Here is a 70495-nt window from a genome sequence, read left to right on the forward strand (position 1 = left end):
CAAACTTGCTGAGGGTGCACGCTGTCCTACCATCCAGGTCATTAATGAAGATGTTAAAGAGTACTGGCCCCAGTGTTGACCCTTGGTGTAAACGACCAGCGCCTGGCCTCCAGCTGGACTTTGTGCTGCTGATCACAACCCTGTGGGCCCAGCCATACGCTAGTTTTCAGTCCACCTCACTGCCCATCTATTTAGTCATCAGTTTGTCTATGAGGATGTTATGGGAGACAGTGTTGAAAGTGTGCTTTCAACATAAGTAAAAATAAACATCCACTGCTGTCCTTTAATCCTCCAAGCCAGTCATTTCATTATAGAAGGCTCCTGGGAGGGTGAGGCACAATCTCCCCTTTGTAAATTCACGCTGACTACTTCCAATCACCTTCTTGTCTTGCATGTGCTTCTAAATGGTTCCCAGGAGGATTTGCTCCATCACCTTCCTGGGGATCAAGGTGAGGCTGACCGGCCTATAGTTCCCTGCATCTTACTTCTTGCCCTTCCTGAAGATAAGAGGGACATTTGCTTTCTTCCAGTCCTCAGTAACCTCCCCTGATTGCCAAGACCCTTCAAAGACAATTGAGAGTGGCCTCACAATGACATCAGCTGCTCACTCAGCACTCATGGCTGCATCCCATCAGGTCCCATGGACTTCTGTGTGTCCGGTTGGTTTAAATGTTCCCTAACTTGATGCTCCTCCACCAAGGATAAGTCTTCCTTGCTCCAAACTTTCCCCCTGTTTTCAGGGACCTGGAATTCCTGAAGGTAAATCTTACCTGTGAAAACTGAGGTGAAGAAGGCATTGCGTGTCTTGGCCATTTCTGTGTCTTTTGTTACAGTTTCCTGGTCCCATTCAGCACTGGGCCCTTCCTGCTGAGATACTTGCAGAAGCCCTTCTGGTGGCCCTTCACGTCCCTTAACAGGTTCAGATCCTGGTAGGCTTTGGCTTTTCTAATGCTACTCCTGCATGCTCAGTGTCTCTGTATTCCTCACAGGTCACCTGTCTCTACTCCCATCTGCTGTTATGCTTCCTTTATATGTCAGAGTTTTGTCAGGAGCTCCTTGTCCATCCACGCAGACCTCCTGCCACCTTTGCTTGACTTCCTGCAAATCAGGATGGATGGCTCTTGAGCTTGGAGGAGGTGGTCCTTGAAAAATTAGCAAACTTGCCTGGACTCCTCTTCTCTGCAGGTCCATCTCCATTGGGATTCCTCTAAGTAGGTCCCTGAGCAGGCCAAAGGCTGCTGCCCTGCAGTTCAGGGTTATGAACCTGATTTTGCCTTGCTCTATCCCCTCAGTATCCTGAACTCCACTATTTTGCAGTCACTGCACCCAAGGTTGCTCCCAAAGGTTGCTTCACGCCCCTGACCAGTTCTTCCTTGGTTATAAGTATGAGGGCCAGCAGAGTGCCTCTCATCATCGGCTCCTTGATCATCGGTGCCAGGAAGTAACCATCAACGCACTCCAGAAGTGCGTTAGTGTACAGGCATTTCAGAGGCACATGGTTGTGCTGATTTCCCAGGAAAAGTGTGAGAGCTTCCCTCATTTTTATTTTATCATGTGAAGTGACCGATAATACTAGAAACAAGGACTCTTCTGTACATAGTTTTACTGTCATGTTAGAGTTAGATACATTAGGACCTATGGGAGGAGCGCAGGCACTACAAGAGATACAGCTTCTTCTGTTTAATGTCTTTTTTCTTATGACTTAACTAATTTATATGCATTATAAAAAGATTTGTTCTAATGTAGTAATTTAATAATTCATCAGTTTCCAGATACAGCTTCTTTAAAAAGTCTATTCTACAGTGATATTTCAGTTAGCACAGTTGCTTTTTTTCCGATAGAATTATTTCACAGTAAGTGCAGTATTTAAAAAAAAAAAACACAACCTGCAGTGAGTTCTAGCCCCCAGCAATGACCTTAAAAAACACTAAGTGTGCCGAACTTGAGATTTTAACTTCTGTACTACCTCTAAATTACTTGTACGTCCATTTCTTCACTGACTTCAATACACCTGTATTGTTTACTTTTTTCCCCAGTTTATCACTCCAAACTGTATCCTTATTTTCTTCATCTCTCCCCTAGGTTGTTTCGGGTTTTTTTTTTTCTGTTACTTTTGCTTTATACCTTCTGTATCTATGAGCAATCCCTATAATGTAAGAGTCATGATTTAGTCCCTGGAGAGTTAAAAATACTAAGAAATGAAAGATGTTGATGGTTTATTATGTTGAAAAGTGTATAATCACATTTCAGCATTTCACTTTTTCCAAACCATGTCATTTTTCTTTTATTACAGTATCTCAAAGGTTACACACACTGTATTTCTTTAGTTTGCTGTTACCCCTGTCTGCAAATGTGTTCCCTGAGGGAAAATTTGTTCTCATTTCACAAAAGCAGAAGCAAGTGCAAAACAGAAATCAGTGAGAGGTGTTCATTCAGCTCTACACGGGGATTTGCATGATTCGCCATGTGATAGTTCAGCAGAACTTTCTATGCTGTCTGTGGCACTCTTTATAAACTACGACTTGCTTTCTGGAATGATATACTTTCCTTTGGAAAACAAGTAGTTCCTCAAAAAGTAAACAGTATGTGGAAGAGCTAACAACAGCTCTGCACTGTATCATTCATTGGCTAGCCATGTAATTTGGAATAATCATTCAGTAAGAGTTGAAAGAATTGCTTTTTGCCACAAGAAAGCAATTCACTCTTTTAAAAGGAATACGCTGGATTCACTGTTTCCATTGTGTACTGGTAAACCTAGTACTTCCGCACAGGATTTCATCGCGGTATGAAACTGTACTGAGGAAAAGGCATCTCTTTGTGGCACTTGGGGAACCTTGGGGTTTTTGCTCTGTAAATAGTTCAGTGAGGGTGTTCTCATTTTCAGTGACTGATGATAACTTCCATGGTGATTGTAACTCAGCCAGCTACCACAGACATAACAGACAAGGAGCACTCATATCATCCCTCGTTGTAACTCAGTGCTCGCATGAGGGCCACTGCCAACAGATTTCAGGAAAGGGTACCCTTGGGCAATCAGTACTTTGGAAAACAATTGGGGGTGAGCTGATCTGAAATCAGCTATGATCAGAACGTGTGGTCATAGCTTTTCATACATTGCAGGTTTGCAGTGCTGAGCGGGTCCTGAATCCTGCAAAACTGAGCCTTTGGTAGGTGCCAAGCGTGCCTAGTACTCTGAAAGAGTGTCTAGGAGTTCGTGTAATCAGAACCAGGTCCATACTAAGGACGTTTTGCCTTTTTCTGTTAGTACAAAAGGGACTGAAAGCAGCTTAAATGTTCAATTAATTGCCTGCCACAGAGGAGTTCTTGATCCGAAGTAAGCATACCAAGCTCCATGACCAGCACATTTTCCTAAGCTAAAGCCCTGTCGCTTCAGCTTAGCTCTAGCCTGAATGCAGCTCAAGCACACAGGATCCATGCGGTGCTTAGGAAGATTGAGCCTGGAGGTGAGTGCCAAACTCATTTGTTGCAACAAGCTGTTACAGAAATGCTGGCTTAGCCTTCTGCAACAGCTTCAGTGCTTGACCTTCTTCAGGCCTGTGCTCCGTCCCTGAGTGTCCTCATGGCCTCTGTCTGGAGATAGCCCCCTGCCTGAGCCTCCCTCTGCTGCCAACATGCGAGTCAGCGATGCAAGCTGTGGGGGGAAGGACTCAAAAGTGAGCACAGCTGATAAGGCCTATGCACTCCAGGGAGAGGTCAGATTCCCTGATATTGAATAGCTCCATGAGCAAGACACTCAGCTAGCACGCGAGGGACCCGGTTCAAACTCTTCGTCCTCTGATTTGGAGCAGCAATTTGACCTCAAGTCACAGTCCCCAGGAAACTTGCCCTAGCTTCTATGCTGCAGGGCAGTTCTCCTAGTGTCTCTTACCAAAGCTCTTCCAGCTTGGAGAAGCTGGAAGTTCTATGCATTCAGTGACCACACCCGCACATTTCTTATACACACGTTTTAAGGCTTTTAAAAAAGCTTCAGGATGTAACATTTTGAAAATTAACACTCATTTATGAGGAAAATATACCTGTGCCAGTATCTAGTGCATTCTCAGGTGATTTGATTCCCATTATTCAAAAAATGGTGTTAGTTTGACTTCCTGTGCGATACCAAGGCAGTACTCCAACTATGCAGCCATATTGAAAATATAAGTTGCAAAGCATGCTCTAAAGCATGGGAAACACATAGGAAGATGAAAATTCAAAGCAAGGAAAAATATACGGGCCATTAAAACTCAAGCACAGGTTTAATTTCAACTCAAGACTAACTTTAAAGTTTCTTCAGTCTCATTGTCACAACTGTACAAATGTCAGGATAAGTTGAACCGTTTTGACAGCAAAACAACCCAAACTAGAAAGCTTGCATGTGCGTGCAATTCAGGTATTGTAAGAAATAGGCTTGTCTTTTCCTCTTTCCATACACATGTGATGGCAGGAGCCACGTGGAAGCAGGAGTGTGTCCGTATGTCCTCCTACTTAGCTGTTCACAGAAACTGCTTCTTATTGAAAAATGTTTCCGTAACTGTTGATCTTCAAAACCTGCTAATTAGCCCTACTATAAGGACTTGGGTTTTATTTTGTCTCATGAGAAGGGGTTGACTTACCTGACTAATGCAAAACCCCTAAAAGACATCTGTGAATTTTGGATGAAAAGGCATTTCCCTCCAGTCTAGAGGTACGTTTCCAGCTTAGACCCGTCCCTGCTCCTTGGCCCCTGCTGTTGACTAGCTTACTCTCCACTCCACACTGCTGGCTTCCACACATCTCATTTCTTCCGTACATCGCTCCTCCCCCTCGTAGGGGTCACTGGGTCTCACCTCAGGGTTCTGCATGTCACGAGGTGGCAGGTCTCGGAAAGACAAGCAAGGCTAGCTGCCACCTTGTGAGTGACTTCTCTACTGGCGATTCCCACTTTAGCTGATTGAATAAAGGGAACGCCTGCAATAATAGCATATAATCGGTGTTGCAACAAATACCAACTGATTGCTCATTTTTATCAAATGCCTTCTGTACACCTCTGCTCTCTTCATATTCCCAAGCACCAGACACCTCGGATAAATAAAAAATTAGCATCTGGTACAATCTTAAAATCTGGGGCCTACAGGTACTTTCATTTCAGAATCACGTAACATCTCCACCCCTGTTTCTCCCTAATTCTTATCACTTGGACTATGCTGTGCAACCTTTTGCCTGGGTCTTCCCTTTGCCTCCTTACACTTTCGCAGTTTCTAGCTATTTTAAATTGCATGTTATAAAAAAGGCCACCTCCCAAAATTCAGTGTGCTGGGGAATAGGGCATCTGTAAGTTGTCTCCATAAACTTCTGTCTTGCAGATGGGATTTCTTTACCACAAAGACATCTGCTTTTGGGGGCTGAGATTTTACTGCCGTACGCTGGAACAAAACTGGTGTGGCACCGTACAGCGAAGAATAGGATCCTTTATTTTTTGCTCGTACTTAACGCAGATTGTGTTGCAGATGCTAGGCAGATCCACCACTTCTTTTGCTTTCTGTTGTCATTTCCATTATTTAAATACCTACATTTAGACTGCAGATTGCTTTAGACAAGCAGACGCAAGAATTTAGTAAAATGTAAAGAATACACGTTAAATATACGGTGATACATATCCTCAGCAAACAGCTCTTATGCCACCACACCGTGTGTCTGTCCACCCCATCTGCCTATAATTATGTTTGGAATCATGGGCTCATTCCAGCCAAGAGGAGCTCGAAGTCTCCAAGACATTTACGTTTCTGTGAGTTTAGCGCAGATCACGGATGTCTTCTCCAAGCGCGCTCCCTGCTATCACTCAAGACCACGCGCGTGGGAGAGAGACCCTAGCAAGGACTCGGTTTTAGGAAAGGCTTCCCTTGGCGCTTGCGGCCAGGCATGAGAGGCGTTTGTAGGAAACCAGGCTGCTTAGGTCTCTGGCAGGCAAGCACGGCACGTTAAAACAGGAGGGTTGAAGCTGTTGCTGCCTCTGGCTGTGCACCCGGGCCAAGGCATCGAAACTGATGAGGCAGCGTTTGGGCCACCATGGTTTCCAGCCTGGTCTTTTCAGGTCAGCTGGTGCCGGCTGCGGTTTTGTGGCACCTGTGGCCTGCGTGGACGGGGTTTACCTGTTGGAGTGACTTCTACTTTCGCTCAGGTGCCCTCGGAAACCCTCCCGGGCCAGGTTCAAAGCCGCACTGAAGCCCTCGGGGGCAGGATCCCACCCGGACTCCACGGCGGGTCCACCCTCCCGCCGGGGCCGCGGGTCCTTGCCGCGCCACGCTGGAATCGGCCCGCGGGTACGTGAGAGGACACACGGACACACACACGCACGTCCCGGGCCTTCCCTCTTGCGCCTACCGACCGCCGGGCCCAACGGCCGGCGCGTCCCTGAGGCGGTCGGTCTGTCGGTCTGTCGGTCTGTCAGTCAGTCGGTCGGTCGGTCGGTCGGTCGGCGGGAGGCCGCGCCCGCGCGTTGCCAGGAGACGCGGGGCGCGCGCGGGGGGGAGGGGGAGGGAGGAGGAGGGTGAAGGGGGGTGGGGGAGGTTTACGTGGTGACGTTAATTCTATATGAGCGCCAGCGGCGGGAGCTCGGGTCTTTTTACCGCCAGCCGCGCCGCGCCTCCTCCTCCTCCTCCTCCTCCTCGCTCCTGAGTCACCGCCAGCCCCGGCCCGCGCAGGTACCGGGCGGGCTGAGGGGGGGTTGTGTGTGTGGAAGGGGGGGGTACGGAAGCGGTCGGGGGGCGCTTGGCCCCCGCTCGCACGCAGGGGGAGGCCGCGGGTGCCGGCGTGGCCTAGCGCGGCCCCTCGGCCGCCGGGGTGCGCGGGGGCCGGCGGCGCCCCGAGGCTCTGGCTTGGCGGGCCCGTGAGGTGGAGGCGCCGGGTAGCGCCGGTCGCTCGGCCGGCCCGTCGGCGGGGAGCGCTCCCTTTTCCCTTCCCTTCTCCCGCGCGTCTCTCCGCCGCCGCCCCCCGCGGAAGGGCCGGGCCGGGCTGAGGCTAGGCTAGGCCGGGCCGGGCAGGGCCGCGGGGCTCGGTCCGGCGCTGAGGGGAGGCGGGTCTGCCCGGCAACACGTGGGGACGGAGCGGGTCGGCGGCGGCCGGAGGGCGGCGAGGCCGGGAAGCGGTACGGGGAGGAGCGGCTGGCGGGCTGTCTGTCTGTCTTGTCCGCCCGTCCGCCGGGAGGGAGGCGGGAGGGGGGGGTGGGCGGTGGATGGGCACATGGCGGAGGGGTGGGCGCTGTGTGTGTGGGGGGGGGGGGGGGGGGGGGGGGGGGGTTATGGCAGCGCGCTGTGGCCTTGTGCTGGCTCCCGCGCCTTGTTCTGGCTGCGGCGAGGCTGTGCTGCTGGCTGCTGGCAGGGGGACCCAGAGCTCCAGCCAGGGGACGGGCAGCTCTTGCTTCCTGCCTCAGGAAAGAGCGTTTTAAGGGGGTTTCTTGGGTTTGTGTTTGGTTTTTTTTTTTTTCTTTTGGAGTTCAACATGTCGCTTCTCTGGGTGCCTGAACGACGCCTTTGCTTTCCGCCCGATTGGAGGTGCCTCCGTCGCCCGCAGTAGCGGGTACAAGAGGTGCATGGGTCTGTCAGCAAGGAAGGTTAAGAAACTACCTGAAGGATCTAGTAACTACAGCTGGGAGTATTGGCTCGCGTTTAGCGTTCGTATAGACCTTGCTACGTATAAAACAGACTCCATCTACTCCATATTGGATGTTCAGGAGGCTCACACTGCCAGTACCTGTGAGGCTTTCAATATCTAATACAAAACCTTCCCTGTTTGCTTGCAGAAGGGAACACAAGCCTTTTTTCAAGTGGCTATGGCATAGTAATAATACATCGGCATCTTCCACAGTTTATCTCTGAGCACATTGCAGTTGTGTGTGTGTCCGTTTGTGTTTGAAGCCCTACAGCGACAAGCTTACATTTCATGTTCTAATCCCTTTGAGGAAGGTAAGAGAAGTGGGCAGTGGGCGTGCAAGGTATGACAAATGCATTCCTCAGCTCACCCTCTCTTTCAGGGTTTTAATGTCTGCTGCTGGACATTATATTAATCAGGCAGGAGACAGTGCCTGATTAGTTTCATTGAAATAAAACTTGAGAGAAGAGCTAAGGCTGTGTACAGCTCTAGGTGGTGGTGTTAGTAGCTTGTTAGTAGCTTGTTAGTAGCTTGTTAGTAGCTTGTTAGTAGCTTGTTAGTAGCTTGTTAGTAGCTTGTTAGTAGCTTGTTAGTAGCTTGTTAGTAGCTTGTTAGTAGCTTTCCTGTTGTCCCCATTTTACAATGGTACACTCTTTAAAGAATGAGAAAAGCATGGTGCTTGGATTGAGGCAAGCTGAATAGCTTCCAGTCTCTTGTAGATCCAGAAATTACCTTAACTGTTAGGGCAGAATAGAGTTTGAAATCTACATACATTGACATTTGAGTGACTTGGATGCCTCTGTACCAGCCAAAAGTTTAGGCCACTCAGGCTTCAGGTAGGTATCTGAAACATTGATATAAGTGCTTAGAATAGGCCATTGATACATGAACTTCTGTTTGTGTGGCCCACTTACTCCTGTGAGAGTGGTATGTATTAGCAATCTCCCTTCCCTCCACTTTTTCTGTGTTTTGTGACAGGTCTTGCATATCATGTGTTGTGGTTTCTGAGGATGGAAGATTGTAGAATGAGGGTCTTATGCACAGGTGGTAGATTTGTCTTTTTTCAGAGTCCCTGGTCCTTCTCTGACATTCACAGGACTAGGAAGTGAGTGTTGGGGCTGCTGGAAGTGCGCAGAAGTAGTGTGCTGCATCTCCAGCCCTGTGTTACAGGAAGCACCAAAAGTGCTGGATCTGCTGTAGTGCTGTGTGTGTACAGCACAGTAATGCTCTCACCACCCTTGTGCTTCATTTAGCCCCTACCTCACTCAAAAACTGTTCGTGGGAGCAGGCAGGGGACTCATTATAGTGATCTGCTTCCTGAGCACCCTGGAAATGGGTGGTCTGGGTTTTTTTGGAGCTTCTTGTATAACTGACAATGAACATGCGTGCACAAGTAAAACTGAAAGCAAGGCATTGTGGCAAGTATGTTATGAAGCTTAGTAAACAGAGTTTTCACAGCCCTGAGTGAGACCTGAGTTTTCCAGGCTGAGACTGTGTCCTTTAGTACAGAACTCCAGATCGTCAAGGAAACTTTGGCTTACTGTACTGTTAGTCACATTGGTATAAATCTGTTTATTCACTTAGCTCCTAAAAATTGAGGTAGTTGTAACATGGAGAACTTAACTCATTGCGGCAGAGATTGTATTCATTGGGGGAATAAAATAGCTTGAGGATTTGAATTTCAGTAGTAAAAAAATCTCAGGGGAAATAAGACAAGCATCTTCTATTTTGGGTTTTTCATTGAATCCTTTGGTGAAAGACAGTTTGTTCCAGTAGACCAATGGGTGTAATCAATGAATGTGTCTGTGGTATCTACACCTTTTTGTTAATATGGTTGTAACCCAATTCATCCTCAGGTTCTTGTGACACAGCTGCAAGGATGCTGTATCTCAAACTAAAGGTCTGAGTCTTATTTCTTTCTGAAACTTCACAAATCGGACACATTGCAGAAAATGGAGATGCAGGTGTTTTTAAAATGCCTATTCGTGTTTCTGCATTTGTGTGTACATTCAGTGGAACTTCAGTGGAACTTCAGCTCTGGGTTTTTCCATGAAATGATAGTGCCTTGGTATTTGTGTGGTACTAGTAGGCACTTATACAGAAGACAGTACTTTGCAGACAGAAACAAGACTTTTTAATGCTGCTTGTATGTTACTAGAGCTGAGAAGTCTTCTGAGTTAGCTTCTGGTCTGGGCAACTGCATTCCATCTAACTTATCATTAGGAAAGCAGCTAGTAAATAGTAGAGCAGAACAGTACAAGTGGTGTTTAATCCGAGGAACGGTTGTGATGATGGGTTTAATGCTTTTAGGTCAGTTTTCATTTGTAAATTACTGTGAGCTCAAAAGTGATTATAATTATAGTTAATTCAGTCTAGCTGATCCTCACTCAGCTCAGAGGTTACTGCAGTTGATCATCACCTAATGTTGTTAATCTGGAGAGTAGGCCTGGTGTCATAATGTTTTTGTCTAGAAGACCAGACGTGCCTGGAAGGCATTGCAGAAGTTGCTTGGGGATTCGTTTGATGGCCCTCTGAAAAATTAAGCTATTTAGAAACAATGCATGAGGTTTTTGAGGACCTCCTACACTCAACAAAGTTAATGCAAAGGGAAAAATCTTAATTATGAATATGGCCTCGTGTTTAGTGATAACTTTGACATTAGGTTTTCAGGAAGACTACTTGCGTTGCAGACTAGAACTTCAGTTGCATTAAAAAAAAAGATGACTTTGCTAATTTACTTTTCATATTTTGTATTTAGTTTTAAAATATAAATAATTTAAGATTTGATGTAATTTATGTTCTCCCTAAAGATTAATCTTTTACATGAACTTATGTATTACCAAAACACAATCTGCATCTTAACTACTGTCAAAGGTTAGACTGGAGATCTTTCCTAGATGGAAAGCTGTTTAGATTTTAGTATTGGAAAATACAGATGCATTTGGGGGCTGAATCTGTGCTTAAATGTACTTCTGCATAGACATAATTTACAATGGTGATGTTTCCGTTCAAAGCTTAACTTGTGGTAATGAGTAGGCAGCTGCACATCAGCTGTTTCACCTGGTCTTTGTAGACTTTAGAACAAAATACTACCAGTTTGTCCTTATTAGCTCATTATGATCAAAAGGTGAAAGCAACTTTTTAGATGTAAAAACTTCAGTTTCTGGATGTAGCTGTAGCCATGAAGTGTTCAGTTGCTGATTTGACATTTATCCTTTAAAAAATACCACCACCACCCCCCAAATCACAACCAAACCAAACAGCAAAGAAACCCTCACCCAGAACCTGAGAGATACTAGAATTATTCTGATTTTTGAGTGTTGGACATTCTGATTAAGAGATTTGACTAAGCAGGTGCCTGGAATCTGGAATGGGAAAAACACCTAGGATTCTAAGACCCAGGTTAGAATCATAAATGCTTGTTGTCTTTTCTGACTATCTGCAGTAAGATTAGTTCAGTCCACTACTTTAGATGTTGTTTAATATGCGGTGTTTCAAAGGAAGGGGGGACAGTTCTTTCACATTTTGTGTGGAATGACTTGCCTGTCAGGGAAAGTTTCCTTTTAGTTCTGGCTGTGGTTGAAAACCTGGCTTAAGTATTGAAAGGTTAAGTTGGAGGGACACAGGAGGAGTCATGAAATAAAACAATTAATTGTTTACATCCAAACCAATTTTTAATCAGTTCTTTTTGAACTTGCTTTTAGGTATTTTTCTGTCACTTCTCATTGTTCATGTCTCAAATACCATTAATCTCAGATTTAAACTGCTTCTGTTCCTCAGGTATTCATGTTGTTAGGCCCTGAACTGATTTATTTCCTCTCTTCCACAATGTTCAGCAATGAATACAGTATTTTTAATAAAGATACATTACTAAAGTATATAATGATCATATTTTGCATTGTGTGTTTTGGCCATCATGTGTTCATTTCAGATCTTGACTACTTCTGCATGTTGAGTAGAAGTCTTCAGTGGGCTGCATGCAATTATATGTGTCTTTGAACAGCAATTTTTAGACCTTTTGAAATCTAAATTAGTTTGCTTCTTTCAATATTTGTTACTTTAGATTTTAGTACTATTTATTTTGCCTTGCTTGGATCACCCTTTTAAGGAGTTCTTAATTCTGTGATACTTCAGTTTTGGAAATTACTTATCTTGACCTGGGATGGTTAAGTATGAGCTGGTATAAGTGCTTTATTGTGTTCCTTGTATGTGCAAGGTAGCATCATCAGAAACGTGCTCGCTATTTTTGTGAGATCTTCATGACATGGCCTCTTGATTCTTTTATCACCTTCTTCACTGTTATGGAGGTACTTCTACTGGTGCCGAAAGCATGATTGAGTGAAATTCACAAGAAAATGTTTGTGAAGATCACTTTGCAAATAAGGCTCAAGTTCCTTGGCTCAAATTTTTCTCTATAGGTGTAGTATATGTTTAAAAGTGCTTTTTAATCTCTGCACCTGTAGTCATTTGAAAGTGACTTACTGAAACCATAACCATGTGTATACTTCTGTTGGGTCTTACCACTTGTAACATCTCACCCCAACAGCCTCCAAAATGTGTCAAAGTTAGGTTATTGCTGTGTTCTTTTTTAGTGAATGCTAGCTTGTTAGTTGAAAACTGGATGTTCTGAGGTTTGCAGTTTAGTAATGGCTTTGTTTCCATGGAAAAAATATTGAACTAAAGCTAACAAAAAAGTTGCTAAATATATTTTAGGAATTTCAGTGGCTTCTTGGGGAGTGAATGAATTTACAATGTTACATTTATCAGATGTTCCAGCAAAAAACATGCTTTTGAAACCTGTACGCGTTTTTCAGTGTTGTTTAAATTTTCTTTTCAGATAAGTATGTTTAGATGATTTTTAAGTCACATTGGATAAAACCTTTAATGCTGCAGTGTGAGTCTTGCAGATAGCAGCGCAACTGACAGTATGGTTGTGTTTGATTATGTGACAATCTCAGCAGTCAACTGACACTCTCCCTTCCTTTGTTTGATGTTGTGGCATGCAAAAGTTGATCTTTTAAACTGCTAAAATGCAGCCTGCTACCTGACACGGTTTTTATATTACTTTGACACTTTTAAAAAAACCTGAATACTTGTACCAACATGAACTGTGTAGATGAATACTCTCTTAAGAAATTTTAAATATCTTTTTGTATATAAAGATTTTGATTTCAGCCCTTTAGGATGGCTGCTCTTTTCCCATTATCAGTGATGGAAAGGAGAAACTGCAACAAGCTATACTGATTAGTTTGTTTAAAAAGAAAATTAAAAAATCCTTGTTTAGGTTTTTCCGATTGAATTTAAACTTCTGTATTACTTTTCTGATAATGAAAGATTGTTCTAAATAGAAGTTGGTAGGTTTTCTGCTACAGAATCTTGGCATCCAGAACAAAGGCCACATTGTGTGTTAATTACCCTATTTTTAGAACATGATCAGGGAGCTCAGATCAGTAGCAGACACAAACATGCAGATATAATTCAGTCCCGATTTTAAATTGTAATTCTGTAGTTCATTTCCTTCTCCGTATGGAGGCTGTCTTTTTTTTGCTGCAAGAGTAAACAGGGACTACCTAAAATTCAATAAAAATGCTACAAAAATAGAGGAGTTCAGTATTGACTGAATCTTCATTTCCTGATTTAAAAATCAGTTAAGGGGAAAGCTCTAAAAAGTGTTTCCACATGAATGAAAGCGAACCCTGCAGTTACTAGTAACTGAGTTCTATATATGATCACTTTGTTTTGTTTTGAAGAATTTAAATTTTTCCCATCATGTAACTGGTGTTCTTATGCAAGTTGTAGACCACTTTAAAGTTGAAATGTGGAAAATCTGGGTTTTCATGCCATAACATGTATTGTACAGAGGCCTGCAAGGACTAGTGAAATAGTTGCATTGGCAAATGGCTGAAGTTGGTGTTTATACCTCAGGAATTACTAGGAAAAGCAAAATATACCACTTGAAGGGGAGAGAGCAGACAGTTTCAATTAATTGTGTTGTGTTGTTTCAGCATTATCATGATTTAGTGTTTTTATTTTCTACAGCCAGATTCTGAATTTTGCCATGTTATCACAAGGTAAGATGTTGTAGCATACAGTTGCACAGTAACTTCAAACTTGCCTAACCCTACTCATGAGTTGCTACAAAAGGTACTTGCCTGCAGCAGCCTCCATCTCTTCACCCTGTTGTTACTCATGCAACTGCAGGTCTAGCCCTGTACAAAGAAATTCCTAGCACTTTTTTTTTAACTTTACAGCCGTTCAGACATTGCTGATGAAAAGGGGGTATGCATAGCTAAGAAAGAACCACGATAAGCTTTTCCAGCAGCATTTGCCATTTACATTGGCTTTAGCTGACTGGAAGATTGTTCAGTGATGAAGCTTGGTGTTCCCTTTATGAAGGGGACATATTTCCCTTGTGGTGATGTGAGTGCTTCCTGTCTTGGTCAATTTAGCACTTGCATGTAGCTAAAAGTTCTGAGTATGTTTTGTGAAACACCACTACTCATCTGAATTTTTTAATCCTTCTCTGCTTGGTCCAGCAGACCTTACTCGAGCTTCTGCTAAAGATTCCCATATATCGCCATGCCAGTTAGTATTTCTGCTGTTGACTGTGCCTGTCTTTTGGACATAGTGGATGAGTTGGTGCTTGCACAATAAATAGCAACAAAACAGAGGGATTTGAGTTACTGCAAGGGTCCAGTGGCACCTTCTTGTTACTGTACTGAGGAATGTGGATTCCTTGCTTCCATTGACCATTAACTCCTTAGTCTCTTTATCAGACCTTGATGGCCTTTATATTAGTACTCTTTCATACACTTGTTTTCTGTGCTTGTATTTGGGCAGACAGTCTTAATTATCTACTTGAGATTCGAAAATTTAAATTAGTCCGTTTTTTGCTCTTCTACATTAACATTCAGAAATCTTTTGTTAACAGAAGGACTTTGAGGCACTAATAAAAGGAAATTCTCTCTGGAGAGTTCAGTGTCTGATAATGTCTTTCATCCAATAGATGTGGTATCTTGATGTTCTGGCATAGGACTACCCTGCTCACTTAATTGAGATTGGTTTGGGGTTTTTTTTTGACCTTCAGCTTTCCTAAGAAGGCATATTTTTCCATAATATGAATGATATAATCTGTTTGTAACATGTTGCTTATCTGCCATGTTAATGATAGGCGCAATATCCCCTTGTTTCAGGACTAATTTCCATGCTAATGATAGTAGATGTTTCATGAATTTGATCACATAAGTAAAAAGGAAACACTTGGTCTTCTGCTTGATTCCCTTTTGAAATGGCATTTTTTAATCTGATACATGATTCAATTACTTTTTTTTTTGAAGAGGAGCTACATGCTCTCCTAGTTACTACTGAACTGTGTGATCCTTTCTCATGTAACAATTTTCCTACCTGGTGGATGGTACCATAGCTTCTACTAACAGTTGTGAAATGATTGATATGGTTTTTTAGGTCTTAGTACCAAAAAATTTGAAGTGTGTAACTCTGTGCCATGTACTGTACACTTTTTAAACAATTCACCCAATTCTGGCATTGATGTGAATGAAACTGCACTATGCAGAGCATCCGAGTTCTTTAAAGTTACAAACCTCTCTTACTGGTTTTGAGCAAACAACCCCAAACAATTATTTTGAACAGCTACAGTCAAAGAGCATCTTTTGATGGACCTACACTACTATTTTAATTTGTGTTTTCTTTTTTGGTGCTGATTATGTAAAGAAAAATGTTACAAGTTGCCCTCCTGGAATGCTAGGCAAGAACATCAGTTTGAAGTAACTTTCAGTGAATATATTGCTCTCGAGTTTCCCAGTCTGTAGTGAGAGCTGAACTTGGCTGGTATGATGTCATTTGTCTGGCACCTTTGGTTTCTGCATGCATTGCAAATAGCTTACAGGACTTAATCCTGATTTTTTTTTTTTTTTTATACAACTAGCTGTCCTCCAGCTGGATCTCTCTTTTCTTCACTGACATCTGACTTAGTCCACTTAGTTTATTACCTTACGTTGCAGCTTCTTAATCCCACCTAGGGCTCATTTGGTTTAGGTATTTTCTGTTAATGTATTGCTCTCAGTTGCCCAAGGCTTGCCAGAGACATAAAGAGGCTGATATGCTATTCTATGGACAGGCTGACTTATTTGCAGTGCTCTGAATTACTGACTACTAAGGAAATTAGTTTGGGCAAAAGGGTGGATTTCTTTTAAAGATGTGAGTAAACAAGGCTTGGCTGGAGCTTGGGTCCAATATCCTCAAAAAGCCCATTTGTGTCCCTTGAACTACTTGAGAAATTTCTTCTACTTGCTATTGCAAGCTAATTGTGTGAGCAATTTCCCTAGAGGAGGGGAAATGGTGTTTCCTGAAAGGGAGGGAGTGGGTACCCTGTGTGGTACGGTATCCACAGAGATGCTGAACAGCTGAGATCTGTTGGTGGCCTGCCAGCCTTAGGGCTTGTAAAAAAAAAAAAAAAAAGGGGGGGGGGGGGGGCAAAAAAAAAAGATGTTGTTTTGCTGGAGGAACTGTGTCTCAGGAATGTCTTGCCTCCTCAGCTGACTCCTAATTCACCTCACTGTGACCTGTCTTCCTGAGGCTGAGTGGATGTCAGGGTAATCTAATACTGTCATGCTTACTTGGGACGAGTAAAGCTGACCTTCAAAAAGGAAAGGCTTCTCACCAGAGCGTTTGTGTCCTAGCTGTAATGTGGCTGGTGCTGCTGTGCAAACTCAGGTTGGTTTCTGTGTGGATAAAGGCAGACTGGGGGGAAAAAAAGGAAAGTCTGGGAAGGGCTGAATATTTACAGTTTGTGTTTCTGTCTTCACTTGAGCAAAATTACTTAGTGAAGAAACAATAACCCCTGAAAACTGAAAGCTTACTAATGGGTAACTTGAGGATGAACACATGGCAATATCATTATTAGTTTCTGCATGTATCAAACTACATTTCTTAAAAATCATGATGGATTAAAGAGGTGAAGTGTCCTTAAACATCATGAAAATAGCAATTTTTCATACTGTTTTGAGTAGATTTAAGTTTTTAAGGGAGGTCTGTTAATTTTTAGTAGTTCTGCAGGATGCACTCAAAACTGCAGCTAAGCTTGTGCTGGATTGACTGTCTCCTAACCTTTCCGTTTTGAAAAAGAACATGTTTCTTGTGATGGCAGGCAGGCTTGTGGTTGAGCTTAAGCTACCTGTATGAAAGAGGTTTTAAACTTCAGCCTCTAGAAAACTTTCGACGTAGCTTGCTTTTCTGTGCTTTTGCTTCCTTTTTGTAGTATGAACTTCCTATGCATTCTCTTTAAAGCCCTGCAAAGATAAGATAACTATTTCTTTTCCTCTGCATATTTTTACAGTGAGCAGCAAAACATTGTAGGTGAAGCCTCTGGGCACCTCTGTATTTGACCATAATGCAATGCTACTGGCTGTAGCTGTTTGTAAGTAACAGGGAAATAAAATGTTTTGTGAATAAGGAGGTTATTTGCCTGCTGGCTTTTGAACAGGGGAGGAGGCTACCCTTTATTGGTACTCATAAGCCTTTTCTTGGAGTCAGGAGGCCTAGATTTTCAGTAGTATCTCAGTCCAAAACAATCACCTAGACACTGAGGCTTGAAGTAACACACCAGCTGTAGCCAGGTTTGTTATAATGCTGCACTGACAACTGGTATCTCTCAGGGACTACTTTGGGTGATACCAGTGAATGCTTCTTGCTGCTCATGTGCCAAAGAGCAGCAGCTGTTCAGAATCCTAAATGCACCTATGAAACAAACTGGGAAGGGTGGCTGCATCTTTCTTGTGGAAAGCTGAGTGGTGTGAGTGCTATATACAAAGATTTAGTTTTGGGGATATACTGCAAAATAAATACCGCAGTGATGTATTTTAGTGTTACTGATTGTGGTACATACTGTATCTGAAGCTCTGGACATGAGACTGGGACCTTCTATTAGGCATTGTGCAAAAATAGTGGAGGCTGTTTGCTCTTAAGGAATGCATTTTCTCAGTGCTTTTCTGCCTCTACCTTTTTTTTTTTAACCAGTAGAACTGTGTTGCAGAGAAGCTTATGGTTAAGTAAATGACAATAAACTGAATGTGATGCAACTATATTTCCATGCTAGTGGGTTGCGCAGATTAGTCTAAATGTCTGCCAATGTAGTTCTGTTGGCATAGTGCCTTGTAGCCTCCTCATACAAGAACTGTTTGTCTAGAGCTGGCAGATGACAGTGTCATGACAAACAGTAGTATCTCCTCAGTTTGCAGAAGAACTCTTCCAACTGCAAATGTTCTGATATAAAAAGTGGAGGGAAGATCAAAGGATGAGACATGAAAAAGACTGATGCAAGGAGAATAGGAAAAATGGGATGAGGCAAATAGGAACACACTGGAGGGAGGCTCTGAAGTTGACAGCTGCTTGATACAGTCTATTTTAATTTCCAAAAAAATCTTTAAAGAGTGTTATTCAAAGTCTTTGAGTAAACTGGGCCATAGTTGGAAAACATACAGTGCTTGCCTGGACTGTTTAAAAGCCAGGAAGCAGAGGGTGAGTAACTGTCCCTTGCAATGAGGAGAGAGGCAGGCAGATGCTGGACTTCCACAGGGTGCTGTAATGAGATGAATGCCTTCAGCACAGTCATGTGTGATCTTGGAAAGAGGGGTGAACAGTGAAAGGTTGAAGATTGCTGATGACAACTAGTTGTTCAGAATGGTGAAAACAAGGGCCCGCTGAGGAATTCAAGAACAGAGATTGCTGGTGAAACTTTCTCTGCCACACTATTGCCCAGTGTAGAAAAATCTGACTTAGTTATGATCTCTGAGCTGATGCTGCAACTCACAAACAGGATTTTAGCACTTTGATACTTGACTGATAACATCAGCTTACCCGCATGGTTTCAGGGAAGATGAGGACTAGTTTATGAAATAAAAATTTATTATGACATTGTCAAATACCTGTACTTCCTGAGCCAGCTTTTTTTTTCTGAATATGATTGAAAGCTAGAAGAGTTTGTGGGGGAATTCTTGCCATGTCATTGCTTTTTTTTTTTTTAAGCATCTACTAATGGCCAGTGTTGGAGGTGGGATGGATACTTCTTAAAGTTTTTAGGCATGACTTGGTCATAGCCAATCTCATGTCGTCATTTAGAAAAAAAATGTTTAAATGAACTGTAGAAGTTGGTCTCTTTCAGCAAACCTGTATCTGAGGTGTTTCAGCTACTGTTTCATCTAGCCCACTGGCTTGGTGAGACCACAGCATTTGTGTTGTCACTGGTCACACCTTTGTTGAAAGAACTGCCTCTAGTTTTATGGAAAGTGAAGCTGTGTATTTGATGGGGAGAATGGAGAGAGGAAATGTTGATCTCTGCAAGGAGCAATAAAAGTTTGTGAATGTGATTGTCACATTTGCATAAAAATGTGTGAAAGGCAGGTGAACTGTGCATCTTGTGTTCTTTTGCACAGTGATTCTACCAGTCTCCCTGAAAAGGTCCTACATGAAGAACAAGAGGACATGTGTAAGGAAAAAGTTGTATATTTTGCATGGATAAAATCTTTTGCAAATCAGAAATATGTTGCTCAAGAAACACCTCACATTTAGATGTCTCTGTATAATTGTAATATGTTTTCAGTTTCTGTAGGTCTTCAGTCCATGCTATCTTTTGAGAATGGTATCCAAAGGAGACTCTTTGGAATTGTTATAAAGGCAGCTTGCATCCATGTGTAAACCTGAAGTCACAAGACAAGTAAATGTGTCTGAATTTCAAGAAACTTAAAATGAGTCAAAAATGTTACTGGAACTCCTTGATTTCTTACCGAATTGTTAGATGTCCTTTGGTTTACAGTAGTGCTGACATTCTATTTGATAGCAAATGCCATACTATTTTTCTGAAATAGATGGACAAGTAGTTGGTTCTCTAGTTTTTCAGCATACTAGGGAATTGAACATTTTTGATTACATGCAGTCCCCTAAATACTTCATTAGCACTGTAAAGCTGTGGTCCTAAATGGAGACATCAGCTATTTCCTTCCATGTAATTCTTGGGAACTGGTTAATGACACCAGAAAATGTTTTGATCATATTTACGTAGAATGGAGGTGTTAAATTCTGAGGTTTAGATTCTAACATGTCTCTTCATATTGACTGTTAATGTTCTGATCTTACTGGCATTGTGGTCTTCTGTTACACGCTTTGGACAGATGAAATGCAATTTACTTTTTTTCTCTGGAACACACTTTGACTAAAACTTTGACTAAAATTCTTATTGGAATGCATTATAAGGAGTTGAACTTCTTGAAGGAAACTTGAATTCGTTTAGCTTACTGCACAGCAGCTAAAATGGGGACTCTAAAGCAGTGGTTTCCGTGCTTCCTGGGCCATTGAATTATTCTTGGTAGTTGGTGTCTCCTGAGCCATTGGACCTAAGATGGCAGTAATGGGACAGTGTTTTCTTGTGTGTGGTATTGTCTCTGACTTCAGGCTACCTGAAACATCTTTTTGGAGACTAGATGCCTAAGTACTGTTTTGCTGGTGGAAAATATTATTCATCTTGTAATACATTTGAGAACATAGGTACTTCATGGTATGCAAGATTTGCAATAGTCTCAATGTATAATGTTTGTAGTTGCTGTCTGGAATGTGTTTTTGATGATACTGAGATACTTAATTAAGAAAATTCTGATCATTCAGGACATGGAAATTAGTCATATTTAATACCTTGGCACCTGGCATCAGGTTTTTTTTTAAATGTTCTGATTCTGTGGGTATTCTGAGGAACTACTTGGATTGGGTTTGTAAAGTTGAGATTAAAAGTAAATCCACAAAAAGGTGTCTTTAGTATTAAAACAAACTGATTTAGCTATAAGTATCCTCTGTCTGCAATTACATGCTGGAAATGAGTAAACCTTTACCAAAAGGGTCCTAGCACCCTTTTTGCTTCAGTTTTTCTCAGGTTGTATTTCGCTTTTAAACTTAGACAGGACTAGTTTTCAATCTGTGATATTAATACAGTCCTATGATACAAAATGCAATGTGGCATTTTGCTGCTATTTAAATTTATGTGAGTAGATCTATTGGTTCTAAACCAGAACAAAGCTTTTCAGTATTTCTGTATACTTTAGAATGAGATCTCAAAAAGCGCATGGGAGCTATGCCAGTCTTCAGACTATAATATGTATTTATCCTATGTCTTAAAGCTAACATTGTTTGTGTTTCTTTCCTTTTTAGTATTATGGCACTTGCCTGTAGACCTTGTAAGTGAAGTCTAGTGCTGCTGTTCTTACATTTTTGTTTTTTTCCTCTAGGGTTTGAAATCCAGGAGAATGGCAGACATAGACAAGTAAGTAAAATCTGTAGGTTACTGAGACTCTGTGTCCTATGCTGTACTTCAGATGGCTGTGATCTCCAGACACTTGATAGACAGGGTCTAGGTAGTGATCTTGGCACTGTGGCAGGATGTGAGGTTTATAGCATGTGGGAGAAAAGCTTGAGTTGCTCATGCCAGATGGGTTTGGGATACTAACTGTAAGTAAATCTAAAACTGGGACAAGGCAGCAGTCAACTTACTATGTTAGTTGGAATTCTATAGGGGAAAAACTGATAGTACTGCCCATTAGTATTGTTTCACTGTATGTAGTGGGTTTTTTCTATACTTTGAATGCTCATATTTTGCGGCATTCAAAGTATAGTTCAGGTAAACCTACCCTCAGTTCTCAAGGCCTGCACATCTTAAAGAGAATGTGTAGAGCAGAAGGAGGCTGAAAGAATCCTTTTGTAAAAAGGAATCTTCAAAATTCTGGAAAGCTGCTAGTTCTTCAAACTGTTCTGAGATTGTCAGATGTGAAACTTGAATCCATGAAGACAAATTTGGCTTTGTTTGGCTATTCAGACTTATAGTTTGTCATAGATCAAAACTGATGCAATAGTTTGCTTCTACCCAGATGATCTCTAATTTGAGCTCTTTAAGCTCATTATAGTATTTTATAAAATTAACTTCTTGATGCTGTTGTTGAATATTCCTAATAGCAAAGAACAGTCTGAACTTGATCAACAAGATATGGAAGATGTTGAAGAGGTAGAAGAAGAAGAAACTGGTGAAGATGCCAACAGCAAAGGTAATGTTGTAAACAAGAGTTTCTAAGCAGCTGCGTATGTGCTTTCTAATGTGTTAAAAAAGGGGTTTACTGCTTAAAATAGTAGGAAATGGCAAAGCATAACTGCTGATGCACGACTGTATTTAAATTCTGAAGCAAGGACTTTTTTTTCCAGTTGTGTGGTGTTTTGGTTTTTTTTTTTAATAGTTGTCTGCAGTCACTCATTTTAGTCATGGTTAGTACCAGTTCAGGCAGCACTGGCCCCCGTAAGGATGTGTAATTGGAAAAGAAAGGATTATTGTGGGTATGTGACTAGATTTTTTCAAAACTAACAACAGCTAAAAGCTTTTAAAATGTGAAGCTTTGGGTAGAAAAAAAGTCAGATACATATGTGTGTGTATCTCTTATTTTTTGAACAGTTGCTTAGTAATTTGCTGCTGAGTTGTCTGTGAACAGAACAAAAATCACACTTAGTGTACCACTCTTAAAATCAATAAATCCTTCTTTTTTTTCCCCTCAACAAAAGAACCTGAATATGTATCAGAATACTTGTTTTCTCTGTACTGAACAGTCTTACTTATGCTTTGTAGTTAAAGGCTGGGGGCACAGATAGAATCTGAAGAGCAAGTAGCCAAAAGAGAAATAACTGATAATCTCTGCAATAAAATGATTTGGACTGCTGATAGTGCCACATTATGTGATTACTTGAACAGAATAATAACACTAAAGAAAAGTAGGATAACTTTGCTGAGGATGATGTTAGAGGCTTTGCTGTATCTATTGGAAAAAGTGTTTTCAAAACTGGAATGCAAAATTCTGGGGAACACACTGGTCAGCTGAAGAATAGCTTACAATAATTAAATGGTAAGCATTCAGGTGTCCCAAAGGAACCTTGAGATTAATAAGGTGTATTTTTAGTGATTAATCCCAGCTATTGTAGATGAGGATCTGAGGGGAAATTATACTATAGGAATCTTGGAGGGAAATTGGATTTTATAAATCAGAAACATGCTTCAGTAGTAGGGAGACTTGACACAGTGTTAAGCAGTTCTTTTACATATGAAATTCTTGCTTGTCTAGTTTTCTAGTATTTTTTTCATGCACAATTTTTCCTTAGGTTTTGCTGATTTACTTTTTTTTAATCTAGATAATTCAGTTTTTAAATGTCAGAGGTCCTTCTGTGGACACCAAGTAAAGCACTCATGCTTTTAGAAGAAAGCTCTTTGAAGCAATAGTGTTCATGGATCCAAGAACTTGCAAAACAGAATATGTGGTTGGATTTCAGTTTGAGGAGATGTGGCTGGTGGTATTGGCATACCATGTGTGTGATGTGTATACTGATTTGGTATTAAAAAGTAACTGGCAACATACTCAAATGGCAAAATTGAGTAGGTTTTCAAGTGTATAGGAAAGACTAATGAATAGTAGGAGCAGAGAAAGCTAGATACCTTGACAAGAGGAGTAGTGTTGACTAATGTGAGGTAGTACCTTTAAGAAGTAATTGCAGCTTCTACTGCTAAAATATAAACTGATTGCAATGATTATGGAGAAACAAGACTTTTTTGGATGTTGCTTGGAACATAACTTTTCAGCATGTAACTTCAGTGCTAAGACATAAAAGTGGAAGAGAATATTCACATGTGGTTACTGCAGTGAAGGGCATGGAAATGAAAAATGGTATGCCATTTCCAAAAGCTTTGTGTATCAAGAAGGATTCAAAAGCTTCACTCTAATTTGAAGGTGTCAGAAGAATGCTGTATAAACCTAGTATCTCATAAGGAATGCAAAGCACTTGTTTGCCTATCTGCATATGTTTAGGATAGGGGGAGGAAAGCAAAACAGCATGATAAAAACTGATCATAAATTCTTACTAAAAATATGAAGTTGTGAAATTCATTTCTGCAGGTTGGGGCACAGATTTTGAGGAGGGGTGAAAAGGTTGATGCTAATATGGATAATGAGAACACTTAGGCTAGGAATTTGCGTGTTTTTTAAATGTACTTCTACGTTGTAGTTTAAAACAGGTTTCTCATTTGGACAAAGTGCTTTCTAAAGATGTAGATGATAGACTTCAAGGACCTAGTACTGATATTCTGTAGTCAATGTCAGACTATTCTGATGAATAATTTATTCTTTTGCAGGAAAAGTGAGGTAAATGTAGATTTGTAAAGCAGTTTTAAATCCAAGTCTGAAATTGTCTTGTTTCTTTCCATTTACCTAAAATGGAATGAAAATCCCATTTACAATTTTTATTCCCCTCTTAAAGTAAAAGTGCAAATTCTTCTACATTGCCTTTCCGTAATGACTTCAAAATAAAAGCAGTCAAGGCAAAACTGTTGCTTTTAGGGACATCATATAAAACCTTCCCTTTTAACAGAAGAGCTCAGCTTGCTCAATAGTGGTCACTTTAATCCAGGTGCTGTTTCCATATTCAGAATAGGATGGCTTTGACCCATGCTTCCAAAATGGAGAGGTGTTTGAAATACTGCTTTGCCTATGTTTCTATTTACAAGTGTATATATAGTAAACTTACTGCTCTTCCATAGTATTTAAGTAACTTTTCTTTCAAGATTAGTCCAAAAGATGCACTTCGCACTTACGTAATTTTCTTCTTTAATTTAGCTCGGCAGCTGACTGTGCAGATGATGCAGAATCCTCAGATTCTTGCAGCCCTTCAGGAGAGACTTGATGGTCTGGTAGGAACATCTACAGGATATATAGAAAGGTACGGTATTTGTTCAGTATGAGCAGAGTAGTATAAATGGTTCTTCTGCTTTCTGAACAGTATTGTTTGTAGCATTAATAGTCATAAACCACTGTGCTGCCCAGATAGCAGGAAGACTAATATAGTCTGTCTGTAGTGCATCTCAGAATTGAAGAGTTTTTATTTGGGCTTTTATGAAGAAAAGAGCGCTAAAATATTTTCAGTGGCTGACCCTGTCCCCTGTAGTTACAATATGGCACACTTTCAGAAGATACTTTCCTGCTACTTGGAATGTCTTTTGTAGCTTTGCCTTAATCATGAGACCTAGTGTCTCTAATATAGTAATTTTTTGGTTAGAGTGTAGTAACCAGTAGCTAATAAAATTAGGAATGTTGTATCTGTACTTCATGTGGTCATCTTATGTATCAAAACTTGCAACAATATATTGCTAAAATTTTCTTTATCTACATTAACAGATAGAATTTTCTGGCTCTCATGTGATTTCTGGTTGTATACGGACATTTCACCACATCCACAAGAATTGTAAAGCATACAACTGTCTTGCTGTGATAGGGTCCTACATTGCTATTGACGTGAACTGGGGCAGCTACTGAGTAACAGGCATTGCTGCTGCTGCTGCTCCTACTCATACTGCTTTCCTGTTACAGATGATAGCATGGAAGAAAAGCCCATTTAACTAACAGCCTTTCCTAATAAATACTGGCCCAAGAAAGAGCATGGAGGCAAAGGGTACCCAGGTTCTATTCTAGATACTGTACACTACAGGCATTCTATACCCAATATTTTTCTTCTGGTTTTCAACAGATATTAATTAACCTCTACTAATCTTTCAGGTCCTTGATCTAAGAAGTGAACAAAAGTGGTAACATTGATTTACATGGCATTCTTCTAGTCAGCTGCTCTCTAAGATACTGTACCATTTCTTCATCAATTCCAAGTACAGTAGTGCATTCTTGATTACAAAAGCATTGCAACTTTGCCATTGTACCAAACTCTTACCTAACTTGCAGTATGAAAATAACTGGAAAATGTGTGTAACTTGAGTGTGCACTTTCTCAACATATGCATGCTGACTTAACCATACTTCACAGGTGCCTCTTACACACCTTCCCGAGTGTTATTCTGATCTTATTTATCTACAGAGTCTAGACACTGAGATGGCACAGACGTCAGTAGGAATCTGGGATTATGTGGGCCTGTTATGTGGGCTGTTAAGGAACTAGGTGCATAAGGTGGTAGGAAAGTAAAGAGGTTGCAGGAAAGCATCTGTCTGCTCAGGCTTAGAATATCCTAATTGCTTGGCAGCCATCCAATAACTTACCTCTTCACCTGTGTCTGGCCACAATAATTTTAATGAAACTTACTTTCATAGAGTAGAATTTCCCTCAGCTGCTTGCAGGAGGTTGTGTTCTTGTGTAATCATAACTTTTGCTAGTGGCTTGTATTCTGAGCAACAGGTTTTACTTGCCATTGCTGTACTTGTGCAGTCCAGTTCAGGTTTCTTGGTCTGCTTCTCCATTTTGGATTTACTTTGTAAGAGCTGTCTCTTTCATGAAACTACCTTTCTTTTTTTAAAACATACAGAGTTTATAAAGGTAGTGGATGTACAAACTGTGAAATTTGGACTAGTTGGCAGGGACTGTAATGAAGTGTAGCTTTGACACATGCAAAAGATTCTAGATTCTCTAATAAAGGGGTTAAAGTCTTTACTCTGACATAACAGAGTTGGACATGCTGCATGTATGGCACTACGTCTTAGAAATTTCATAGTGCTTTATATGCAATTGCTAGGACCAGTACTCTTAAGTCTAGATATATGCATGTGGTATTAAGTGGGCAATTGTTGTATGATTTATTTGTGCGGTCATACTAATTTTCTTCCTTAATGCTTTTTTCTTGAACTAACTGAACTTGCCACTTAAGTTGCTGCTAGTTCTGATATTGTACTTGAAGATAAAATTACAGCAAATGATTAACTTAACTAACTCCTGGAAAAATGTCAGAGTAACAAGAATGTTATCAACCCTTTATGAGCATACATGACTAAATTTAAGCGGTTTTGATAGTTTGTGTAGTAGATGTACTTTTGCCCAAATTGGAAGGTTAAGGGAATTGTTGATTTAATGGTGATATGCATATTATCTTAGTAACCAGAAGTACTATACTCGTGTTGAGCATAAAGCTGTCAGGGAGAAGGGTTCTGTCTGCATTTTAAAGTGAACAAGGATGTTGGAACATGTACTTATCCCACCTAACAGAAGTAAGATAGCTTTAGTAATTAATATAAACCTTCAGTGTTCAACTAAGCTAATGCATTCCTGGCTACTTCCTCTAACTTGAAGCTGGTCCTAACAATTAAAAGCAGTTGTGTACTACTGTGTTCTAAATAATGTGGCACAACTGCTTAAATAAAATAAATATGGGAAGTTAACATAGTAATCTTCTGTGGCCATATGCTGGGGTTTGGGCCACCTCACAGGCAATGGAGGCTGTCAGCAATCTGCCTCATGAATCTCACCAGTAGCCTTGATGTAGGTGACTTTCTGTCCTAACAGTAAGTCTGTATTAGTGTAGTTTACTAAAGTGAAACTAGTATTAAAGAGTTGTAGCTGACAAGTATTTATAATGAGGATTGCATTATTTGCTTTCCTTTTGCACATGTGTAATACAGTGGCTCATTTAGCAAAACAGTTCTGGCTCACTTTGGGAGTGACAGTTAATATGTTAGAAGACAGTAGTACCAGCTGCTTTCCTCAGTGAAACAAAAATGTGAATTTTGAAGATTAACTTCCTTAGCAAAGAATAACTCAATTGTCTTGAACTTTCTTTCATAAAACCAAGCCAATTAATGATAAGACCATAATTTCTTAATTATGCTCAATCATATGAATTTACTATGCTGCTTATTAATAATGTAAAACTTGTTTTCAGTATGAAGTTTTATTGTGCAAGTTTGTCTCATGATTGACCCAAGTGTTTGGAATACTCTGGTTCTGACCGAGGTAAACCTTGGTTTAAGAGCCTGCGCTAACAGTTTCAATCCGCATGGTGCAGTGGGTCATAGTTTTGATTTGTACAGCTTTCTGAAGCTTCAAATAGAGTGTAAAATCTGTTTTGATGCAAGTTGGTTAACTTGCAAGGGGACTGGTTAAGGTAGGGGTCAGTATGTGCTTAGAATGCAGTGTTAGTAACAGTTCTGTCACTGAATTTTTCAGCTTGCCTAAAGTTGTTAAAAGACGTGTGAATGCTCTCAAGAACCTTCAAGTTCAGTGTGCACAGATAGAAGCAAAGTTCTATGAGGAAGTTCATGAGCTGGAAAGAAAGTATGCTGCTCTCTATCAGCCCTTATTTGACAAGGTATTTTAATGCTAATCTGATTTGTACTTAAAAGCTTTAGCTAAAACACAAGGGAATATAAACTGAAAGTTTATGCATGTTCTGAAGTACTTTGGTCTCGTATGTGCCCATTCAATTCAGTTGATAATTTTACTATCCATGTGAATATCAACTAAGATTACGGGGGACAAAAGTTCAGTCTGTTCCATGGTTACCAAAATCACTTCAATAATACCAGCCCTCATCTTGTTAGTTGAGCAGATGTCAGATGATATGGTAACCTTTCTGGTTACCTTTGGTGCTTATTTTAGTGTGTTGAAAAGCTTGTAACTGTTTAGTTGCCTTCTAGGGCTAGAAGAAAAAGTTTTGATAAATAGTTAATGTATTACTAATTGTGTAACTTTAGGATTAGGAAATTAGTGGTTAGGGCATTGCTGGTTGCCATGACTAGGAAATGTGAAAATATTCTTGGTTTAATGTTCCAGCGAAGTGAAATCATCAATGCAATTTATGAACCTACAGAGGAAGAATGTGAATGGAAAGCAGATGCTGAAGAAGAAATTTCAGTGAGTGTCTTAATCAGCTCTCATCAATATCTCAAGCTTTAGCATGAAACAAGATTCAATACAGTAACCAAAGTTTAAAAAAAAAATTGTGTACCTAATGATTACTTGCTTATAACAACAATAATAATTCTTAATGATTGCTTAAAGCATGCACGTGAACCTTAATCTGTACTGGTATCAACTTAAAACTGTTAACAAACCTTGTGGGCACTCTTTCAAAATGAAGAAAAACTAACATATATATTCTATCAAGGAGGAAATGAAAGAGAAAGCCAAGCTCGAAGAAGAAAAAAAAGATGAAGAAAAAGAAGACCCTAAAGGAATTCCTGAGTTTTGGCTGACGGTATTCAAGAATGTGGACTTGCTCAGTGATATGGTTCAGGTAGGTGGTGGTCCAGGCTTGTTTAAAGTTGTGTTAGTACTTAATCCAAGTGTCTTTAAGAAAGGGGTAGAAACAGTACATTACTTGATGTGTCTGGAGAGCGAAAATGGAACAAGTACTTGGATGTCATCTCTGGTACTTTATTCAACTGAGAGCACAGAGCACTCTGAAATACCTTCTTACTGTGTTTTTTATTGAACTTATTTTATCTTACTAATACACTTTATGTGCTTACAGCAGTGTGTGTATGAGATGTGTACTAGATACTGCTAAAAATTGTAGTTGGTGTTTGCACGGTTTTAGATTGCGTACTGCAGTGGAAACTGTGTACAGCCATTGTTGCCATCTGCTGGTCACATTCGTGAAAATGTTTCAGTGTGTAACAAGGTTCTTGTCCTATGTAAAACTCATTCTAAATATGGCATTTTATCTCTCCAGGGTCTTAAATCTGTGTACAATTTAATGTTATGAAAATGGAATAAACTGTGTTTTCTTTACAGGAACATGATGAACCTATCCTGAAACACTTAAAAGATATAAAAGTGAAATTTTCAGAAGTTGGACAGCCTATGGTTAGTTTAACCTATTAAACAAGATTACTTCTGTGTTATCTTCAGACCTATTTGTATATTAATAGCATGGTCTGTGATAGCCAATTGTCTTACGGCAATCATGAGAAATACGCAGCTGCTTCTAGTCTTCTGAAAAACAGTACAAGGACTAGTACTAGTCTTGCAGTACCATGTGAATGAATTTATACTTAATTTAACCTTCAAATTCTGACAAGTTAATAACTTGGGCTTAATATCTGATGACTCAGTTTCACCTTTACATTTTGATACCTTCAGGTACTTTTTGTATAACTGTTATAATAGGGTATGATTTCCTTGCCAGAAATTGGATAGCTTGCTAAGTTTTAAAATTTTAAATTTAGTTCTCTCTATACGTTAGCACCAGGACAGCTGTACACTGGGAGGTCTTGTGTCATTACTGCAAGCAGTATATTAACTAAAAAGCACAAGATCAACATGGTAAATGAAGACATTTGAAGGTTTAATGTACAACTTGGGCAGCAAATTCTAGAATAAGTTGCGTATGTGCACCTCTTCAATATTGGAGGAGATGGATATATTCCATTGCATGTGTATTTTTGGGTTTGGATTTTAGGTATGTAGAAATTAAAGGTATGCTTTGCTAAATTGCTAAAGTTGTTGCTCTGCAATTCTTTTTAAGAGTTTCACATTAGAATTTCATTTTGAACCAAATGACTACTTCACAAATGAAGTATTGACAAAGACGTATAGAATGAGGTCAGAGCCAGATGATTCTGATCCCTTCTCCTTTGATGGACCAGAAATCATGGGTTGTACAGGGTAAGTGCCAATACATAACTTCAAGGCAATGTAACAGTTTCTTCCTTAGCACTATCCAACTGTAGACTTACAGTGTCTTGGGAAGGTACTGGAAAAGATACTGCTACCTAATAAACTACTGGGTTCAACTTGAGTTTTTTGGTGTTTTTCAGTAACTTCAATAGAATATATATATAATATAAAATATATAGTTCTATAACTTATAAGCATATATTATATATGCACATAAATAAAAAAATCTAATCAGTATTTATCTAGAAATACTGTTCTGCCATCACTAAGGCTGAATTGGAAGGTGGATCATGTTATCTTTTTGTAGGCCTTAATAGCTTTTTTCAAAATTTGTTTGATCACTTCTTTTAATCTTTTTATATTTCTGACATGCAGCATTTTGGGAAGTCTGTTCCAGTTTTACTTCCTATATTGCAGTTGTCCAGTTTGTTTTATAAGTGTTGAATGTTTGCCTCTAAGTGTCTTTCAGTTGATCTGGTTGAGAAATGGAGAACAGTCATCTCCTATTAACTCCAGGTTTCTCATGGTTTTAAAGAGCTGTCACACTTCTTTCTCAGTGATGTCTTTTGTTTTAAATTAGCTGTTATTCCTCACACTAAATAATCTCTTTATTCTGTATGTGTCTCTCTTGTTCTAAACAGAAGGACGAGAGAAACCAGAGTAGTGTGTAATTAACCTTATGGGTAGATCAGGGCTCTATGCATCATGTCCTGTTCAGTTGCTTTTGTGTTAATGTCTCTTTAATGTTCTGACTGCTCTTCTGAGTGATAACTAATTTACAGCCTATCACTGCATAGTCAGGGTTGGTTTTACCCATATATTAATCTGCAGTTACTGATACTGACTTTTATTTACCACTTCATTTCCCAGTCACTTAATATAATATATTTCTGCAGACGTCCTATAAGGTTTAATCTTAAATGCTTGAGTAGCTTTGATCAAACTGTTTGTCTTTCTCAGTTTGGACTGGTTTTGAAAAGCATAAATCCTGGCAGAGATCACTGTAACATGACACTGCTTCTGTGAAAATGATTTATTCCTAGCCCTTGTTTTGTGTTTTAACTAAGAGTCTCTTATCCCAAAGCAACTCACCCCCTTCCTTTGAGTCTTTAAAGGAATCTAATCAGAAACTTATGCAAATGCAAACAGTCTTATTGATACCACTTCTTCATTTAATGTCCCCAGAATTCTTTGTGAGTGTGAGACAAGCCTGTGGGAATGACTTTGCTCTGTAAACAGGACAGAGTTTAGAAAAAAACCACCCCAAACCAACCAACCATAAAAACCCCCAACAAAACCCCACCAAACAAAAAACCAAAACAAACAAAACGAAGGCAAAAAGCCTGCAAACAACTAAAAAACAACCAAAATCTACACGCCTGCTTGATGTATTATTTTAAAGACTTGCTGATTACAATGTGTAGTAAACCATGGCATACTACTAACGTGACTAAATATGACATTACTTTAAAATGGATAGGTAGCTCTAAAAATGGCGTGATGCTATTCTTTGATAGGAAAGTAGGTAGAACTTGGTAGCTATTGAAAATTGGTAATTATTTCAGAGATTGAGTGGGGAAGGAGAAAGTTTTGGATGAAAACACTTCAATCCTAAAATGAACCTGTTACTCTTGTTCTCAGTGTATAAACTAATGAAAAGATAGCACTGAATAAATACTACCTTAATATTTTATATTCATTGTATTCATTGCAGTTGTGATAGTCTCAGTAGATAGCTGTAACAAGTGGAATAGTATTAAGCTGCAGCTGGTTGGTTTTTTTGTTTCTTTCCTCTTCAGTTGCCAAATAGACTGGAAAAAAGGAAAGAATGTTACTTTGAAAACCATTAAGAAGAAGCAAAAGCATAAGGGTCGTGGAACAGTTAGAACAGTGACAAAAACTGTTTCCAACGACTCATTCTTCAACTTCTTCAGTCCTCCTGAAGGTAAACTGAACATTATTTTATCTGCATTAACTTTAAATGTAGTATGTACTTCACTTACTTGTTTCTTCTCTTTTTTTTTTTTCCTACAGTTCCTGAAAGCGGAGACCTGGTAAGTTGGCTTATTTAAAATATGGAGGTGGAGGGGAAACACCAGTAGAAGAATTCATGCTTTTGTATACAAAGTGTTTGCTGAAATTGTTTAGGAATTTGTTAAACAGCTTCAGCTTTAACTGTTTCTGTATTTAACTGAGAATACTTGTGATGAATAGTATCTGTTTGAGGTTTCTTTATTAGAGGGAGTATTTGTTGTTGGATGGTAGAGTTCAGGTTAGTAAACTTCAGCAGCTTATCCTTCCTGAAAGCTACCATGTGAATTGTTAACAGTTGTACAAATGTAGTGATCTTTGTTATTGGCCTTTGGTCTAATGGGTGGTGTTTAAGTCTCTCCATTCGGGCATTGTTTGGGTGATCTTCTCTAATGGCTGCATGTATCTGGTTTGTATTTTATGCTGTTAAAAATTTCCCAAGCTATTAACTCTTGGAGAAAGTAATAAAACAAGAATAGAAAACTGCAAGAGCCTATTCTTCTGTGTGCTCACTAGTAGAAAACTCTGTGGCAATAAGCCATGTTTTTGTAAAGAGAAAAACTACCAAAAACACTTAAGTGCTGAATACATTATGCAGCTTGAGTGGGAAATCTGATTAAAGCCTCCAGAAGCATGCTGTTAGAACTCTAGTTGGCATGGACAGCGAAAGCTGTATGTTCATAATTGGGGAAAAAAAAAACAACAAAAAAACCCAGTAGCCTTTTGAATTGAAGGTAACTTCTGAGATGGCAGACAGCAGAACACTTGGTGTAAACAAAAGGAATGAAAACTTGTGGTTGGATCAGAGAGCATTTTTAGGTGTTCAGGTGCTTCCCAATAGCTTGTTTAATGGGAATCGTGGAGGAGATACACTGTAGGAATGTAGCTTGTAAAATCTTTATTTAGATAGCCTCACCTGGCTGGTGTTTAGTTCTGAAGGGTATTGTGCATACAAATTGAAAGTCTATGGGAGTTATTAAACAATTTTTCTACTTAGAACAAAAGCAAGTTGGGGCTGGGGGAAGACTAAAACTTAAAACTGCAGGATTTTGTGTAATTAAGCTTACTGAAGAAGCAACCTGCCACTGCATAATGCAGGTAGGCTGTTTAAAGTGTAAAACTTGGCTCCACAGTTTCAATTCTATAAAGCAAGTCCTGAACCAAAAAAGTCATCACATGGGATTTGTATAAATCTGGCCACATCATCTGTGCAACGTGTTTTTGTGTCAAAAGTAGTTACCAGCTTATGGTTTAGGAAATAATGTTGTTTTATGCAGGACGATGATGCTGAGGCAATCCTTGCTGCAGATTTTGAAATAGGTCACTTCTTGCGTGAACGTATAGTCCCCCGATCAGTATTGTACTTTACAGGAGAAGCTATTGAAGATGATGATGATGATGTAAGTATAATGTTCTTTCAAAATGCTCAAAAACTTTGAAATAATGGTGCTTAAAGACTTTGGGTAATTTCTGACTTATAATGTTGATATACTTAGAATGAGATAGATCAATGTTAGTTTCAGCTGAGCTTCCTAGAGTGTTCAGTGAAGAGCAGTGTGAAAGTAATTTATTTTTGAAGTAGTGACTTCAGAGTTTTGTGGCAAAAGTAGTGGTAGAAGCTCAACATTCAGAGGATGTCCGAGTAGCATTTTGTGTATAAGGCATTCCTAGGGTGGCATACCCAATACTTTGAAAGAACTGTAATGAGCTGCCAGAGAACAAATTAGTCTATTTTTCTAGCTGCTCACCCTGTTCTTTGTGCTTACAGTGATGCTGGGCTATCAAGTTCCTTGAGATTCAAGCTTGATCCTTTCAGGAGCGCACCGTTATTAGAAAATGATAGATAAGCACATTCAAAGCATGCCAAAATATTCAAAGCAAGCTCTGCAAAAGCTTGAATTAAGTGCTTTAAAGGAGCTAAGCTTGAAAAACAAACCACAAAACCCCAGAACTTCATAAGGGTAACATATTTTTTTCTCCCCTGCCTCTGCACAAACAAGGACGGTTTGACAGTTAAGATAGATAAGTCCTGCCTTAAAATTAATTTTTAGAATGTAAAATGGTAGCCCTTAGCCCAAAGCCTTGGCTGGGGAAGATGGAAGAGGGAAGCAACCGACTGTACAGATTGCCTTAGGCTTTGAGACACCCTACTGGCCAGAAGTCTTATCACAGTCTAATAAGCTCTTCCAGTGTTACATGTGAGGAACTTAAGGTAGACGGTTTTCTCTGCCAGAGCATAGCTTAAGAGATTGAACATTGCTTATGCTGATGCAAAAAGCATTTTTAAATCTGTCAGATATAGGAAGTTCTCTTAGAGCACAATACAGTGTGGCCTCTGGCATCTACTTGAGTTATCTGGCTGTACTTGAGCCATAAATGGCTGCGTTTATGACTGTCAAAACCATTTATTTTCTCTCCTAGTATGATGAAGAAGGTGAAGAGGCAGATGATGAGGTAAGTTGACAGATGGCCTTGATTTAAGTAGTTTTCCTTTTGTAGTTTGTTCTCTGGAATAAGATTTCCTTTAGTTTTTGAATGCTTTGGACACTTAAGTTTAGTACTTAAGAATGTAAGATACAACACATCATTTTGTGGATCTAGGGTGAATATTTTAAACGAAAACAACAAACAACAAAAAACCCCAACCAAATGAAGACAACCCTAAGGTATCATACAGATTAAGTTGCAACTGATGTCAAAAGATGATGTGCTTAGTGGAGGGCAAGCTAATACAATATGCATAACTTAAAGTGGTAATGAATGTATTTAAGAGTATAATTTAATCTTAATTTTCTTGAAAATGGCTTAGGAAGCTGACTGTGGATAAGCTAGAGAAATATAAACAAGTGCTTTCTTTCAGGAGGGGGAAGAAGAAGCAGATGAAGAAAATGATCCTGATTATGACCCCAAAGTAAGGAATTAAAAAGAATGTTTGAAGTTTGTGTATGCATACATGCTTGAAATTTTATGTAGGTTAAATCTTGGTTTTTTTTTTTATTTAAGTACTTAATCAGTAGTTCCTATGGTGATTGTTTTGGCTGAGGCTGTTTCAGTCCCAGTTCTGACAGACTAATATTGGTAGAGCAACTTTTTAAAAAGTTCTTTCTCCAAGAATCGTTTTGTAAAAGTAACTTTTGGCTTTGAGCACTGAAATTAGTCAGGCTTGGTTTTCTTTAAACTTGTCTTGCAGCAAGTTGCTGCTAATGATGAAAATGTTCTATAATGGTTGTAAGGACATGTGGAGAACTGCCTAATCCAGGTTCAGTTTTTGGGAACTTGTCACAAGCTTACTGTCATGGTTTAACCCCAGCCAGCAACTAAGCACCACACAGCTGCTCTATCACTCCCCCCTCCTCAGCTAGACAGGGGAAAGAAAATACAACAAAAGGCTTGTGGGTTGAGATAAGGACAGGGAGAGATCACTCAACCAATTACCGTCACAGGCAAAACAGACTTGACTTGGGGAAAATTAATTTATTGCCAATCAGACCAGAGGGTAATGAGAAATAAAACCAAATCTTAGAACGCCCCCCCCCCTCCCCCCAACCTCTTCTTCCCAGGCACAGCTTCACTCCTGAATTCTCTCTCTCCTCCCCTCCAGCGGTGCAGGGGGATGGGGGATGGAGGTTACGGTCAGTTCATCACACGTTGTCTCTGCTGCTTCATCCTCCTCAGAGGGAGGACTCCTCACTCTTCCCCAGCTCCAGCATGGGGTCCCTCCCACGGGAGACAGTCCTTCACGAACTTTTCCAATGTGAGTCCTTCCCACAGGCCGCAGTTCTTCATGAACTGCTCCAGCATGGGTCCCTTCCCTGGGCTGCAGTCCTTCAGGCACAGACTGTTCCAGCGTGGGGGATCACAAGTCCTGCCAGCAAACCTGCTCCAGCGTGGGCTCCTCTCTCCACGGGACCACAGGTCCTGCCAGGAGCCTGCTCCAGCACGGGTTTTCCCATGGAGTCACAGACATCTTCGGGGGCATCCCCCTGCTCCAGCGTGGGGTCCTCCCCGGGCTGCAGGTGGAGATCTGCTCCCCCGTGGACCTCCCTGGGCTGCAGGGGGACAGCCTGCCTCACCATGGTCTTCATCACCACGGGCTGCAGGGGAATCTCTGCTCTGGCGCCTGGAGCATCTCCTCCCCCTCCTCCTGCACTGACCTGGGGGTCTGCAGGGCTGGGGCTCTCACATCTTCTCTCTCCTCTCTCCAGCTGCAGCACTTTTTTTTCCCCTTCTTAAATACATTCTCCCAGAGGCACTAGCACCGTCGCTGATGGGCTCAGCCTTGGCCAGCGGCGGGTCCGTCTTGGAGCCGGCTGGCATGGGCTCTGTCAGACGTGGGGGAAGCTTCCAGCAGCTTCTCACAGCAGCCACCCCTGTAGCCCCCGCCCCCCCGCTACTGAAACATTGCCATGCAAACCCAATACACTGACTCTGGCACAGATTTTCCCAGAAGAGTACAAAACTGAGGCTTTTTCAGGGTAAATAATAGCAAGTCTTTTATTGCTTGAGGTAGCAGAAGTCAATGTTCAGGAATGCATCTACAGCCAAGTACTAAAATGTGAAAGGCGAAGAGCCACTGGCAGCTTTCTTATTCCATGGGAAGGGCAAATCACTAGTCAGGCTCAGTTTCCTGGAAAAGTGATTGTGAGCCACTCAATTTGTAGTCTTTTCCTAGCTGAGTGAAAGGCACATTTGGCCACCTGAAAGCATCTGACCGTGGTAGGTGAAAGTTGCAGTCATGAAAACGAAGTCTGTGTGAACTAAAAATGTCTGCTGTGAAATGTGCTTGCAATTTCAAATAAGGAGGCAGCATATTTTTCAGAAGGGATGGTTTGAGCTACAATCAAAGTACTGTTGAAAGAATTACATAATCTTAGCATTGTACCTAGAAGGATATAGGGTATAGAACTGTTAATCAAAACGTATAGCCTGTTGGTGACATTTCATCTGCTATTGTGTATTCAAATTGCTTCCTATTAAAGACAGTTTTGAAATCAAAATGAAACAGCCACAAGATGGGCTTCTTATTTCTACCATTTCACATTGCTTTTCTAGGCTAAACAGAACTGAGAAAGGGCAAGACTGTATGCTCAGTTTCAGAGAGAACTGCTAAAGAGCTACAGGCAGTAGTAGTGGTTCTGTAGTGTATCGACATAAGAATAGATAGTTGTAAGCTGATCACAGGCTGAAAGCCAGCTGAATTTATTAAAGCAGTGTGGTCCTAGAATAGCTATCCAGACCCCAGACCAAGGTAGCGGAGTAAAACTTGCAGCTAAACTCTGCCCCCAAAAAGCCTTTTCCTTGAATTCCTATATTACTGTGAGATATTGTTGGTTGTCTGTTTCAATAGAACAGAAGTAGTTTTCCACGTTAGAATTTTCTAACTGGAATTTGTTGCAAAAGATGTTTCCAGAGCGTTAAGAACATACTATGATTTGGTGTTTCATGCATTGCTCTACAGTGGATTTTGGAGTAAGACTACGCCCTTGTTACTGGCCGCAGGAAGTTTCTTTTGCCTCAAACTGTGTAGAAGGCCTGGATGCTTTTTCTGAGCTGGGTTATTTGTTACTATGCATAACTCTTCTCCTTTTTCCAGTTTTAGTGTCTTTCAGAGTATCCCACCACACTTGGCTCTGAGCTTTTTTGTGTTCTGGAGCATACCTATACACTAACAAAGCCAAAATAAATACATTGTGGGTGTTGCCACATCCAAGGACAGCAGTACAACTAATACTAGGCAGTTACTTTGAGGGAGAAGATGAAGGAAGAATTTGAATACTGCAACTTGAGAAAGTATACTTAACAATATTAATAGTTCTTTTAAAATACTGATATCTGTAAACTGATACTTCCTTTTTTCTCAACAGAAGGATCAAAACCCAGCAGAATGCAAGCAGCAGTGAAGCAGTGTGTATGTGGCCTTGAGGATTACCTGCACTGTAATAGCCTAAACACAACTATTAGTTACTTACAGCCTTATGTTTTGTATCTCGGTAGAATTAAGTAACCAATTTGTTAAAAAAAGAAATCAAACACATAAGAACCAGTTTAAAATGTAGGTTCAATCTACCTAGCATTTTAACAGTATAATTTTCTGCCAATATGTAGAATGCAGTAAATCCCCTAAAGCATGAATGTTAATTCATTGCTACATAGTTTGGTTCTTGTGAAGTCTTTGTCATGTAGCTATTAGACTGCAGCTGTGAAGATTATCGGAACTGTTAACTGAGACCAATATTTGCTTAGAGGAAACTCTCCTGAAGAACCAACCAAAGTATTTTTCAGCCCAGTAGTTTGAACGGGTTTAAGTCTGCTTGCACTAGCTGTGCCTTCATTACTTTGTTATAGAAATGGCAGTGACTTGTACTAACTAGGAGATGATGATGCATTTTGAATTTGACTACTTGAGAAGACTAGTATAACTTGTTTAATTTCCAACGAGACCACATTAAACATTCATAACTGTCAGCTTGTTTATGCTATGGGTTTTGTATTTTATGTGACATAGTGATCTACAAAAGAAACCTAGTCATCATATTAAGGTTATTGTTTACCACTGGGGTGTGAATAAAACCTAGTATTTTCAGAAGCTAGTCTTGTTTTATTACAATGTTTGCATCTGCATGTGTAAACTGCTAAGGCATATCTTTCATGCTGCAGTTCACTTTTTACTAGACACAAGTTGAGAGTTACTGAAAAGTAAATCATATAGCATTTTAAAAACAAACACAATAGTTGGAAAGTTTGATCCATACTTTCCATTTGCAGTGTGATGCTTGTGAATCTGAGCTAGGTGTTTCAGTGATTGGTCAGCACTGCCATATTGGGAAGACAAGTTTTTAGAAGCGGGGCTAGATCTGATAAAGGACTTCGGTATTGCCGTGCGTGACTAAGGCATTAGTTATTAGTATGAAATCTGGAGCCAAAAAAGGTGCCTTGGATTTCCAGTGTGTGTAGGCAGAGCTAGGTTGTCCTGAACAAAATCTGTCCTGCAGCCTAAGGGAGTGCTAGAACACTTAGCTGTATTCTAGTTTGTACTCACTGTATCAAGCATCTACAGAGGAGGAAACAAACCCCAAGGAATTCCTCTCTCCTCACCTAATGTACCATTCACTACGCTTATGTTTGCACATTCTGGTTCGTGCTTTTCCCATATTGGATGTTCATTGTCAGTTGAAACATGGGCTAGAAGATCTTTCTCATACTAACCTTGCCTCTAGCCTAACAGTGGAGGTGCTCTTGAGATGTGGATTTGAATGCACTCAGCTTGAAGAGACTGTGAACTGATGTCTTCCATTTTAATTTTCCCAGTCAGATACCACTGTACTCTGTGCAGTTTTGTCCTTCACATAACTGTAGAAGTTCTGATCTTCTAAGCAAGTACCCAGATAACTTTTTGAGGGACAAGGAAGGTCCTCACAGGGTTGGAAAGAAATGTCCAGCCTAGTCATGGATCTATTTCTGCAGTAGCTACTTTTTTTTTTTTTCTCCTCTCACCACTGATATAGTGACTTAGTCATAAAGGTTTAAAGGTTTGAAAAGACCAGGGCAAGCAGGAGGCAACAGCCACATGAGGATGGGGCTGGTGGAAGAGTTTCTCTAGCATGTCTCTTGCTTGGAGAGTAGGTAAGTAATACAGAATGAAGCTTATCCCAAGTGCCCTTCTGAATCCTCAGCCCCCCTGTGAGGAAGGTGGTCTAGTGTGCTCTGACTAAACTGATTCTTTTTAAATTATTTTTTTAGTCCTTGAAGACTTAAATACCACACTGCTTAATTCCAGAATCCCTGTCAGGCTTCATCTTTCTCCTCTCCAGATACTAATGGATTTGGGAGAAGGAGCTCTTGTTATCTGTAGCTGTATATAAAACAGTACTGTTGAAGCTGTGCTCTTAAGTGTTCTTTAGGTAACCCATGGCGTAGAAAAACACAATAATGAAAGGTTAACATCACATTCTGTGTTAGCTGTGTGTTAAAGTAGATGTGGCTGTGTTCTTGTGATGACATAAATCCTGACAGAATATGCTTATCCTTTGAGGCACTGACCCTGCCAGGTGTTTGGGTATCACTTAATCTCTTCTCTGAATGTCTGCCAGGATTAAGTCTAAACTTGAGCTTCAGGGCATGTGGAGACCAAACTGATGGTAAGTTATGAGTTTGAGCAGTCATTGATATGGGGCTTTGGGGTTCATACTTTTGGGCATGAAAAGTATCTGAAGTCCTTACTTAGATCTAGCCTATTTTTACTAATGGCATCTGGCAACTGTATTTTAAAAAGAGAAAGCACTGTTAAAAGATGCCCGATGAATTTCAGAAGTCACTGTTCTTAAGAAATTTGGCTTGTGTTTTGATTGCTTTCTCATTAGTATCTTCATATCATACAATGGGATACAATATTTGAAAAGGGGAGTTGGTAGATGTCAAAAGCTCACCTGCAGCCTGCAAGATCCAGAGCCATGAATCCATCTCTGTTGACAGATTTTTTTGGTAAGCTTCTTTCTAGATTGACTTGCCAGTTCTAAATCAGCAGTTCTTGTGCTCTCCAGACTGCAGCAAAAGGAATGATATAATCATACAAATTGAGGTGCCAGTTCTTACAGCATCGGTTAAATAAATACTGTTTTGGTGCTTAATGTAGTTTTGTGATCAACGACATTCTTGTTTAGCAATTCTGAAAGGCAGTATGTAGCAGGAACATTAAAGTTTCAACATTGATTGGAGTATTGATTCATTCTTTTCACTTGTCATGGATTTATACCAGCTGTAGACAAAACTGTTCATTTAGTATTTGAGGAAGATAAGTTACCTTGTTGTTAACAAGTTCAGGCTAGGCAAATGTGTCACTGAAATACGATTTCTTGGTCAGTTGTTGAAGCACAGCCCAAAATTTAAGATCCATGTAAATGATGTCTTCTGCCCAGTTTTTGTTACTGCATTGAAGGGAGAATTATCTTAGGGAAAAATGTGGAGAAAGAGGTAGGAGAATTAACCGAGACTTTGGATGAGAGGGAAGGGTACTCAGAGCTTATGCTTGATGGAGAGGGATGCTTCTTGGTAATTCTACACTTTCAGTAAATGCGGATTAGATTACAGTAGCACTAAAGAGTTTTCCTTCTGGTATAACTTTGTTAATGGTTAAAAAAATAACACTCAATACAGTATCCTAAAATAAAGTAGTAAACCAGATTTAAGCTTAGTATTTGTAAGTTTTTTATATTCTGGAGAAGGGCGATGTCAGGTGCAGTTAGAAGTGTTACCTTGGGTTATTTAAACACTAGGCATAGCAATGCATATTACCAATGTCTTTGACAGCTAACTAGCTTCATAAGCTGAGATTCTTAGCTGGATTCTTGAAACTGATGTTTCCCAAGCTATGTAGCAGATATTCTAACTTTGTGTTTATATTTGTTAAATGAAAAAAAACCACAGCAGAATATAGAAAACTGCAGGAGTTGAATGTGTTCATCTTTGTCTTCAAGCTGGTACTTAAACTTGCACTGTGTTTTAAGGCCTGTTGTTGAAGACCTGATTCAGAAATTAATAGGGAACTGAAGCTAATCATCTCTTTGCATATGTCTGCCAGACATTTTCTATTTCCAAAGGTGTCTGTGCAGCAGTTGCCTCTCAGATGCCTTGTGTTGGGGAGGAGGATTGTCCTGACATACTCAGTGGCTTAAGGAAATAAAATGCTAAACCCCTCAGTACAAAGGGGTCAGTCTGATAATGAAGTCGTTTCTGTATGTAGTGGCCTTAATGGCCTGCTAGGTTAGGGCTAGAGCCACACCGCTGTTGGAGTAGGTAGACTCAGCTCTACAGTGCTTCCTCCTTCATTCTTAGATGTAGCCTCCTCCAATCCAAGACTTTATTGTACAGGTCAGAGAAGTCATTGCTACCACACTGGGTTGCATTTCTTAACTGCTTAGTTCTGTTTGAGATGCACTGGTTCCCGGCAAGTTTTCAAGAGGTTGTTGAAGTAAAGACTTTTAATTGCTAATGCTTACCTAAAGGGAGCATAAATCCATCTACTGGAAATAGTAAGCCTTCTGTACACTATCAAGAGGATTTGGAAGTTTGTCCACATGGCATGTCAGACAAGATTTCTCATCACTCATCAAATCCTTCTGTTAGACCTCTGCTCAGACCTAGTAGTCTTCCGTGTGGCCTGTGTCTCAGGTTTTGTAGGAAAGTTAGAGCAAGTAAAGCAGGCAAGGCAGAGCACACCAAGCAAAAGATAAGCTATTCCACATTTGGGTCTGCTTGGTGTATACCAGTAGTGGGTGCACAAGGAGTGTGGCAATGTGGCAGAAGGGCTCTTGTTTTCACAGGTATCTAGCTAAAGTGTGCTGGGTTGACAAGAAGAGCTGTCTCTGCAGCTGCAGAGGGCTTAGCTCCTGAACTTTGCTGCTGTGAGCTTTGCTTCTATATGCTCCAAGTGTTGCAAATATCCGCCCAAACTTACGTTTACCCTGCAGCTGGTGAGAAGCAGTCAGTATATTCAGAACTCGCAGCATGTTTTACTCTGGTGGTCAAAGCTGAGAAACTTTTAAACCCTCTTACTGGCTTTGCTCTACAATGTGTGCTTAAGTGCTTTTTAATGTTTTTGGAAGACAGCTATCTCTGAAGTGCAAGGGACTTCAAAAAAGCCAGGCTGGAGCAGCTGCAAAGCCAATAGTCTGTGCATTGCACACAGTTCCTTTGTTTGGTACTGCCATGGGTTGGTTAGAGGGAATGCTAAGGCCCAGGGCAACGTGGTTGATAGTTATGGTAAATCTTTCATCCATTTATGCCTGGTTTACTGTGGGGTATATACAGGTATCTGTGAGATGGAGTTTATAAAAGGAAACATCTGCCCCCCAGATCACAGGTTCAGTGAGTGCTTCAGTGTTCAGTCAGCAGCAGGTTCCAGTGAAATTACTGGGGGATGGTAAAGGTCAAGAAAATACTTTAAGAAGTAACCACTTATTGTCTAATTGCTTTAATCATGCATTGCAGCACATCTATTTGTCATGTATTTCTCAACCCTTGGCTATTTTTTTTTTCTAATTTTCCTTCTGTCTAGCAATGACCAGCTCATATTTGCCTTAGGTTTCCCTCTTAGACCTTTTCCTGTTTTAGCCATTTCTCAGTAATGGAAGAAATGTTGATGCTTACGGATTGTCACTCTGGATGGGTTTAGGACCCTTTGAAACTAGTAGTCGATAGTTGGTGTCAAGCTGCTGTCTACAGATGCATTACCCAGGAGAACACTGATAAAATTATGGGCTTTTTGGTCTTTCACGGTGGCTTCCCCAAAGAATGTTTAGCTTGCCTCAGGGTTTAAAAAGAACACTTTAATTACTCTTAGGTTAATTATTCTTCAATTAAGGTTAGACATACAAAATTTCAACTACTTGAGTCTATGTTAGGGAGGTTATGATATAGGAGACCAGTGTATTTAACAGCCAAACATTTCTGTTACGACCAGTATCAACTTTGAACATGGAAAAGGAAAAATTCAGTAAGGGATAAATGCATTTTTGGTGTAGAGACTTTCAGGGATGAGATTGTTTTTTCAGGTTGTAGTATTTCAGATTTGACAGTAGGAGGCATCTGTACATCAGATATTTCAGGAGGAAGGGATGCAGAACGTGTTGTATTTAGTGAAACTTCAGCAAAGGTAGTGGGCATGGAACATTTAATATAATTGGAATGGTTTAAATATATATTTAAAGAAAAGTAAGGTAAAATCTCAGTGGGATAATGCAGTGTGCTTAACTGTGTTGAATGTGGTTTTACAAAACACTAATGTAAGAAACATTTCCAGAAGTTCAGTTTTGACTTCCATCTAGGAAAATGAAGTTTGTTATCCTTTACTGCCAAATTCTGCACAATTAAATTGGGTTATCTTGTTCTTTTGCCATGAAACTGTCAGTATTTCATCTTACCCTAGTCTCCTAGCTTTTGGCTGATCGGGTGGTTTTGGTCAAATGTAGTGTATTTTAAATGGCTGTTAATATTTGTTGGCTTACAGAGTACAAGTTTTAAATGGATGTTTTGCATGTTTACTTCTGATCACATGCTTAGGTGAATTTCACCAGGAATAAACAGTTGTTGTTGTGAGTCTATACATTAGCAGAGTATGTCCATCAGTGTTTAGAGTTGGGTTAAAAATCTGACATTCAACACTTTGGAGAACTTTATGCCATGGGGCCAAAGTAGAATGAATATAGTCCCTTTCTTCTGTATATTTGATGAAAATCTTTGGCCTTCCACACTAGTCTCACTTTTTTCCTTTGATTAATTACTGTTGGCACTGAGAACCAGCAAAAAAGATCACATTAAAACACACAGATACAGATTATGTGTTAATGTCCTTAAGTGTTACAGTGCAGTGTTTGGAGGGGGGGGGGGGGGGGAGTTCTTGAATGCTTGTTGCAGAAAAACGTGTGGGACTCCTAAGTGTAATGCAAGTTCCCATACTACTGGTTAGTGCGTTTATTCTGAAGCAAACAGCTATTCTCTTACAGCAACGGAGCAGGAACCAAAACTGAACAGGTGAATTATTAGAAATTAGTCTTCTCTAGGTTTAGTTCAATGTCCTATGCCGTACATAAACTCAGTATTTTAATTAAGTTGCTTGGTATAGATGAATACATTTTAACCAGTTTATGTTTTAGTTTGACAACTTCAAAATTAAATCTCTGCTCATGTGACGCACTTAATCAGCAGTGAATTGGATGCAAAACATGTCAGGTGAAAAGGCAGGAGATTCTCTTACCTCGCTCGAGCCGTGTGTGAGGCTCTTTGTATGTGCAGCAGCAGCTGAAGATGCAAATATTTGCACTGGGGAATTTAGGTTCAAATGGCAATGAACTGCAGATTGAGATAATCGTGAATGGTGTTCAGATCTCTTGAAAATTAGCATGTGCCCCTGTTAAAATAGGCATAAGATGGTTGTGAGAATGACCAGTATCTTCTAGGGTATATATTAAGCTCTAAGGAGACGGGACTATTCTTTAGATAAATGGGTGTTAATCTCTTTTTTTTTTTTTTTTTTTTGTTCGGTTTGTGGCTAGCAAGTTGCCTTTGTTACTGATTTGAGTGTCTTCCAGTTACCTCAGGAAAGGTAAAACAGCTAAATAATTCTAATTGCTGTTATTACCTTAATTGTTTACCTTTCAAAGATTTATCAAAATCAACTTTGAACTTCAAGAGGAAAAGATTATAGGAGGAAATCCTTTTAAAAATGTTATCAGAGATAAACTCCTTTAAAGCTATCATCAATATTGAATTTTTTTTTTCTAACGTCCTCCCACTGACCTATGCTACAGCACATGACTTGCTTCCTAGCTGCCAAGATTACTGTGAGGAGGGTTTGGGGGGTTTTTTTATGGCCATGTTAAATACATGTTCAAAAAAACCAGTGCTCTCAAACATAGTATGAAACTTCCAGCATTCAGTTTACATTGGCTTTGTCAGCCAAATTCAGTTCTGTGGGCTTTTGATTTACACCTAATACATGAAAGGACTTAAATAGTTTAATGTTAACCTTAGGTCACTTTTCTACTCAAATAAATGAATTCAAAAGCTAACCTCAGGGCAGAATCCAAACAATAAGCAAATGTGTGACAACAAAGCAGAATAACAAGAAAAATGGTCTTAGCTGTTTGCCAGTTTGTTTGGGTTTGGGTTTTGGTTTTTTGGTTGTTTTTTTTGTTGTTTTTTTTTTTTCCCTAGTCTACTTTTAAAATTTCCAGGTACTGAGGTTCTAGGGTTTCCTTGGGGAGGTGATATGGCTTGTTGCTTCCTTCAGCTGTTACTCAGGCTGCTGCCGCGGGTGAAGAAGATGTATTTGATATATATACGGTAAGAAGCTGCTTCTCCCCGGCACAGTCGCGACAGCGTGGGGCCAGGGCTGTTGCCCCGGGCTGTGTGTCAGGCTCTCTCCTTTGTTCAAGGGAGCGGCGATCGCTCAAATACCGGGGTGTTGCCGAAAACCGACACCGCTTTCATTGGGCTTGAGTCACGACCAGGCGGGGTGGCCTTCCCCCGGGGGGAAGAAGGCTGAGGACGTTTGTTCCGAACAGCGACCGCTGGAACGCCCCGGGGGAAGCAAAGGCAGGCTACCGCGCAAAATTAGGCAAATAGAACAGCGGGGGAAGATATAAAGAAAATATAAAGCCTTCCCCCAGCGCCTTCCTCCTCCCATCGCTCTTCAGGAGGAGGGAGGGGGGGCCGGGCAGCCGCTCCGCTCCGCGGCCGCGCCGTCGGCAGCGCCGGGCATCCCCGCTGCTCGGCGGGAGGAGCCGCCTTTTCCGCTGGGTGTCACTCCGGGGTGGGAAAGGGGAAAAAGAAGAAGAAGAAAAAAAAAAAAAAAAAAGAAAAGCCTTCAAAAGCCGAGGGGAGGGAGGAAAAAAAAAAAAAGCCCGCAGCCACAGCCGTGCCGCACCGCCCCGCCACGCCGCGGTACGGGCGGCAGCCGCTCCGCTTCTTGCGGGCCGGGGCGGTCCCGGCCCTCCGTCTCGGAGCCGGTGCGGGGCGGAGAGTCATCGGGTGGTGCCGGTTGCCCCCCGACCCCAGCCCCTGCGGGCGGAGGCTCCCGGCCCCGCCGGCCCATGCGGGAAGGATGCTGGAGAGCGGCTGCAAGGCGGTGAAGGAGGGCGTGCTGGAGAAGAGGAGCGACGGGCTCCTGCAGCTCTGGAAGAAGAAGCGCTGCATCCTCACCGAGGAGGGGCTGCTCCTCATCCCCCCCAAGCAGCCGCCGCCGCAGCAGCCGCTGCCGGCCGAGCCGGCGGCCAAGATCAAGGAGCTTCACTTCTCCAACATGAAGACGGTGGACTGCGTGGAGCGCAAGGGCAAGTACGTGTACTTCACGGTGGTGATGGCCGAGGGGAAGGAGATCGACTTTCGGTGCGCGCAGGAGCAGGGCTGGAACGCGGCGATCACGCTGCAGATGGTGCAGTACAAGAACCGCCAGGCCATCCTCGCCGTCCGCTCCACCCGGCAGAAGCAGCAGCACCTGGCGCAGCCCCACGGCCCCCGCCTCCGCAGCGCCTCCAACTCCGCCTAGGGCAGGTACGGACCCGGGGACCCCCTCTTCCCTCCGGGACCCCCTCTTCCCTCCGGCACCCCGCTCCGGGACCCCCTCTTCCCTCCGGGACCCCCTCGTCCCTCCGGCACCCCGCTCCGGGACCCCCTCTTCCCTCCGGCACCCCGCTCTGCAGCCCTCCGGGACGCCCCTCGTCCCTCCGGCACCCCGCTCCGGGACCCCCTCTTCCCTCCGGCACCCCGCTCTGCAGCCCTCCGGGACGCCCCTCGTCCCTCCGGCACCCCGCTCCGGGACCCCCTCGTCCCTCCGGGACGCCCCTTCCCTCCGGCACCCTGCTCCGGGACTCCCCTTCCTCCGGCATCCCACTCCGCAGCCCTCCGGGACGCCCTCTTCCCTCCGGCACCCTGCTCTGGGACCCTCTCTTCCCTCTGGCACCCTGCTCCGCAGCCCTCTGGGACGCCCTCTTCTCTCCGGGACCCCCTCGTCCCTCCAGGACGCCCCTTCCCTCCAGCATGCCGCTCCGGGACTCCCCTTCCTCCGGCATCCCACCCCGCAGCCCTCCGGGACACCCCCTCCCTCCAGCACCCGGCACCCCACTCCACAACTCTCCAGGATCCCCCTTCCCTCCGGGACACCGTCCCTCCAGCACCCTGCTCCGCAACCCTCCAGGATCCCCATTCCCTCCGGGACCCCCTCCTTCCAGCACCCTGCTCCGCAACCCTCCAGGATCCCTCTCCCCTCCAGCACCCGGCACTCCACAGCCCTCCGGGACCCCCTTCCCTCCGGCACCTTGTTCTGCAACCCTCCAGGACCCCCTTCCCTCCGGCACCTTGTTCCGCAACCCTCCGGGATCCCCCTTTGCTCCGGCACCCCGCCCCGGGACTGGGTGCCCCCGGGGCCGGAGCCGACCCTGCGGGTGCGTTTGCCGGGGAAGGGGGAGAACCTTCTGCGGGCATCGCTTCTTCCACTCACCGCCTGCCCTTCGTGCTGTGCCCTCTTAATTGCAGGTGAAGCTAAGGAAGCGCTTCGGGGAAGCGGGACTGAGCGCGTTCGTCGCGGACGTACTTGAGTTGGTCAAAAACTGGGCAAACGCCGGAGATGGGGGGAGGCTGGAGAGAAGCGGCTTGACAACCTGAACCCCAGCTAGCTGCTGCTGCTGCTGCTGCTTTGCCGCCCTCGGTGCCGACAAGCATTTCAAATCGATTATTTATGAACCTTGGAAAGGATCCTTTGGTGTGATGGGACTTCTAGGAGACATGATGTACCGTAACTTTATTTTAATGTATTTTATTTTATTTATTAGGGTTGGTTGGTTTCGTTTTGTTTTTTTAAAGGCTTATTTTGCAAGACATTTCTGAATGTAGGCCATATCCAAAAAGCAGAGGGAAAAACCAGCATGTATGTTAGCTTCCTAAAGGAACGAAAAAGTTCTGGGTAGTTCAGCTGTGCGCAATTTGACAAAAGAGTTTTTCATTTTTTACCCGAAACACACCGTATTACACTACCATGGAAAATGTGATGTGAGGTTTGGAATTTGGCTGAAACCCATACTGCGTATTGAAAACTATTCTCTCAAGTGAGAATAACAATTATAGCCTGGGTTTTAAATGATTTTCTTTTAAAATGCCACACGTGGTGGAAGATGATAAAATTTATTCACGCTTGGTTATTCGAAAAAGTAACGTTGATTGTCATTCTGAGATTAAAACCCATCTGTTTTAATGTATGAGTGGAGGGGAACCCGACCAACTTCTTTTGCGATACAGAATCGCAGTTGGATTCCGGTTACCCATTGGATGTGCTTGCTCCTAGGCTGGAGGGCCGGAGCCGAGAAGCGTTTGTGAACATTTCTTAGCGTCCGAGTTCAGGGCTCCCTCTGCACGGTCGGTTTGTAAGCGATCTGGGCTCTCAACCCGCGTCGAATTTTCACGGCGGTTTTTAAATGTCTTGCATTAAAGTAGCCCCTAGTTTAAAATCCATTTTACGTATGTCTTAGTGTGCAAATGGGTTATTTTGGTCACAGTTTTCATAAGCTGAAAGTTGCTCTCTAGCTGAGATAAACTAGATGAATTTTGGTGTTTAGCACTGTCAGATGTCGAGAGAGGCGTGCGATCTCGCCTCTAAAAACGTCGACGAAGCCGTGAAGTTGGAAAACAAAGGGCTAATTGCACAGCTGGTGTGTCTTCCTCTGCCTCTTAAAAGTCAGCGGGAGTTTGGCTGTCGATGTCGGCGAGCGCGGCTGGGAGCTCTTCGCCCCGGCGCGGAGGAGGGAGCCGGGCGCGGGCCCGCGGGCTTTCGAGGACCGCGCTCTTCGGGCGACGGGGGATCTCACCTTGTGTGCCGCTGCGGCCCGGCCCCGCCGCCTTCAGCGAGGCGGGGAGGTTGTGAGCCGGGCGGAGCGACGCGGCCCGTTATCTCTGGTTAAAGGTAAAAAGTTGCAGCCGCGGAGCTATTTATTTTAACTAGCGTGGTGGCGAAAACGGCTTTTGGCCCCTTTACAAGTTACAGGAAAGTAAACAAAATGTTTTAAAGCCACACATCCAAGACTTTTCTGTTTGTGTAACCGAGGTGTAGCTTGACTGTAAAAGCCCCGCGTTCTCGGTTCAAGCTGTTTCTCGAAGCGTTTAGAGCAAAAAACCCGAAGTGACGCTCAAAGGAAGATCTCGGAATTGGCTGCCGCACGTGACTGTCCCTTCCCCTGCACCCTAAGCTTAAGCTCAGGCCTGTAAGGAATAAGTCGAGATCTCTTCTAGCCCTCCTCTTTTGTTCCTTGTCCCTGGGCGTCGGGGTCACGTACCCAGAGGTGCAAAACACATCGTGGTGCAGAATTAAAGCCCGGACCTCGGCAGTCCTCTGCGGTTACTGCCAAGCGCTTCTTTCCGATCTGGCCCTTGACGAGGTTGCGTGATGAGCTTGGGGTGGTAGACTGCAGCTGTCCTAACAAAGTTATTACTTTGAGACTAATTGAAATCGAAGGTGCCCTGCATCTTCTAGGATTAGATTTGCTGTCTTGGCAATCATAATAGCCAATTTCCACATCTCTGTACATCTGCCATTATCATTCTGCTAACGCTTGGATGTTAGAGCTGCAAGGGGATTCTCTAATGAGCTAGTCAAAGACTCACAAAATAGACTGTAATTTGTAATTTGGCTCCTCTCTTTAGAGTCATTAATTACAGTTTACTGAGTAACTAATACACCTTTTCAGATATACAGACGTATCGCTGATATCTCACCTACTAAAATATGTTTTAGCTTACTGAAGGATAAATGTAATTGATGAAAATTAATTCCTGTGTGATCGGAGATACACGTATTTCTCTAGGAGAGGCAGATATTCCTCTCCTCAGTGGATGCAAGCCCCTGAATGCCACACAAGTCTATGGATCTAGTCCAAAGCTGAAATTTTACTGCTCTTCTGGAAGAATTTGTACTTTGAAAATGAAAGATGACAATTTTAGTGGTATAATTGACATTAAGGTTTGAGAAAACAGCTTTTGTTTTGAATTTGCTGGTCTTTCTCACCGGCTCAAGGTCAATGTCCCACTTGCACCTTATGTTTCTTGTTTTAAGTTGGTCTGAAGGATGCTCTCAAAACCATTTGGTCTGACATAGCTCACCAGCAAACTCTTGCCAGTTGTCGTTGCCTGCTGTGTCACCTCTTTAAAAACGTTGGCGTCGGGCAAATTCATAGCGTGGGAGATGGTCGCGTCACAAAATCCACCTTGAGCTGTTCCTGGGCCTGCCGCCTGAGTTGGTGGGATGGGGGTGAGGATCAAACCTCCCCCTTGCACTGCTGGACTGTCTCCTGGAAACTGAATGGGAACAAATTGGCTGGGGTCCCCTGGGGACAGTCGGACCGTGTGGCTCATGCCATGTCAGTATAAATAAGTCTAAATCGTCTTGACATGGACAATCCGACAACTTTCTCACGCTCTAAATTCCATGGTGCTTTTGGTTTGGTTGGGTTTTTTTTTTTTTGCTTTTTTTTGATTGATAGTAATTTTAGACCAAGAAATTCTTTGATGTTATAAATGAGGTAGTTCTGGGCTTTTTTTGGCTTGCCCCTCTACTACTGCATAGTCTTCATTGGAGCTACTTGATTAAATACTGTCATCACTGCCTTGTAAGGGATGGCTATGAAAGTAGGTCCAGCAGATTATGCTCCATCTTACTGGAACTTTGCAAATAAAGAAACTGGGTCGTCCTTCCTCTTACCAAAAAAGAAAAAGCCAACAGCATGTGGCTGGAGTAAATTCATTAGAGAATAAACAAAAATGCCAGCAAAACACACACAGGCAAATGCTTGGTATAGGTAGCAAAAGTGTGGACAGTCTGTTCATAAAGAGGTCAAAATTACATGTCTTAAAAAAAAAAAAAAAAAAAAGCGATTAAGGGGCAGATTCAGCAAGAAAATTCAAGCTGTGGTGACCAAGAAAATTTAGAAATTGGGGGAAAAGGAAGATCAAGTGGATGTTGTCTCTGTGGCATCCTGAAGTAATTCCTCTTTTTTAAGGTTCATGATATGCAAATGCCAGCTTCTGAATTATAGCTGCAGTGATGTACCAAATGTTTTCTAGCATATCCTATTGTGAGCAGAAATATCGGTGTCGTCAAAAAAAAATTGTGTGTAAATATGACTCATAAATGATTTCTGAGAGATGTGATTTATTTTTCATATTTTTCAAGATGCATTCCATTTCAAATAAAGAGGTATCTATTGAAAGAGCTCTCTATGTTGAAGGAATGGTTGGTTGGTGGGTTATCTGTTACAATTAAAGCCTGCTCTAAGCTTTTCCAATGTCTTAAGGGCAGTCTAAGGGCCTAAGAGGAACACCTTGAACCTGTGTAGATACCTTCTGAAGGAAAGACTCACTTAGATGCTCCAATTAATCTTTATACATAGCACAATTACAAGGCTCAGAGTCCTCAGTTTTTCTCCTTGCTGGGTGCGATGTGTGAGCACCCACAGAGTCCTACTAATTCCAGGAATACTCTGCTTGGCGTCACAGTCCACATGCAACAGATCTTTGGGACACAGACTTCAGGCTCATAATCTTTACCTGTGAATGCCTCGCTCTGTGTGACGTTAGGAATATAAAATGCAGCATTAAATGTGCCTTGTTGCTCTTTTTTATGTATCTGAAGCACTGCGATTGAATTTCAAGCAACCTGAAAGTAGTCCAAAAAGAACACTTCCACCATTCGGCGTATCCTCCGACCCGTTCTCTTCTAGCTCCGTGGGAAAAGAAATGAGGTATGACAAGAAAAATGTGCAATGACTTCTGCTGCTCTGGGGTCTCCGCAGAACTGCAGCCCTTTGGATGCCTTGAACTCCCGAGGTGTATTTGTATTGCAGCGGGTCCTCATTTTTAAGCATCTTCTGAAAGCGTATTGACTTTCATGGCACAGTGTGCGTTGACCTAGACTTACCGGTGCCGTTTGCCTTCGCTGGAGAGCTGTCAGTAACCTCTTCTGTAAGAAGGCTATTGCTGTGACAAGTACAGGTTCTCTTTTCAATAGTAACCATCCAGAATGTAGGCATTTGAACTTAATATTTGATAGGCAAACGATGGCTTAAAGAGCTGACCTCTCACAAGTGCTGGTGCTCGGCAGCTTTGAAAAGCCAATTAAGCATTTGTGGATTTATTGTCTATTCAAGGGCCCACTGTTGCTTATAGCTTTTAGAGATGTCCTTTATGAACTTTTAATAACAGTGATAAATAAGTATCTCTGTAAGGGCATAAATGCCGTAGAACAAGAATTTAATAATTTGTCGTTGTTTCTGCTCCTGCATCAATGGTGTTATCTTTGTAAAGGCGCATTGAAAACGTGTTTCTCTGCTTTAAGTTTTGACTAAGAGGGTATAAAATAAGGCTGCTCGTGTATTCGTGGTACATATGAAGTGGTCCTAGAAACTGGGCCGTTATTTTCCTAGTGGGGAATATTGTCTTAATAGGGTTTTCTCAAAAGTTTTCTTTGATCCAAAGTAGGATAGGAAGAATGCTGAAACTCGGGGATCAATGTGAGGTACAGAGATAAAATCTGGGCCTGATTCAAAATCCACTGAAATCAACAGGAATTCTTTCAGACTAAGACAGATTTTGACCTTTTGCAAAACTGGTGGCTGCTTCTCTTTTTCTGTTTAGAAAACCCAGGAACAAAACCCCATAATCTGTGCCAGCAGTGATGGGGTGTGATCAGGATAACACTGACATTCTGGTGTTTCATCTTTTCCAATGAAACGAGGGCGAGAGGAGTAAGAACAGGGAATAACACCTATGTTTTCTGAGCAAAATAAAATATGAAAGAAGACCAATCTAAATGTTTTCTTCCCCTCTGAAATGAAATCTAGACTAGAACGGTTTCTTGCAATTTCATTGAATTCACAGCACAGCTGAAATGGAACAATTTTCTTTGTAACTGAGCCCAAATCAGAACCAAACCAAAGCCTTTACTTCTTTGACTGCCAGTTTCTAAGCAGGAACATCTCAGTCCTTCCTAGAAAGTGCCTAAATGATTTTCCTCACCTACCCATGTGGGTTTTTTGCTTGTTTTTTTTTTGTTGGGTTTTTTTTTTTTTCCCCTAAATCAACTGTTGTGAAGACTGTCAAGTCTTTTTAAAAAAACCTTATGTGATAACGTTTTTTCTGTCTTTCCACTGGGGGATTTTTGATGTGTGAGGTAAGGACCCTGCAAACACCGCGCAGCTGTTACACCCTGCTCACAGCGTTGCTTCGTGCCTTCCCTGCTGAAGATGGGCAGAGCAAAAGAGGGTCACTTTGGTCCTGCTAAGAACTGAAACCCCCTCAAGGTGTCCTGACACCCAAAGGACTTGGGAGCTGCTTGGGACCTCATGATGGGGCTCAGCTACTTGTGGGGTCTTGGCCTAATGCTACGCACTGAATTTAGAAGGAAAGGGGCATCAGCTCCTGGGTGAGGGGCTGGGGGATGAGGTGGCATTGCTAGCTGGCACCCACGGGAAGCTCGCGCTCCGCGTCAAGAGCCTGGTTTGGTTGCAGCACCTACAGGTTTTCCTTAGGAGACTTGTAGGGAAAGCCAGAGGTGAGGCTTCTGTGCCGAAGTGCTCGGGATTTTTTTGTTTTGTTTAGGTTTTTAGAAAAACATCAAAGCAGAGGCATTTTCCCCAGTATAGACTCATCACAGAAACTTTAAATTGGCCAATTTTCTAGCCCTTCCCAGTCGTTCTGCTAGATGTCTCTAGCGATGCCAGCCGCCAGTGCAGGGGAAGTGCTTGTTTGGATGGGGGTTTGATTTACCTTTTGTGTAAAATGGTGCTATGACAACACTGGGTTTCACATAAACAAAATTTTTATTGACCCTGCTTCATAATCTTTGTCTTGGAATAGTTTGTAACTGGCCACAGCAGATGAACAGAACCGGTAAATACGTATAGAATGACTAACCATTACACTGAAGCATACAGCTCTCTGTGGTCAGCACAATATTTTAAACGAGACAATCTACCCCACTTTTTGTAAGGCTTCCAGCGAGATGAGGAAATCACTGCTTTTGTTTTTAAGATCTTGTCAGTGTTTTGTAAATATTTCTCATATTTATGACTGTACATATGGCTTTGATTATAACCAGCAGGATGCTCAAGAATTGGGTCATATACTGTTTAGGAGGGGATTATTTCATGAACTGTAATTTTTGTTGGGTTTTGTCGCTCAGCCTTTGGGATCTTTTGCACCTACTGCCGTTTATAAAGGTAAAAGTACGGCATGTAGTAACAGCGGTGAACCTGCGACTCGGAGAACAAATCCAGCCTGTTCTTGGTGTGGGTGCCAGAGCCAGGGTCTTTTGAGGGAACGGCTCTCCTTCGTGTTGCTCTGTGCTTTGGACCTGGGCCTGGGGATGATAACTCCCTGTACCGGCAATAACACCTCTCTGCAAGGCTCTCAGCCCACTTGTATATCATATCTCCCTTTTGGAGAAGAGGAAACTCGGGACCGGAGAGCCCGTGCCGCCTGCCCAAGGTCGTGCCTGGGGCGATGGAGAGCAGCGTTCCCTCTGTGGCAGGGTCCCTGTCCCTGCCTGAGAAATGCTGCTTCTCGCAGCAGAGGCTACTTCATTTTCTGTGCATGGTAAGGAACTTCCAACGCCCCCACCAGTGCCACAGGTCCTTGGGTGGGCACCCAAAGGAGTGACTGCCCTGGCAGGTAAGCTCCAGCCTTAAAAAAAAAAAAAAAACCCATCGTGGTGCAGCTACTTGCCTGGTGGAGATAAGAGCAAGACAAAACACTTAGGTTTCACATGGGATTTAGCAGAGTCTTTGGATGACTTTGGATTATTAAATCAGCTTCTGGTTATTCCCAGCACTAGGCGTTGTGCAAACAGCGTACGAGGAGCAAAGGGATCTGCGAGTTGTTACCCGTTTCCGGAGCGATTAAGCTCCTCTATTTACTGCGGATTACAAGGACAAAGAGAGGTTATCAGCCCCGTAATAACTTGAAAGGACTGTATAGATATGAATCCGGCGTTAATGCAGCTTTTCCAGCCTGCTAACTGCCTTAACTAAAACACACATAGAAAAAAAAAAAAAGGGAAATAACTTTCTTCTCTCTACAATTCCACTATCACTTGACTATTTCACTCAGAAATAAGGAGTTTTGAGAGAAAACCTTTTAGCCAGAAACACTTATCCCAATCACGTGTTTTTCTACTAGAAAAAAAAAAAAAAATTGATTGATGTACAAAGCTGTAGTAGCTCGTAGACAACCGGCTTATCCTAACCCGCTGCTGGAGGGTGATGGAGCTGTGCGAGTCTGTCTTTGTGGGCTTTCGCAACAGCCCCTTACGCTGTCTGTGGCGCTGAAAACTCTGTGCCCTTTCCTGTGCCAGCAGCTACTGCAATATGCAGATGACCTTGCTTAAAGGCTTTTCTTGCGCACAGATGAACATGAGAAAAATTACCCCGTTCTTTTAAAAGTCAGCCTTGAAATGGAAGAGCTCGCTCTTTATTGGCTTTTTGGGGGGCTGTCACTACTCTTAGCCAGTCATAGAGCGCTGCCTCCAGCCGAGTTAGACGTGTGCTGGCCCCTTTTTTTCATTTTTATCACCGATTGTTAATATTTCCTGTTCCACTAAGCCACATTTCCCTGGTACTCGTTCCTAGTGCTTGGCTCCTAAACAAAGTCACAGCTCTTGTCACAAGGCAGCGGGCTGCACGCTTATCCTTCGCGCAAGTGATGACTGAGGGCTCAGCGGTAGGGAAATAACGCTGACAGCTCCGCTCCCGGGCGGCAGATTGTCAGCATTCCTCTCCAGGGCACCCAGCCGGCCTGGGAAAAGGCTGCTGGGTTGGTTTTTTTGGGGGACACACACACACGCTCTAAAATAGACCGACTGCCTTTCCAGAGCTGAGGAAGATGAAGGATGGTCGGCCGATCTCTTTCTGAGCAGAGGTGGAGTCAGACGAACGAAGCTGCAGAGCCCGAAGTGACTGCTACGGTTCTGCGGGCACAAGCTGAGCGGTCGGGTGCGGAGGGAGAGGGGTGTCTGATGGCCGAGAGGGCAGTAACACATTATAAAATGGTGATAATTATCAACAATAAGCCATTTTTTTCCCCCCATTCTCATTGTTAGAGAAAAGACCGTAGCTTGCGTAAAAGGGAGGGTGACGGCTCGCTGGGTGGATCTGTCTGGGATGAAACCCAGATCATTTCTACAGCTCATCCGTGGGCCCTCTCCCGTCTTTAAGAATTAGCCCAGAGAGAGCCGAGAGCAGCAGCTGCAAAGGAGCCCTTAGCTGCCGCCCCAGGGAAGCTGCTACAATCACTCCCAAACAATTTGGAAATTGTCCCTCCGTGTTTTCCCGAGGGCTTAAGGAGCTCGCAGTCGCGGCCCGCAGACGTCTGGCGGTTGTGAAACCGCAGCCGTGGGGCGATGAGCTCCCTGCCATCCTCCCCATCGCCCTTAGTCATCGGGGAGGAGGGCTCCGCCGGGCAGGGGTGACTCAGGGCGGGCAGCCGGGGCGGCTCGGGGCTCGTCTCCGTCCTGCTGCTTATCTCTGATGGGAGAAGCCTTCCTCGGCCATGCCCCGAGCTCCGAAGGCTTCTCTGCAGGCCAAAGAGGACCGGGCTTTGTCGTAAATGATGTCGAAGGCGCTCGCCAGCCTTCCCGGGGGCGAGCCGTGTCGCCGCCTTGCCGGCGAATTCGGCAGAGGTGCCGTTCCTCGTCGCGGTTGCGCGCGAGTGCTGGCGCCGAGGATGAGGAGCTGAGCGGGGGCTTCTCTGGAAAGCGTAACGGGGATCTGCAAAACACCTTCAGCCCTGCGGTTCTGCCACGAGTGACCTCAGAAACAGCTCCGCTGACCTGTCTTGCACTGGGGCTGAGGGGGGAAGGTCCTCTGAACTGAACGTGTGAGATAAACGTACCCCGAGAACAGAAGCCCTCTTGCCCCGTGAGCAGGGTGCTGGCCATCCCAGATGCAGGATTGTAGCATCCATGCTCGGCACCTTCGTTTGCAGGGTTGGGGTCGTCTTTTCTTCCTAGGTTTTCCCTAATTCTGCGTGTTTCAGCCACAGAGCCACCTGCCAAAAGCTATTTTCTTTTCCCAAAGGTAATTCTAAACGATTCGGTCATTTTCCTGTTAGCTGAAAGTCTGCAGCAATCTCTTTTGCTGCTGAAGCTCCGCGAGCAAGGGTAAGTGCTTACGCAGGTAGCCTTAATGTAGTATTTAATTGTTGTTCTGGGCAATGGCAGGGCTCTAACACAATGCAAAGCTTGCATAAAAGGAAAGATTATATATATATATATCTGCAAAGCTGGCATGGGTACAAAGATCATTTTGCTGGCTTTGATTTCCTAATGTTTTAATTTAACTGAATCTAAGCGGATTTAATGGTTAATTTTCAGAGTGTTCACTTTAGGATTTTTTTCAAAGCATTCACTCAACATGAAGTCGAAACCTTAAATCAAGCTGAATTCAGGAGAAGTAATTTAGTTTTGCTGAGCTCTGGATATGCTTAGTCCTTCTCCAGCCCTCTTTTCCCTGCCTCATCTGTGAGCAGAGCGCGCAGCGTTTAGTGGGAGAGGTTTGCAAACCACGATGCCGGCAGCCGTTCCACGATCCATTTTGTGTGCCTCGCTGATAAGGCTAGTGCCTTGCAAAGATACGGTAGCCCTCGAGCGGCCACATGTATGTCCTCTGCTCAGTCCGTACGCAACCATCATCTATTAGGTTTGCCCTTGTAAAACGAGACTCCGGCAGAGCTGGGGCTCGCTCTTAATTCAGCTGTCACAGCCTGCCCTGAACCGGCCCAGGGGTACTGGGTAGGCAAAGCCCCACAACGGCGATCCTGCACCGATGTCCTTCAGGGGTGTCTTTTTTTTATTACCATACCTTTGCTGCAGTCGTTGAAAAGCATTTGCAGACATTAAGGTGATGGGATTGTGCTTCCCCTCTCGCAGCTGCTAACGTTGCTTCCCGCGTGTTGATTGATTACGGTAAAATCTGGTTTGCCTTTGCCACCGTTGTTGCTGTCTTTCTGTGGCAGGCAAGAGTTAAGGTGCACTGAAAGCAAGGATGGATCTAAAAGCATGGTTTATTTATGTGATGCTCTTGACAGGTCTTCCAATCCTGTGCCTTGTGGCCTTTCTTTAACCTTGACTTTACACAGCTGCTGTAAAATCCAGTAGCTCCCTGAGCCACCACCTGGGAGAGGCAGGCTCGGGGTGGCAAGGTTTGTATGTACCACTGGGAAAAGAAAATGCTTTTATAACCTAAAGAATTCCCAGTTTATGGAGAAATGCATGTCAGAGGGCCAGGACCTCGTTCGGCGTGATTCTTGTGCAAGTGCCTAACTCCTAATAGCGTGGCTTTCTCTGGAGCTGGCAGGGTTAGCCTGGATTTAGGGACCCTCGTGAGTCACACCCCTGTTCCCGTGCACTGGGATACAGCTGTTTTCAGCTCCCAGATGTTGACTACATGACACCAGAAAGCTATATCTGCAATTTACTGCTGTTGGTCTATTTAATAGTGTTGCTATAGATGCTACAATGTCAGTAGGCTAAATAGCTCAGAACTGCAGTCAGCTCTTTTAATTGCTGCCTGCTCCCAGCCCATAAAAATCCTCAGCTTTTACGAACCCTGTCACTGTTCTCCCTTCGCATCTTTTAATGGCTTTTTGACGAGGAGAGCTCAATTGTTGTGTACTTCCCCTCCCTCCTCCAAGAAACCTTGCTCTTAAATTTGTCAGTAGCTTCAAAGAGATCTCCAGCCCCCAGGTTTGCACGCCACCTACTCAGGGTGTTCAAACCCTGCATGTTCACAGACGTGTGCCAGGAATGATGAAAAATTAGTCTATGGAGCAGCCAGAGATGTTCAATAACTGCCCACCCTCGAGAAGCTGTCATGCTCCCACATCTTCTTGCAGCTCAGGATGGCGGGGAGCGTTTGTTACCACAATTTTTTATGTTTGAGGATTGTAAAGCGCTGGGGTCTGCTCAGCTTGCGAAGTTAAAGCCTGCGGGTCTGCGTGCACGGAGGCGTGCGCAGAAGTGGAAATATGCCCACCCCCGGGGGGGGGGTCACGGGAGTGGGGGGGCACTGGGGGCTCCCTGGCAGGTACCAGAGCCCAGGTGCCCACAAAGGAGACGGAGTCCCTGATGGAGACATTGAGAAACAGCTCAGATTCCTCCTCTGCGGTCCCCTGGCACCCTCCAAGGCTTTTCTGCGGAAGATGGATTTGCTGCTGGCGGTCGTTATGCGCGTCAGTGGAAAGCGAACGGCGGAGGAGCCTGCATAATTCACGCTCCTTCCTCCGATTAACTGCGCGGCCTCCTTGGCAATACGATCTCCTAATCGTGCGGGCTGCCCCAGAGGGAAGGGCACGCCATCCCTTAACATTTGCCCTTCAGCCCGAGCGTTACCCAGGGGCATACGGAGAGCCTCTGTCCTTCAGTGGGAGCGACGCGTTGGTGAAATGGCTTAAGAAGCACGGTGACCTCTAAAAGCAGCAGCTCCACGTAAAGGTCTTGAGGATAGGGGATGCCAGGGCCTCTCCCTGCCCCTTCCCAGCCTTGAAATCGGATCCCGCACCCGTATCCGAGGGAGTCTTTCTAATAGACTTCAAAACATGCTGGTGGAAGATTTAGCAAAGACCAGACCTGGCTTTCCTTGGCTGAACGCCACCCAGCCTCGCGAAGACACCTTCCACCGGGAGCGAACACGCTCCTGGGGCTTCTGGTGCAGCCGCCTTTGCTGCGGTAACAGCACTGATGAAACCTTTCCAAAAATTTAGAAGGAACAGCTAAAGTGAACGGGCCATTCAGGAAAATAAAGAGGAAAGCTCTGCGGGTGAAATTATGGAACCCCTGAAATCTAGGACAAAATGTCATTGACTTCAGTGAAGGATTTGTCCCTTTAGAAAGTCTAGGATCAAAATAGGAAGTTTGCAGATCCTGTTCAATTGCCAATATGAAAGAGACATTTTAAAATAATTCATTTGCATTTGTCATAATTTGTTTTAGCTGCTCAGTTATCGGGAGAAGGAGAGGCAGGCACCAAAAAAGAAAAGCATCAGATATTTGGGTATTCACCTTCTGATAGGGTGGTTTCCGACAGTCGAGTCTTGCAGGTCCTGGAAGGAGTTCCAGTGCTTGTTTAGATGTTGAAGAAAGAGCTTGTTTGACACACAGACCCCACGGGTACACTTGAAGGGACATCTGGCCTGGGCTCAAGTCTGTAGCAGCCATTTCGACACGGTTGCGCTTTCCTGATTATCTTTGGGAATTCAAAATCGGTCAGCGATAACAAAATAGGTGTTGCTCAGTAATGATTAAATTCTGCCATCTTTCTCATTACTTACATTCCTCTGCAGGCAAAATAGCTATTGGTCTCTTCTCAACAACAGCCTAGAAATGACAGAGTTTTATGAGTTGTTTCTCATGATACCGATAATAAAAATGTGAAGAAAAACAAGCGTGGCAGCATTAGACAGCATCCTACGAGAGGGCACACACCAAAGGGAACGGGCAGTCCGCAACAACAGACCCAGGCTGCTCCTGCTCACGTGAAACCTGTGCAAACCCTGATGTGCCAACGCTTGCTCAAAATTTGTCCCAAGGGTGGGAATCGGCTTCCCCAGCCCCAACTGCAGCGTACCTTCGTCCCTGCTCCGGCCCGTTTGCTTTCGCGTTGCAAAGCTGCCGTGCGTGCCTGCAGGCGCGAAGCCCAGGGTTGCCCTCGTCAGCGCTCGTGGCCACTCCGAGCACCGTGTCCGAAGGTTTGTCCCAGCCTGAGCTTCCCCGGCTGCCGGTAGCCCAGCTCCAGCCCCGCCGGCCTCCCTCACCCGGCAGCGGGATGCTGCAGTCGGGAACACGCTTCTCGAGGGCAGCGGAGGGGAAGGTAAACCTCTGTCGTGCCGGCAGAGCCGGGTGCCGTATGGCACCAAGTGGCCGAAACGCTGCTCTCGGTCGCTGGATCCCCGGAGCTGCTCTTAAAGCGCAAAGCCTGGCTCATCTTGGTACCTCCGCCTGCTTGCCAACGGCTGCCTAATAAGTCTTTTCTCTATGCAGTCTAAATAATTACCGAGCTTTTGCTTACCCCACCTCTGATCAGCCCCTGCTACCAGGGTCGCGTTTAGGCTGTTTATCCCCGAGGCTGCCCGCAAGCCCTGTCCCACGCAGCACATTTTGGGTGGTTTCACAGCCACCTCCTCCTTTGCAAAGACATTGCCAGTGCTGGGGGAAACGAGTGACAGTCCAAATTCATCGTGGGGCGCTGGGAGCAGGAGCGGGCGCTTAATCTGCCTTCGTATGGGGTGAGGTTTCCCCACGGTCCTACTCTCCCTGCCCTCGCTGCGAGTCTCCGTCCCCACGCCGGTGGCTGTGGGGCTGGTTGGTCGGGGAGCCGGCTGCCTGGGGGTGTGCCAGGGCGATGCGGTGCGGGGGGCTGCCACCCAAAATGCTGGCTACCCGCCCCGCCGCAGGCTAGCCACAGCTCTGTGCCGGAGCTGGGTCTGGCCTTAACGTTTTGGCTTGAAGAAAATTCCCTCCTCTAAAGATGGACGCTTTCCCTGCGAGCGCATGTTGGCTGTTCTGCGCTCCATCCACCTTTGCCGTGTCCAAAGGTGGAGGGTCCGCTCTATCTGGTACGTGAAGAGTGACCTGTACCCAGACGCCTAGTCATTCGAGGCAACGCTCGCTAAAGGAGAGTGAATGGTTTGACATTACTGTCTTCCTCTCTGGCAGCTCCTCATAGGTATATGGACTTAAAACTAAGGAACAAGTCTCATTTGCCAGGTCCTGGTGACGTTCCTGCCAGTTTAATTAGCCGTTTCTGGTTATAGCTGTATGAGGGATGCTGCAAGCCCTGGGAACACCACTCTGCTGGGCAGGGGTCAAACCCAACACGGTATGGTAAAGAAATGGAAATCTCGGTTCCTTTTGGTTGTCTTTGTCTTCAGACTGAAAGCAATTCTTGGATGTTTAAACTGGGAAGTTTCGATGAGAGGTCTGCCTGGAAGCGGTAAGGACCTCCTAGGTCGTGAGGGTGGTTCACAAGGGAGACAAAGAGGAATCTGTCCTTCCCCCTCGCCTTTGCTCCCATCTGCTGCCCCTGGAGACAGGAGCGCGGGCTGAGAGCACTTTGGGTCACAACCCCTCATCACCTTGTGTTTGGGCAGCACGTCGACGGCAGGCTGGTCACCCAGGACGGGGCATCCTATGTCCTGAGGATGTTGCAAATAATAACAAAGCAGTATTATTCTTTAATGGCTGCTGATCTGCCACTGTGAATCCCACAGACTGAGTGTGGCATGAAGGATATTGGTTTTATTAACTCTAAGCGTGTCTATTTTTCTACGAGACGTTGGCTTCGTAGTATTTGCAAAGAGAAGACCAAGGGATTTCATCCAGCTCTGACCCTTCCCTCTCAGCCTCCCCTGTTCTGACTCACCTTCTCCTTGCCTAATTGTTCTCTTTTGCCCCAAATCTCTTCTTCTGTGAGTGTGTCTGGCTCACAGCAAACATCTCCACCATTAGCACAGGCAGGGAAGCGGTTGTGTGATGTTGTTGTCAGTGGATGGTTTATCTAGTTGTAATTCCCATGGCTCCAGCTCCGTGAGTGCTTATACACAGACCTCATTTTGCAGGGGTGGCAAGGGGAAAGGTCAATATTTATGAATCATTTCCTCCTGGCTGTGGCAACAAAGTTGGTTTGCAGAGTGAGTCATGGAAGAGCAGCCCGGAGAGGCAATGATCTCCAAGCAAAAGACCTTGAGGTCCTAACTGACCTTTGGACATTGCAGCCGAGTTACCACCTTCATTTCACATCCCTGGTCACAAATATCTTTGTTTACTTAAAATTGTAGGTTCTGTAGGTATTGTATACCATGTACGTGAGAAACCCTGCTTCTCCTGGAAGTATTGCAAGGACTCACATGTATGACTGCCTGGATGGCAAATCAAGTATTGCATAGCGAAAAGGTGGAGGGAAGCCTAGGATGCCTTCCTCTGTTGGGAAGATGGGCTTGTGTCTGAAATGCCTGTTTGTTACGGAAGGGGAAAGATTTCCCAAAGAGGGAGTAACCCGATAAAACAGAGTGGTTGAAGCTGGACTGATTACCCCTTGGAACGAAATTTCCACGTTAGTGGAGAAGTGATGCTGCCGCAGGGTCTTGTCTATGCTTTAACATCAAGGAGCCAATATGGTACCGCTGTGTTACGAGCTGCAAAAACTTGGAGTAAGCCCATCCCCACAGTGCAGAGCATAAAAACCAAAAGGACTGAGAGGCTAAGAGAGGTTGTACGTGACCCACCTCAATACTTTTGAAATAGCATCAGCAAATTACCGCCTGAAGGATGCATCCTCTCCCTCAAGAGATCCAGTTTTAGTGCAGGCTTTCAGGGAAAACATTTAATTCCCTGTATTAAAATGTTTTCCAGAAGAGCTGCCCAGCTGCAAGCTCTAAAACGTTCAAAACTTCCTCCAGAGCAGAGCTACTTATTTTCGCTGCCCTGTTTCCCCCGTGCTCTCAGTTGCTGCCATTAGGACCATTAGGAGCTGCGGTGGTGAGTCGGGCTCTTTGTTTGCCAGACCCCTCCGAGATTTCCAGCACGACCCTTTGTCCTGCGTGCGGCTGGCAGCACCGGGAGAGGTGGAACGAGCCGGGCTGGGGCTTTCTCAGGCGCTAGGCAGGATCCGGCCGCGTTTGGCAGAGCAGAGCCCGGCCGGCCCCGGCACTGCCCGTGCTGCGGATGCCTGGTCCCTCTCGGCTGTCGGACATCTGCCAGGGAAGAACGCCCATCCCATCCCCACCCTGGCGTGGGAGTGCTCCCGCAGAAGCTGGAGCCGTATCTCCCCGCACGTCGAGACGAAGGGCAGAGGTTCGAGGGGCTAAAAGTAGAAGGGGAGCGTGTCGGCTGACGGTGGTTCCTGGGTGAGCTGCTTCCAAATAATGTTCCCAGCTGTTTCTCTGACGGGGCATCCATCTGAGCATCGTCCCAGAGCCGCGCGGGGCTTTCTGCTCGGCCTTTTGCGCCGCTGCCACGAGGCCACGGCCCTACAGCGGTAATTGTCAGCGTAAGACAGGAAATCTAATTAAAAGGGAGATGAGCTACAAGGGGATAGCATATGGCGCGTTCACTTTCTGCAGGCGGAAGAGGCAGGCGAGGGGGTTGCGAGGGGTTAGCAGGGAGAGGAGGTTTTATTTAAGAGCGGAAAGCACGAAACGAAGTAGCCACGCGTGGCCTTCTGCGAGCGCAGCGGGACGCGATAGCGGTTCCCCCAGCTGAGGGGGTCTCGCTGCCGCCCCGCTGATGGGGACTGACGCTTACTTGTTTTTAAAATAACCGGCAGCACGAAGTCGCAGCATTTCACGCATCTGAAGGCCAGATCGTTTCCTCTGAAAGCAATCCGTAGCCACCTCCAATCACCGCAGAAAGACAAAGGTTGTCTTAACAACGTAACGTCCTGTGCTGGATGCTTTTAGTGCCGATGGCTGCGTTGCGATTAGCAAAGAGGCACCCCAAATCGCAACAGCAATTGTCACGTATGCGGGAAGGTATTGCTCATCCTCAGGGATTTAGAGCTTTCTGGCACAGTATTAACAAATATAATCCCTCCATTCAGTTTAGGACTTTAAGACTTTCTCGTATATCTTCAATACACTCAGAACAGCTAACCGTAATTCACAGGAAAAGCTTGAATGTGAAACACATGTTACAGCAGAGTTTTAAATCCTCACAGTCAACATTTGGCTGGAGACTCTGCTTTTGATTTCCCTCAGGAGCTTACCGATACTGTTGTTCAGGTGTGCCGTAACTCTTAGAGGTTTTGCTTCATTTGTGCCTACTGAAAGGCAGCGGGCTTATCTTACTGAGCCGACCAGCAATAATTGAGAAAGGGATATAAGATAATTTTGAAGTTGTGCAATGCTTTTCCAGGTTGGACCATGCCCGGTTTCCTAACAACTCTCCCGTGTTCTGCTGAGTACCTACAAGTCAGTAACATGGAGTGACAGTACTTCAAAAATCCTTCCACGTTTTAATTTTTTTCCCTAATCACCGCTATTTGGCACGTTTTTCTTTACATGGCTTGATAGCGAATCGTCTCATTTGAATCATAGAATCATAGAATCATTTAGGTTGGAAAAGACCTTCAAGATCATCAAGTCCAACCATCAACCATGCCCACTAAACCATGTCCCGAAGTGCCTTGTCTATGTGCTTTTTGAATACCTCCAGGGATGGTGACTCCACCACTTCCCTGGGCAGCATGTTCCAATGTCTGACATTTGGATACAATGTTCAAGACTTTGTACTTTAAATGTGTTAATAACATCATTAAGGACACACGTATGTATGGTCATGGTCAGCGCTGGCTCATCTTTTCTGTATGTTCATTCTTTGGATCAACCACCTTGTGTGTAAGCCAACAATGATTTTTTTTCAGCTTTCCTTTTCTGTTTGTCTCCTTCCTTTCCTTGAAATCTCTTGTCATAAGTCTCTTTGGAGAAGGCAGGGTGAAACACTCCACCTGTCTTTAAAGTTGCACAGCTCTTGGGAGAGCGTGGTCCTACTCCTGAGTGTGAATTAAGGCAATTCAAGCCCTTGGCATTGGCCGTGGGGAGAGGCAGGAGATGGGAAGATGTGCCCAGGGTGGAACTCCTCTTTGCAAAGGGTTTTGAGCCTTCAAATCTGGCTTTCTTTTAAGTGTGAAGAGCAGGACCTCGCTCCCAGAATTTGGGTGCCATTTTCTGTACTGTGCATTTCCCCCATGAAATGGCTGTTTTTCTTGCTGTCCCCACTTTCTGCCTCCCAACACATTGTCAGAGGAAAGCATGCAGATAAGTGCTAAGCATTTCCTGAGCTCGTAACTCTGCCTCCTGAGGGACCGTTAATCTGATCCAGTCGAAAGCTTGAGCACCAAGTGTCAATGTGTCTCTTATATACATACCCTACGCAATTTTGAATGCTGCTTTACTGCACTGAATGAAACACTTAAAAGTGTTCCTCTTGCTGCAACCGCTTGGCAGCAGGGGCACTTTTGGTGTAATATTATGTATCATGTGTCTAAATATAATAACATTCTATGTGATATATAGACTCTGTATATATGTGTATACTGTATACACACAGCATATATTTTAAAACTACTAGTAGCTGTTTTCAGCTTTTGGGGGATGTGAGGAGCGATGAGGCTTGTTTGGCTGGAGCGATGGTTTTAAACTTGTGGTCTGTGGGTAACAGAAGGATCTTCAAAAAGGGACTAAAAAAAACCCCAAAACCCAGTAGGCTTAAAAATCTCTACCCAGGGTTCTGCACATCATGGGCTGGAAAAATCTTACAGGACTGAAAGTTGCGAGAGGTTGAAACGCATTAGTCTGTGGCCTCGTTTCTGCTGCTTTGTAAGTGTCCCTGGACTATTCAGTGAAGTGGCATCAGGACAACTGATATGCATATATTTTAAAAGAAGATTCTTCCCAATTATCCTCCTTCTACTAAGCCTTGTCCCAGGGTTGGCACTCCTTTACGTATATTCTGCCTGACCAATTTCACCCATCCACTTCTATGGAAGCTATTTAGGTTTCCTGTAAGAGAAAAATAAAGACTCAGCTCTCAAGCTGAATTTGCGCCAAGTCTAATCTCCAGCCAGCAAATGTTTTCTTCTTCTTTTAATTTGATTTATTTTTTATCCCAGCCCAGTATATTGTTTCATTGCATGGAGAAAATGTTAGCGCAGTGGGTTGGTAGAACACCTGTTGCGTAAATCTCGGTGATTTTTATAATGTGAACTCCTGCTGGCAGAGACAGCTGTGTCTCACATTTAAACACAGAGTATAAGGTATCCGAGGAGGAAGGAGAAAAAAAAAAGGCTTAGCATAAGAAAACAATACATCAATGGCCAGAATCTGTTGTCAAGATTTATAGGCTAAATGAGTTACAGTTGAAGTGGATATTAAAAGAAAACCATTCTGTTCCTAGAAGACAAAGTGTGTTTTCTCACAGGGATTCCCAGAGGACTTTGCATTTCTGACAACGGACAGAGTAGACAGCTGGTCCACATAAAAATGTACGTGCTAATTAACCTATCCCTCGCATTACACCCAGAGAATATTTAACAAGCAGGGACGTTGCTGAGGAATACTGGCAAAATCTGGGGGGCTTCCTTGCGCAGCGACAAATTCTTCTAACTTGCTGTGCAAGGTCCTCAGTCTTGTTGGTTCAGCAAGATCCTTGGCGCAAGGAAGGAAAGCAAGGACTGCTGCCTTCGTCAGCAGAACTTTGCAAAACTTGGGGTATTTTTTTCCCATTGCAGTTCAGCCTCCTCCTCCTTCTCTCCACCACAAGTGCCAGCGCCCGGTGGCAGAAGCAGAGCCACCAAGCCAGATGTCTGCTGGCCCTCCAGACAGCCCCGTTCTGCAAGAATTATCCCCCTGACGAGGGTCCTCGCGGCGGCAGGACCTCATCCCTGGCGACGGAGGCTTGGGGATGCTGGTGTTGGGCACGTGTTGGTCCTCTTCGGCAGAAGTGGGACATAAAGGCTCTCTTCACGCCCGTGTTGGTTCATACCTTGCAAGGCCATGGGGCTGCCACCTTGCCTGGACTCTGGGTTGGAGATGAGACTGTTCAGCCCTGCTGCGGAGTAGATATTTTCGGCATATTTCGTCCACAGCAGTACGGTGTGAACCCCACAGGGCGTCTAAAACTGAGGTACCAAAATTAAGTTGAAAGAGTTAACCTAGCACAGTGAGCTGCTGTCGGAAACAAACACGTTAAAGTAAAAACCGACTCTCTAAGCCCGCAGTGGAAATTTTGTCTACGCACAAAGGGGAATTGGGCCTTCAGGGAACAGCCTTACAAGCAAATTAGAATAACGCTGTAGGAAGGGTGATGTAGGAGAGAGGTCAACGTTTGCAACCAGATCAGTGTGGACTTTTTCCTTCCGTGTTTGATTATTTGTGCTATTGCTTAGATCATGTCAAGTTTACTCAAACATAGTCATATAGTGTTCTCCAAAAGCTTATCCCAAATACTTTAATTCACTTATTTCTCTCATCCGCTTCCCTTTCCTCTTCCATTTCACTATTACAGATGTCAGTTCAACAAATAAAGTATGTGGGCAGAACAATGAAACTATTCTCTTGTAAAAAAGAAGAGATTATTTCATTCTCCTGCTATTAACTTTAAAAGAAAAGGCCTTTTGTACCTTTTATACAAGCATGTGCAATGATATGATTGTGTACCTCATCTCCTTAACTTCAGAGGAAATGATTCATGAAGGAGGGTATCTGCTTGGAAAGACTGGCGGTATACCCTGAAATTCCTTTTTCCTAGTAACTTCTTTCAAGTAAGAAAAAAGTAATTCCAAAGCATAATGTGGCACAGGTAACCTGCACTGAGCTGCTTCCCTCTTCCTTCACTACTCCAAAATCCTGGCTGGGCTGTGAAAGCGTCCGAAGAGTTCTCCGTCTATTTAGATACAGAATCTGATTTTCCTTATTTTTCACATTACTTTTTTTTATTATGAGGGTAGGGGAATGAGGGGGAAATGGGGGAAGAAAAGGCTAGGATTGAGTGAAGAAAAAATGTATTTTGGGGGGGTGGGGGAATTCTATAATTCTGAGGTTTTGCCTGACTTGTACTATCTATCCAGAGAATGAATAAGAATGAATATCCAGAGAAATGAATAGGAAAAGAAATAAGTTTTTTGATGTAAACTATTATTTTTGTGTGACAAAAAACATTTCTATTGCTACTGTAAACATTGACTATAAGAACATGTATACCATGGCACTGAAAACATGGGTTGTGTCTTTCTAATCAGAAGACACCGTGATTTTTTTCATGCCTTGAATTATTTTCTTTCCACTCATGGCGTTGGATGTGGGCTGCTATGAGTATTTCAGCATCACTCCATCTTCCATGAAGATGCATTTCACACAAGGCCAGCTGGGTTTAGTGCCAGAGCTTTCAGGCAGCTTATCAGGACAAGGACAACAAAATCCTGTTGGATAAGGCTTTCGCCCCTCCGTTTGTGCTCCCCTTCTCCATATGCCTCTTGTCTCTGACTTACTTTCCCTGCAGCAATTCATACCATGTGCTTGGCCATCCTGGCAACGTGGAAGAGCTGACATGTCTCCCGAGTAAGAGAATTTTAATTTAGCACAGAAATGCCCTCCTGGATTCTGTGCTGGTGCCAGCAATAGCTGTGCCGTGAGGATACAGCCCCGTGGAGGGGGGACACAGGTCTGGTGCCAGGAGAGCCGTGAAGGGCCACCAGTGCCACTCTGGCCCCGTGACTGGGCTGGTGGGACCCCGGGAAGATGTTTGCACCCCAAAACCCTCTTGCCCGGGGCGCTTCGTTCAGGGAGAGCTGTGAAAACAAGGCAAACAATTTTTTTATTTCTCAAGGGAGCCAATTTAGGTTTACACCCGTTAATGACGGCTGCTCCTCGTAACAGGGCGGGCACGGCGGCTTTGGCTGGCATTTGGACCCTGCTAACGGCTGCGCGGCTCCTGGGCATGAATCACACGGCGCATTGATAAGGACGGACATTACTCATCAGAATACCATGGACCCGATGCAGCAAAAGTGTCACGGTCTATTTTGAAAACGTTATCTCACGCTCGTTTCCTTGTACATCAGGCATTAGTCTCCACAATAATCCACTAAAATAGGACCTCGCTTGTTTCTAGGAAAGATCTCCTGCTACTTGCTGTCTTTCAGCCGGGTTTTATTTCTGCATGACCACCCATAACAGGGATTGAACTCAATTCAGGGATTCAACGGGGACTGAATGAAGCCGGTAGGTAGCCAGCCTCTGACCGCAGAGGTGGCAAGAGCTTCGCCTGCCCTGCCAACACTCCTGTG

General features: G+C 43.5%; 2 protein-coding genes and 1 long non-coding RNA gene across 10 annotated transcripts; 2 read left to right on the top strand and 1 right to left on the bottom strand.

The window, feature by feature from the left end:
• Positions 1-2199: 2199 nt before the first annotated feature.
• LOC115336087 lies at positions 2200-6412 on the bottom strand. Of its 2 annotated transcripts, none has more exons than XR_003921609.1 (2): positions 6129-6412; positions 2200-4947 (listed from the first exon to the last, which is right to left on the bottom strand). It is a non-coding gene; the product is annotated as an uncharacterized LOC115336087 (long non-coding RNA). The 2 variants fall into 2 exon arrangements; XR_003921608.2 differs by having other exon boundaries at positions 4238-5936.
• A 101-nt stretch (positions 6413-6513) lies between these two features.
• NAP1L1 (nucleosome assembly protein 1 like 1) lies at positions 6514-38712 on the top strand. 6 transcript variants are annotated; one of them, XM_030002598.2, is made up of 16 exons: positions 6529-6680; positions 7778-7940; positions 20916-20950; positions 21637-21725; positions 24327-24429; positions 27645-27786; positions 28251-28331; positions 28585-28713; positions 29214-29285; positions 29947-30086; positions 31898-32043; positions 32133-32152; positions 33407-33529; positions 34551-34583; positions 34990-35040; positions 37994-38712. In XM_030002598.2, exons 3-16 carry the CDS (start codon positions 20934-20936, stop codon positions 38027-38029), a joined length of 1182 nt encoding a protein of 393 aa, XP_029858458.1. In that variant the 5' UTR covers positions 6529-6680; positions 7778-7940; positions 20916-20933; the 3' UTR covers positions 38030-38712. The 6 variants fall into 6 exon arrangements, with proteins under 6 accessions (XP_029858457.1, XP_029858455.1, XP_029858458.1 ...); XM_030002597.2 differs by lacking the exon at positions 7778-7940 and having other exon boundaries at positions 6514-6680; XM_030002595.2 differs by lacking the exon at positions 7778-7940 and having other exon boundaries at positions 6514-6680; positions 28588-28713.
• Positions 38713-46498: 7786 nt separating this feature from the next.
• Positions 46499-51877, top strand: PHLDA1 (pleckstrin homology like domain family A member 1). 2 transcript variants are annotated; one of them, XM_030002601.2, is made up of 3 exons: positions 46546-46569; positions 46624-47177; positions 48159-51877. In XM_030002601.2, the coding sequence occupies exon 2, from the start codon at positions 46729-46731 to the stop codon at positions 47170-47172; it is 444 nt and encodes a 147-aa protein (XP_029858461.1). In that variant the 5' UTR covers positions 46546-46569; positions 46624-46728; the 3' UTR covers positions 47173-47177; positions 48159-51877. The 2 variants fall into 2 exon arrangements, with proteins under 2 accessions (XP_029858460.1, XP_029858461.1); XM_030002600.2 differs by having other exon boundaries at positions 46499-47177.
• Positions 51878-70495: the final 18618 nt, after the last annotated feature.

The sequence above is a fragment of the Aquila chrysaetos genome, chromosome 26 (assembly GCF_900496995.4).
Source record: "Aquila chrysaetos chrysaetos chromosome 26, bAquChr1.4, whole genome shotgun sequence".
NCBI classification, from domain to species: Eukaryota; Metazoa; Chordata; class Aves; order Accipitriformes; family Accipitridae; genus Aquila; species Aquila chrysaetos.

What these genes read in the sequence shown, in the direction of transcription:
- NAP1L1 (XM_041120440.1), top strand. An exon ending in TGCTCAGTGATATGGTTCAG is followed by an intron (nt 28,714 to 29,213) that starts GTAGGTGGTGGT and finishes TTTTCTTTACAG; the next exon opens with GAACATGATGAACCTATCCT. An exon ending in TTGAAGATGATGATGATGAT is followed by an intron (nt 33,530 to 34,550) that starts GTAAGTATAATG and finishes TTTCTCTCCTAG; the next exon opens with TATGATGAAGAAGGTGAAGA.
- PHLDA1 (XM_030002600.2), top strand. Translation starts at nt 46,729, where the DNA reads ATGCTGGAGAGCGGCTGCAAGGCGGTGAAGGAGGGCGTGCTGGAGAAG.